General features: G+C 39.7%; 1 protein-coding gene across 1 annotated transcript; it reads right to left on the bottom strand.

Moving 5' to 3' along the window:
- Window positions 1–24,993: 24,993 nt before the first annotated feature.
- Window positions 24,994–59,491, bottom strand: ARMC1 (armadillo repeat containing 1). The gene is made up of 7 exons (XM_030859656.2): window positions 59,286–59,491; window positions 55,658–55,878; window positions 49,307–49,398; window positions 39,924–40,113; window positions 27,874–27,990; window positions 27,713–27,787; window positions 24,994–26,939 (listed from the first exon to the last, which is right to left on the bottom strand). Exons 2-7 carry the CDS (start codon window positions 55,838–55,840, stop codon window positions 26,748–26,750), a joined length of 849 nt encoding a protein of 282 aa, XP_030715516.1. The 5' UTR covers window positions 55,841–55,878; window positions 59,286–59,491; the 3' UTR covers window positions 24,994–26,747.
- Window positions 59,492–60,948: the final 1,457 nt, after the last annotated feature.

The following is a 60,948-nucleotide window of genomic DNA, read 5'->3' on the forward strand; positions in this document are numbered from 1 at the left end:
AAATACCTAGGAAGATATTAACAAACTACCTCAGAGGATTATGGGAGACTGCATTTTCTATGTCATACATCCCTGTATGATTTAAAAGCTTGCTGCAAGCATCTATTATTTCTATAAACAAAAACACACATTCAGAGGTAGGTGTGTGTGTGTGTGTGTGTGTGTGTGTGAAAGTTCACTAAGCTTTGGGCGTGATGAAATTAAAAGAAATGGTACAGAGTAATTATCATTAATTTGCTATTCTATTTGTAGACTAGGCCTATGCCTTTTATAATTTCATAAGAAACACATGACCCTAGAACTAGAAAGCTGAGGCCGTTCACAAGAAAACAACTTCTTTTCTTTTGACTCAAAAACACCTGCAGCCATCCACTTACTCCAATTACCCACTGGAACAAACATGTGAAAATGAAGCCAAAAATATAAGATAATATAAACTTAGTTGAAAACTGAAGTCTCTATAGAAATATCCTTTTCCCCAGGCACCCCTCTTTTCCCACACATACTCCCCCCGATAAACTCAGGCCTTGACCTGAAAACCACTTTCTTTCTCTTTCTTGATTGTTCCTAAGTGATGGTGGGAATAGGCTGTAAATCCCCATAAAGAACACACTCAGTAAGATTCCAAAGTTTATTGTTCTCAGTATTCGTAAGATTACTTATTGGAGTGCTAACGGTGACAGAAACACATACACCAGCATATACACTGCTTGGCATTTAGACGTGACTCTCACTGCAAAATATGGTAAACAAGGAAAACGATTTTTGTTGGGTAAAGAAAATAAAACCCTCATTACATCTCTCATAAAAGACCTGAGAAATCACTTTAAAGCTCTCACTGGCTACTCTTTGTTTAGAAAGGACCAAATTACAAAGGTTCGTCTATATTATGTTAAAGCATGCTTATAACCGTCTTTCTGAATGATAAATTTACATGAACATTTCTTTGCTGCCATCTCGTGGATTATCTAGGTAATGCGGACAAAGCTCAGGAGCAGGCAAATTCCCCCAGATTGTGCCAGATACGAAAAGACTTATTGGTTATTTGAAGTCATACGCAATGTATATGGACTACTACTTCCAACATATTAAACTTCTTCTTAAGAACCAGGTTAATATTAAGATCTGTTAGCTTTTAAATGTCGTTACCTTGTTAGAGAAACAAAACACTTTTTGCCACTACTTATGCAATAATTACTATTTTAAAAAATTATAAATATCCTCTTTAAGGCAATGATCCCTTTAAAAATCTAGTTTTTTAATATGCACTGTTGGCATTACCTCTACCACCTAATATTAAAATTTAGGGAAAAAAGGTAAAATCCTCCACTGTCTAAAAAGATAATATCTATGGCATTTAAGGCTAACTCCAAACCCACATGCCATTGGGAAATGACCCCAAAACACAGAGCAAGAATTAACTTGTGGTCTTAGACAATGGGGGTCTATGGCCTGAGCTCTCTGTCTGAGCACCTTCCCCCAACACCTGTGAATACCAGCCATCTCCAAAGCAAAGGGACTGAACCGCAGGGGAGGACACGTGAACTCACCTGGTGGTGTGACAATGCAGTAGGAATAGGAACACCCACCGAAAGTATCTGCAGCCTGACTTCTACTCTGTGAATGAGTAGGATAACTGCAGAGCTGTTCCCCCTCCACAGAAACTGGGAGCAGGGAAATGTGGACGTAGGAAAAGAGGAAACAGTATTGTGATATTGTGATTTATAATAAGTATATATTTGGTCTTCATTTCCTTCCTGGCACAGAGCTCCTAAAACTCTTGGAATTTCCTGAATGATAAGAGTGATCAAGGCGACTTTCGTTATGTTAATGAGGCGACTTTGGCGTTGCACCTAAGGATAGGGGCTGGTCGCCCAAGGGAACCAACAATGTAATGGGCTGGAGGTTGAATCAGTTGCCAATGGCCAGTGATTTAATCAATCATGCTTATGTAATGAAGCCTCCATAAAAACCCAGGACAGGGTTCAGAGAGCTTCTGTGTTGGTGAACACGTGGAGATGCTAGGAGAGACATGTGATGTTCTGCATCCTCTCCCCATACCTTGCCCTGTAAATGACTGCTCCTGAGCTATATATCCTTTTATAATAAATGGGTTATCTAGTAAGTAAAATGCTTCCGAGTTCCGTGAGCCACTCTAGCAAATTAATCGAATTCATTCAAGGAAGGGGTCCTTTGAACCTCCGTGTAGCTGGTCTGTCAGAAGCACAGGTTACAACCTGAACTTGCATTGGCATCTAAAGTAGGGGGCAGTCTTTGTGAGACCCAGCCCTCAATCTGTGGGATCTGATGCCATCTCCAGGTAGTGTCAGAATTGGGTTGAATTGTAGGACACCTGGCTGGTGTCAGAGAATTGCTTGGTGGTGTGGAAAATACACGTATTGGAATTGGTGTCAGAATTGTCGGTATCTTCATCCCTTTGCAGATTCTGAACGCGGTCCCGATGGGCGAAGGCTAGTGTGATGAGCAGAGGTATGCTTAACATGTGGCTGCCAAACCCACTGTCAAGTGTTGTAACAGATTCATGCTGCATTTCCCATACAATTCCTGGACCTGCAGGCATTCCTTGCAGTGTCTAGGTTTTAGGGTCAGCAATAAACCCAGAAAGGGAAAGAGGGGAAAAACAGAAACTCTTGTTAGTCATAATGCATGTATTGGAGAACTGAAGACAACACTGGAAAAAAATTCTGCTCCCCACACACCTGCTGCCCCCAATTCTTTCCCCAGTAAACCTGAGAAATATAGAATTTTCCCACTTGAGAAGAACTTAAAAGGATGTATTAGGAGAAGCTTTATGAGACCCTTCAAATGTGTTCTTCAGAATCCCATGAACAAGATCTAGGACTTGTACTGATATCTCTACACTCACTGCCAGAATAGCACCTTTTAGCAGATTAGTGCTCTGGGCACAGTAAATACAGTAAAAGGTGGGAAAGCAGGGTAGTAATATGTGCTTTCAGTTGCATATGTATTTACCTCTGCTTGTAATTAAATGGTTGCATGGGAGGAGATGGGCCCTGACTGATAGATCCTATGTTGTGAGTCAGATCCTGGCCTCAGAAATACTATTTCTCCTTTAGGTTCTGTAGAATCTACCTCTGGGGACTTCGAGATAGAAAATGAGATTGACCGGGAGAAGAGCCTGGGGTTACTAGATTAAGCAGAAAAAAAAAAGGACACCCAGTTAAATTAAAATTTCAGATTAAAAACCAAACAGTTGGGACATGCTAATATTAAAAATGTATTGATTGTTTATCTGAAATTCAAATTTCTGGTGGGCTTCAGGAATTTCATCCAGCAACCTTAATCTTCCCCTTCCCCAATGGGAAAGAAATTGGACGGCCCAACTGGAGAAAAAGAAACAAACTGGTAATTCCTTTTTAACATAAAGCTAATATTTCTAAATTATTAAGATAAAATTGCCTAAAAATACACTGGGTAACAAGTTTTCCAAATGTCATGGGGTAAAAATGTATGGCAAATTACATTAAGGTTATAATTACAGGTAGAACTGAAGGTCAAGTAGAATTATTCCCTTCAGTACTTCAGATACTTAGTAAGCACCACTGCATGCAGGAAGCATGCTCAACACCAGGAAGGGGGAGAGCAGGCTCATCGTCTAGTGAGGGGAGAGACAGAGGTGGTGGTACACAGGTGATACGGGCAGGGAGCCGAAGGACACAGGGACCTCATGCCTCTCTTCTGCTGCCCAGAGAACCTGGTCTCGTGAGTAAGGAGGTGAAGAGATGTATTTTAAACAAATAGACCACAACTGTCTGTACTGACTCTTGGTTAACAGCAAAACCTGCATATTATCTGTCAGATGATAAAATATCAAGGCTGGAAATGACCTTAGAGACGTCCCCCAGCATGACCGTTTGATAGAACGGAAGCCTGAAGTCCCGCAGCCGCTGGCATCAGGGCGGCCGCCCCCTGCTGTACAGACTCCATCTAAGTCTTATCCTGGCTGCTGCTTCCTCTGGGGAGGTCTGGCCACGAGGATGGAAGGGTCCATATCTCAGGTTCCAAATGACGAATAAATTCACGTCTCCAGAGACCAAAACTACCAAAGCAGAGAGAATTTTTAAAAGAATTGCAGAAGAGACTGCTGCCACATCGTGACAGTTCAGTTAGAGCAAAGTGAACAATGGGCTAAATGTTGCTACAAGAAGACAGTTATTTAGCCAGAGTTGGTGTGTGCTTGTTCAGCAGGTAAAATCTACTCGTGCCATCCTTGGTCCTCACACAGTTGTGTCAAAAGGCTGATCTCTGGGCTTCCCTGGTGGCGCAGTGGTTGAGAGTCCGCCTGCCGATGCAGGGGACGCGGGTTCGTGCCCCGGTCCGGGAAGATCCCACATGCCGCGGAGCGGCTGGGCCCGTGAGCCATGGCCGCTGAGCCTGCGCGTCCGGAGCCTGTGCTCCGCGACGGGAGAGGCCACAGCAGTGAGAGGCCCGCGTACCGCAAAAAAAAAAAAAAAAAAAAAAAAAAATGGGCAAAGGATCTGAAAGACATTCTTCTAAAGCATATACACAAATGGCCAACAGGTACATGAAAATATGCTCAACATCATCAATCATCAGGGAAAAGTAAATCAAAACCAAAATGAGATATCACCTCACACTTGTTAGAATAGCTTTCATCAAAAAGACAAGTGTTGGTGAGAATGTGGAGAAAAGGGGACTCTTGCACACAGTTGGTAGGAATGTAAATTGGTGCAGTCACTAGGGAAAACAGTATGGGAGGTTCCTTAAAAAACTAACAATAGAACTACCACATGATCCAGCAACTCCATTTCTGGGAATATATCTGAAGGAAATAAAGTCACTATCTCAAAGAGACATCTGCACCCCCATACTCATCATTCACTGCAGCATTATTTACAGTAACCAAGACATGGAAATTACCTAAATGTCCATTGACAGATGAGTAGATTTTTTTAAATGTGAGATACATACAGATATAGATACAGATACATACAATATATTTTTAAATTAAATACAATGTGATGTTATTCAGCCATAAAAAAAGAAGGAAATCCTGCAATTTACAACAACATGGATAAAACTTGAGGGCATTATATTAAGTGAAATAAGTCAGACATAGAAAGACAAATACTGTATGATCTCCCTTATATGTGGAAACTAAAAAAAAAAAAAAAGGACCCAGAAACAGAGAGCAGTTGGGTGGTTGCCAGGGGCAGGGAGGAGTGGGGGAAATGGGTGAAGGTGGTCAAAGTGTACAAACTTCCATTTATAACATGAGGGCTGCAGTGGACAACATGATAAATACAATGAACACCACTGTGTGTTAAACATGAAAGTTGCAAAGAGAGTAAATCCGGAGTCCTCATCACAAGGAAAGAAAAATTTTTTTCTATTTCTTTAATTTTGGGTCTATATGAGATGATGAATGTTCAGAGAACTTTTTGTGGTAATCACTTCATGATGTCTGTGAGTCAAACCATTATGCTGTGCACCTTAAACGTATATAGTATATCAATCATATCTCAATAAAACTGGAAGAAAAAAAATCAGCCTCTTTGTTAACGATATCATTTTCTTTTGTGTTGTGAGCTAAATATTTCTTTATAGGGAAACAGCTGACGTTAGTGAACCTGGGCTCTTTTTTAGTTAATCAGATCTGTGTTCAAATCTTAGCTCTGTTTCATATTATCATCCGTTAAGCGCAACTGGCTTATTGATTCACTTTTCTCTCAAATGAGGATAATGCATCTCAAACAACTGTTATGAAGACAGTATAAGAGATAACACAGAAAAAATGCTTTAGCACAGTTTAGTAAGAACTTGATAATTCATGGCTATCACTATAGTCCAGTTAATGAAAAAAAAGAGATTTTTAATACCTATCTATTTATGATAACTTACCACATATTTGCCATTTAATATACAATAAAGTGACAGCAAGATTAGCTGAATTCCTCATCCTAGAATTTTCTCTCCATACCCATTTTCAACCTCCAGTTGGGAGTAAAGATTCTCTACCAATGAGGCAGAACGTGAAGCCACTACAGATCCTTAGCTAATTGGCAATAGGATGGTGGGTTGATAGACTGCAGGAGAATGGAAACACAGGGATATTCATGCCTTCACTCATTTTTTATTCCTCATATGTGTATTTACTAAACAAACATGTATGTCAGATACTGCTGGGTTCTGGAGTTAGAGCAATTTTTTTTTAAAAAAGAGAAAGAAAAGACAAACTTTTAGTGAAAGATTATATTCTTAAGTTTTTTGGTGCTAGGGGCTATTTATTGACCACTTTAGGACCCTATTAAGAAGCTCTCAGAAATAAAAACTAGTTTATTGCAGAAAGCCAATGAAAATATAACATCCAATAGATATTTTCTGGTCAAATATGTCTTTAACTAGAATTAACCCAGAGAATTAAATATCTTGAGAGTAGAGTAGACAGGATAAAGGAGAGAGGGCTTGCTGGGCCCTACCTTCCCCGGGGAGAATAGACTAGCTCTGCCCTGTAAGTGCAACAGGGAAGCAGATGCCTTGCAACAAGAGGGAAGCTTTCTCCATGATCAGAGCTGTCTGAGGACCGAAAGGGCAGCCTAGGAAGGGCTAAATCAATGGACACAGAAGCAGTTGGCTGACAAATGCAACTACCATTTTTTTTAAACTACCATTCCTTTCAACTCTGAGACTTTTTGGTACACGGGCCTCTCACTGTTGTGGCCTCTCCCGTTGCGGAGCACAGGCTCCGGACGCGCAGACTTAGCGGCCATGGCTCACGGGCCCAGCCGCTCCGCGGCATGTGGGATCTTCCCGGACTGGGGCACAAACCCGTGTCCCCTGCATCGGCAGGCGGACTCTCAACCACTGCGCCACCAGGGAAGCCCTCAACTCTGAGACTTTTATCAATGAGATGTTTCACATTGAGAGGATGTTGCCTCCAAAGTTTATGCTGAGAAAATAGACACTTGGGATATATTTTTGATACAATATTAGACCCAGTATGGACAGTGGAATTACCCAAGCTGCCACATAGTGTCAGACAAAACAGAAGAGAACTGAGTTAGCCTAGCAAGTCTGTTAGGGCCCTCGGATCAATCTGGCACTAAGGCCCAAATAGAGTTAACCATCTAGAGAATGGCTGCTTTAACTCCGGCTTCATTATGGATTGTAAGCCTGTCACATTTCACTTGTTTCATGACCATCATCTACAAGCCACACTAAAAGTTAATTAGCGAAACAGAATCGTCACTGCGATTATAGGATGCAGAGTCTAGAATCAGGAATGTAATGTTCGCCATAGAACTATCTGGCGAGGCCACAAAGACAGGAGGAGTGCCTGACCATGAGAGGATGATGAATGAAAGTTCCCTAAGCAACTCTTCTGTGGTGAGCTCACAGTAAAAGAGGAAGAGCTGCAAGGGCCAGTCGCAGTCAGCACAACTCCAAACAACGTGATCAAACTGTAGAAACAGGGCTGGAAGCCAAGCTGATACATCAATCAGAAATAGAGCAGCTAATGTTAAACACGTGACAGTTTTATAGGCAAAGAGCTTCAAGTACAGACATTGACAGGGCCTAAAAATCCCACGTGATTCCAAACGTAAGGACACTGTGGTAGACAGAGGCAGCTGCCAATGGTGACTCAGGGTCACGTCCATGCTCCTGCCCTTCACTGCTCTCTACTAAGAGATCTTACCTCTCTCTGAGATGAGAGATGGCACAGGGTTGGGTTCATCACAGGGTACCTCTCCCACCCTGGCCATGATGCTGGTCCAGGGTTGGACAACGGCCAAACCCTTAACTAGGAAGCAGACTCCTTATTGCCTCCGGAATTGCAGCACTGGAGGCGGAGGATTCTGGAGTGGCCTGAGCCTTGTTCTCCACCACTGGGGAAAAGCTCCTGAGATACCCTGTGGAGGCAAAAATGAAGTCGACCTGTGCCCAAGTTCCAGTGGCTTTCAAATCTCAGACTGATCCTATGCCTGCCCTTTCTGCAGTTTGTCCATACGAACCAACGCATTCTCTTTGGCTTTAATTAAAGTTGGGTACTGTCCACTTGAAAGCAGCCTAATGTCTATCATATGTGTAACGAGTTTATGGGAGAGACACAGCTCTCTGGGGGAGTAAATGTAAAACATTTTTTTTAAACTATTGCCTTGAGCTCTACTGCATTGAGTGTCCCTCTCTTACCTTTTAAAGATATGGGCAAATTAACTGCCTTTCAGTTTTTACAGGGGTCAGAACACTTTTTCTGTAAAGAGCCAGATATTAGCCAAATAGCCTAATATTTTAGGCTTTGTGAGTCATATATCTCTGTTGTATATTCTGGTTTATTTTGCAATCCTTTAAAAAAATGTCAGGACTTTCCTTGCGGCGCAGTGGTTAAGAATCCGCCTGCCAATGCAAGGGACACGGGTTCGAGCCCTGATCCAGGAAGATCCCACATGCCGCGGAGCAACTAAGCCCGTGCACCACAACTACTGAGCCTGCGCTCTAGAGCCCGTGAGCCACAACTACAGAGCCTGAGTGCCACAACTACTGGAGCCCACGTGCCTAGAGCCCATGCTCCACAACAAGAGAAGGCACTGCAGTGAAAAGCCCGTGCACCACAACAAAGATCAGGCCCCACTCTCCACAACTAGAGAAAGCCTGCGCGCAGCAACAAAGACCCAATGCAGCCAAAAATAAATAAATTTATTTTTTTAAATAATAATAAAAAATAAAGAAAAAATGTCAAAACTGTGGGCTGGGGCTGGATTTGGCCCGAGGGTTATTAAAACACTTGTGGGTTTTTTTTTAATTGAAGTATAGTTGATTTACAATGTGTTAGTTTCTGGTGTACAGCAAAGTGACTCATATTTTCATATTCTTTTCCATCATGGTTTATTACAAGATACTGAATATAGTTTCCTGTGCTATACTGTAGGACCTTGTTTTTTATCTATTTTACATTGATATATAGTAAAAGTTTGTGTCTCCTAATTTATCCCTCCCCCCAACAAAACACTTCAGTTTTGAGCTTCAATCTCACTGTTGGGAGAGGCACCCTGCCCCCTGAGTGTCCCTGCACGTTTCTGCTGAGTGTGCTAGACTGGCAGGCTCATGTGTCTTCTGACACTGAGCACAGACAACTAAGTCACATGGACAACTGAGTCCAGGTGACTACCAGGTATCCCAGCATGATGAGCAGAGCCAGGATTAGGGCGAGGCAAGCAAGGCACCCAGAGCACAAAATCTAAGGAGGCTCTCATGCTTAGGTGCCAATCCTGCATTTGCACAAGACTGAATCCTTCCCTAAATTGTGCCCCGTGGGTGCCATCCCTTGCCCCATCCTTCTCCCAGCCCAGATGAGCACCACCTAACGGCTCATTCTCAAGAAGAAGGAAACTGGCTTTCTTGCTCTTTCCTACAATGTTTACAGCTGGCTCAAAAAGCACTAGGTGTGGGCTTCCCTGGTGGCGCAGTGGTTGAGAGTCTGCCTGCTGATGCAAGGGACACGGGTTCGTGCCCCGGTCCAGGAGGATCCCACGTGCCGCAGAGCGGCTGGGCCCATGAGCCATGGCCGCTGAGCCTGCGTGTCCGGAGCCTGTGCTCCGCAACGGGAGAGGCCACAACAGTGAAAGTCCCGCGTACCGCAAAAATAAATAAATAAATAAAAGCACTAGGCGCTTGGCCTTGGGTCCTTCTCCTGGACCATAACCCACTGCATGTATCCGTATTACCTCAGCCCATGAATCACCCCCATGGGACTTGCGGGCAAGGGAAACCAACAGGGATATGCTGAGGCTCATGCTTTTATTGTGCGGTGAGTAATAAAAGCCATTTGTCTCTGCCACAGGAGTCTGATGTCTTCAGCCAGCAGACATGAAACCTATCAGGCTAACTTGTTAGCTTGCAAGGTAAAATCAGACCCTTCACAGCTACGGACACTCACATCTGATGCCAAACCCCCAGCCCATCCATACTCATGTGCATCTCAACCACGGGATGGGTGGCGGCTCTAGGACTTGTAACGGTATTGTCTCTCCTTGAAACCTTCTCTTTCCTTCTTTAAGGCTGGAGTTCAAGGCAAGGAGGATGGATTAGGGGGTTAGAAACATGTAACTGAACTGCCTGCCTGATGATGGTGTTAGGAATTCCTTGTTTCTCATTACTACTGATGAGACTTGGTTCTGTCTGATGCTGGTGGTCTCCAAAGAGGCTATGTGTGTTTCTTGGGCTACTGTCAGCCTCACTCAGCTCCTTCCATTTCTGAGAAGCCCCTCAGGGAGGAGGAACCTAGACCCTCTCACCCATAGATGTGGTAAATGTCTCTTGATGGGAGTTGTCTTCTCACTCAACCTAGGTAATTATACAGTTCCTGCCCTTCTTTAACTTCCAAATTCCTTCCCAAGGATCCCAAAGAACCTCTAGATAACTCCTCCATAGCCTCTGAGAGCTGTGGAATCCTAGAATGGGGTGGCAGTTACCACCCTCCTCTACCTGGGCACCCACATCCTTCAAACTCTGCCAACACAGGCTGCTCTTGTAGATTCCTTGTCTTCAGAAACCTCCAGACAAAAGCAGATATTCATTTCTATGTACACATACTTCCTCACATTCTACGGATATATTTCATGCTCTCTCTAGGCTCTGACCTTGCTCCACTAAAGGGACAATGCAAGACGCACTTTGGGTTCAGACTGATTCTCTTAAAGCCCCAGCCCCTCCCTGGGCTTGAAAGAAACCACCCCCTCTCCTGCCCCCAGGAGGAGAGGAGGTGGCCACTGGCTCCAAACACCGTTTCCCCTATGGTCCCTCCTCAAGCTTCTCCTGACGTAACTGTGGGTGAAGAAAGGGATTGCTAAAATAAATTAAAATTTGGCAGTGTCGGACAGTAGACTATGGGAGAATTAGCACCCTTTATTCTCAGCTTTGGGCCTTGCTGCAACTCCAGAATAATAAGTTCCTATTGAATATCCTGACACAGGTATTTGTAAGACATGGGTCTTTTAAAACCACGCCAGAAAAAATCGTAGGCGTTAACTTTGCGTCATTGTTAGGGTCCACTCTAAACTGGATCCACAACAGGAAACTTGGTACTATTTTCATGGGTTTTTAGTATATATGATGATAGCACAAAGGAAAGCTGGTCTCTAAGGGAAAATTTTCAGGAGAAATTTAGAGCCCATTCAAACATATTAAACAGAAAAGACAACTTCATCAACCGGAAAAACAAATGTTTCCTTACCAGAAGGATAAAACTATTTTCTGACTCGATAAGAGTGTTTACAGTTAACTTCAACGTTCAAATTGCTTTATTGTCTTGTGCACCAATGGTAACACAACCAAAAACATCTTCTTGTGTAGTTTTAGGGTTGGCCTTAAGGGGTCTAGATCTTTAGAGCAGTGATTCTCAAACTTCAGCATGCGTGTGTCAGACCCCTTTGGAGAGCTGGTTAAAACCCTAATTGCTGGACCCCAGCCCCGGTTTCTGACTCAGTAGCTACTGTTGGGGGCAGGGGAGGGAGCCTGAGAATTTGCACTGGTAACAGGTTTCCAGTGATCAGTGCTGCCGATCTGGGAATCACATATGAGAAACACTGCCTAGGTTATCATTTTCTAGCTCAGAGAGCATCCACTGTGTCCAAGCCAACCTGTCGTTTCTTTATGAAAATAGTTTTACGGTAATGCAATCACATTCACTTATTTACTTCTTGTCTGTGGCTGCTTTCTTGGTGCAACTGCAGAGTTGAGTTGTTGCAATAAACTTTAAGGCCTTCAAAGCCTTTTTTGGCCCTTACAGAATATTTCCTATTTGGTGCTTTATAGAAAAAAATGCTGATCTCTGGTCTACTACATCATCATCTAGCCCTAGTAAACCCTGCCACATCATGTCCTGGCCTGAGGATAATTACAGAGGATAATCCTATAAGGGTGTTGCCATGACTGGGGCCTATTTCACTAAATGTGCAATTTCATAAAATTTTATAATAACTTCGACTTTGCATGCGTCATTTTACAACTATATATAAACTAAAGATATTTGCTCAAAACCCTGCTTTATATTCAGGTCATTATTTTAATTCCTTGAATGAAAAGGTTTTTTTTAAAAGGTCTCCATACACCTTGGAAGATAAAGAACTATTGAAAATATCTATGTTACCCAGTCACAAAGGAAAATTGGAAGGATACAGCATTTATTATGGTGGAGTTGCATCTCGTGCAGAGTTATATACACAAGAAAAAAAATCTCATGGAGTCAAAATTATGCTTGGAAATCAAAGTCACCTTTAAAAAATACAGTATACAACATTTACAGACCATGTTGGAAGCAGATTCTCAACGTGTCCAACACAGCCAGTTTTTCCTTCAGTGTTCAAACAGATGGCTCAATCTTTGGGTGAGCACCAGATGAAATAGTTGGCTTGCATTTGAGGCCATCTTGTATAAAAAAATACTTATCTTTAAACACTAGAATCACACTCTGCACAGTGAGAAGCTCACGCTACAAGGCACGAAGAATCTATGACCAACTGAGGGAGCTCACTTAGTCTGGGGAGTATTCAAGAGAAATGGTAGTCAGAAGTGACTGCATGACTTAAACCCTCAACCTCTCTCTTTCCCTCTGGCCCAGCACATACACTTGGACTAATAAAACTTGAATGTGCCTCTGATGGGACTCCCCTATGTTCATGAAGACACTCGTAATAAAATAAAGGTCTTTGAGGGCTTCCCTGGTGGTGCAGTGGTTAAGAATCCGCCTGCCAATGCAGGGGACATGGGTTCGAGCCCTGGTCCGGGAAGATCCCACATGCCACGGAGCAACTAAGCCCGTGTGCCACAACTACTGAGCCTGCGCTCTTGAGCCCGTAAGCCACAACTACTGAAGCCTGCGTGCCTAGAGCCTGTGCTTCACAACAAGAGAAGCCACTGCAATGAAAAGCCCTCACACCGCAACGAAGAGTAGCCCCCGCTCGCTGGAACCAGAGAAAGCCGGCGCACAGTAATGGAAGATCCAACGCAGCCAATAAATAAATAAATAAAATAAAATAAAATAAAATAAAAAATAAAGGTCTTTGAATGGTGGTTCATATCCCACTCCTGGTACCAGATTCTGTTATTGCTCTGCTCAGGTTGTAAATAAAAAACATGCCCAGCAGAAATAGAGACACAGATGTAGAGAACAAAAGTATGGACACCAAGGGGGGAAAGTAGCGGGCATGGGGGATAGGGGAGGGGGAGGGGGGAGGGGGATGAATTGGGAGATTGGGATTGACATGTGTACACTAACATGTATAAAATGATAACTAATAAGAACCTGCTGCATAAAAAAATAAAATTCAAAGAAAACAAAATTACTTAGAGATAATGGAGATAAATCTAAAATACAGTCAACTAAAAGAGTTGAAACTGATGCCTCTGTGAAAGTCGAAATGGGGGAAAAGGTAGTGGACTGCCTTCTGTTTTCATAGAAAACCTTATAATACTTGTTATTTCTTTAAACCATGCATATGTATAACTTTTGTTTTTAAAAGCATATAATAAGTTTCCTGATGGCACGGACCATGAGAGTATTGTTCTATTAAAATCCCCAGTGCTCTACCTGAAAAAAAAAAGAAACATGCCCAGGTAAACTTAAAGGAAAATGATTTATTTTTAAGATATATCAGCATCACTAACGGCACTAGTACTTTGACAGTATCATCTCTGTTTATGTCAGGGCTTTTTAGCTCCAAATAATCCTAGCTAAAAAGCTTATTGGATCATTTTGTCACCATCCACCATCTCTGACCCATGACCATGGCAAAATGCAAACACTCCTACGCCATTTAGACAAAGCTGCCATGGGCTACTTTCCTCTGACAAAGGCAACTTAGCAGGCTGTCACTTTAAGGCCCCAACCTCATTTAGTACAAATACCAAATACCAAGCCCTTCCAAATGATCACGAAGATTGTTTAAAAGCCACGTTTATTCTTCACAGTAAGTTCACATGAAATTGTTTTTAAAAAGATAATACCTGGTTTAAAAAATTTTAAGTTTTTTTTTTTTATTTATTTGATCTTAGTTCCCCTACCAGGGATCAAACCCAGGCCCCCTGCAGTGGAAGCACAGAGTCCTAACCACTGGGGCGCCAGGGAATTTCCTGTTTTAAGATTTTTAAGTCCAAGTTTACTTTCATTTCAAATATTAAAATATTGTCTAAATTGAGCCTCGCATAAATCTTGTGAAGATAGGTATTAACCTTACTTTGCATATAAGAAATTGAAGAGCATAATTAAGTCATATAACATGTAGGTTAGAGCTGGACTCTAAACCCAGGTCTCTTCTGATTCCAGGAAGCTGACTTGGTAGGTTTCTTGATAAGTAAATCAATGGCTAACTTTGGCATAATCATTACAGGAACATGAAAAGTATTTAAAATAGTACACAATTATTTTAATTGTTGAATGTGTAAGTCCAGAATAGGATAAGTAGCAGCCCGGGAAATAAAAATTTTACAGTTTTAGCAACGTGTGTAACAGGGCTAGTGAAAACTAGGAATGCCATCTATACCTATCTTGCTGAAATAGGATAACAAAAGTTTAAAAGGCTCCTGGTAAAATCGCCTTTCCCTTAGCATATTATTCATCTAACTAAAGCAAAAAGATCGAGTAAACAATCTGCATAAAGAATCACAAATATAGTTGTAGCTTAAGAAGTTTAGATTCATTAGATAAATGGATAGTTTAATGTGTGAATATAAAATTAATGTAAGGAATTAAGTATAGTTACTCATACATCATTATTTGACTCAGTTTAGTAAAATGTAATTGTTTCCTACATTTAGTGTTTATGAGTGGAGATTTTTTAAATTGACCAAGCCACATTGAATTATAGCATCTGTCAATGATTAAAGAAACATCTCCCCATTAGTGATTTAGGACTTCACGATCTCCTAAAGGCTACCATAATTTTCCTTTGAGATCTAATGAACATACATAACACAAAAAAATCTTCTGTCCCAATTTGTGTCAAAATCTGAAACTGCTCATTTATACCTAGATAAAATGTAAAATATCTGATCTAAATTTACATAATATTTTATTAATCAGTAAAGTTATGGTATTATTACCTACACACACTCGATATATTTATTACCTGCATCTCTACTTGCATTGAAGATCCTCAACACTTGGGACTTTCCTGAGCACTGGAGGACATTTAGCATCCCGGCCCCAGCACACTAAGTCCCAATAGTTCGTTCCATTACTATGACCATAACAAAGGGTGGGCATGAACCGTAAACGTGCCCCCAGACATTGTGAAAACCCTATACCACTCTCCTCATCCCCTTCAAGAACCACTGTGATATGGGCTTCCTTGGTGGCGCAGTGGTTGAGAATCTGCCTGCTAATGCAGGGGACACGGGTTCGAGCCCTGGTCTGGGAGGATCCCACATGCCGCGGAGCAACTAGGCCCGTGAGCCATGGCCGCTGAGCCTGCGCGTCCGGAGCCTGTGCTCCGCAAAAGGACAGGCCACGATAGTGAGAGGCCCCCGCTTGCCACAACTAGAGAAAGCCCTCGCACATAAACGAAGACCCAACACAACAAAAATAAATTAATTAATAAACTCCTACCCCCAACATCTTCTTAAAAAAAAAAAAAAAGAACCACTGTGATAGATATTATAGCAGACCTGGACAAAGTTGACAAAGATAGCTAGTTCTTTGGAAGAGGTTTCTAGGAGACTAGATATATTCAATGTAAGACGTAGCTGGGAAATTTTTCTATACTAACGTATAATTTAACTTGCTGACTTCTTTACTATTGAGCTGGGTTTAATTTTGGAGTAATACATCCGTACGATATTGATTAGGAATAACGAATATCGTTTATTCTAGTAGATAATTGTGTTCATTTAAGTTACAGAAGGGTTCTGAGTCAGAACTCAAAACTCGGGAATACTTTTCTCTCTTCCAACCCACCCCCAATCATCACACAGGACCTGGACCTCTTTTTAACTTGAAAGAATAAAATATAATGGAAAATCAGGCTACCTCTATAATTTTCACATATCATTTCAAAATTTTTCTTTAAAAAAAATTCAGATTTAATAAATTACTAAGTCAAATATTACTGATTTTATAGAGGACATTTATATGTTACTTTTAGACATACTTTTGGAAAATTGTTATGCCTTACATATCACAAATATATTACACTGCAGAGCCCTTGCACAATTATTTATAAGAACTACAAACCAGAAAGCCTTAACTGTAAGACTGCGTGGAGGCAACTATTAAAACACATGTGAATCTGAAATCTAAAAAGTAGGTAGAGAATCAATCTGCTTTCATCCTTTTTCTTCAATAGTTCATCTGCAAAAGAGGGGGTGGAGGTAAAATTTCATAAGAAAACTTTCAAATCTTCAGCTGAAATTGCAACCACTCCTGAGAGAGCACATAGGCACAGAATCTTCGTATTGAAAATAAACCAAAATATCCATTACATTTGTGTACTTGATAGTTATACATCATAATGTACATTATAGATCCCTGTATCTACATATGCACATAAACTGGCTATATTTACTTTAATAATGAGATTGCTGCTGTAGAGCAAATGATACAATAAACGTTCAACTATTTTGAATGGTTGCTATTTCTGTTTTAGAGTCTTCATATGTCTTCATTGTTTTGAAAATGTAGACAACTGAAATTAAAGTCATTACCATTCCTCTATGGTAAGTACTGATGACATGAACACAAACACTTATAAAAACACACTATGCATTCCTTTGAAACAGGTGAAGAAAACTAACAGCCATAACTTGCTAAAAAGTCATGTAAGATAGCTGCCTTTCTACTGATGACAGTTTTGCTTCTACAGTTGTGAATTAATATTTTTTAATTTGGAGAATTTATAAATATACAGGAAATGTGTGACACCCATTAGCCAAGCCTCACCAACCAACATAATTCCATGTTTATGTAATAGTAGAAGCTGTAATTTATAACATATACCAAATAACAATTCAAGCTTATTACAACTATCAAAGGCTTCTTCATCCTAAAACATTTATGCTTTTGAATAGTTGCTAGCTCTAAAATGTTAATGTCCGTTTTAAGTATTCAATTGATTAAATTTAAACTTTCTCCCCGGCGGTGCCTTGAAAAATTTTTGAATTATATTCTTGCCCTTTTAATATATTTTTACTTGGAGCATGACCTAGATTCTGGGTATCTGGAGAATCCGAACATTTGTGGGTATATGTGTTGTCGAAATATTTTAAAACAGGTAATACTACTGGGGGCTGAAATAAAAAAGAATTTCAAGGTTAAGAAACTTCAAATCTATAAAGAATATCTGCTGTCAAATAGGTGGCACCAGGCTGGATGCTGTTTAGGGCACCCTGACATTTATAACGGGAAACACTTCAGAAATGAGCCCAAGGGCAAAATGAATACACTGAAAATCATACAAAAGCTGAGTAACTAATAAAACAGCAAAGATATTCAACTAAACATCAAAGGTTTTGTATATAAGCTTTTGCTCTGAATTTCAATTTGAGCAGTTTCTGAAACCAGTTGGTTGGAGGAAAGGGGCTTTCCTGAACTGAGCAAAAAGTAACATCTCTCACAAGACCTTTAGATCTTAGAAGTACAAGGACTAATTCATGGTTTTCAACCTTGGCTGTATATTAGCATCACCCCAAAGCTGTTAAAAAATACCCATGCCCTTGCCCCGTCCCCAGAGACTGGTTCAAGTATCTGGAGTGGGGACAATGTTATTTATTAAAAGCAGGCAAATAATCCTAATGTGCAGATAGGGTTGAGACCCACTGAACTAGATGCAAGGATCAGAGAAAGCAGATCATAATCCAGGAGTCTGATGGTCTTTCACGGAAATAAACTCATCCACGCTAATATAAAAAATACGAGTGACGGGAGTATTGAGACTGAGCACATTCTCATTCTGGTTAATTCAAATAGGCTTAAGATAAAACGAATTCAACTTGTCTCTTTAGTCCACTAGGAATTTAATAAGAGTAATATAAGAAAATTCCTAACTGGCCAATCCAGCAAGTCTCTGTTCAGCCTTAGAGAAGGATCCAGAGTTCAACTATCAAAGACCAGTCCTTCCAGCCCTCCTCTGGACTACACTCGCTTCTGAACCTCATTCTACGTTAAATGTCTCTTTTCTATATCTTCTCTCTCTAGGATCCATCCCACTAACATCTAAACATCTCAGTCTCTCCTGTCTTAAAACACGCGTCCCTAGATCCCTCATCAACACCCTCGCCCACAATCCTATTCTTCTAGTGTCCCCTAGCTCAGTGTCCAACAAGCCCATCAGTGCAGCTGCTAAGGATCCTGGGGGTCTCCCCTCACAACGAATCACCATGTCCTTCTCTGAGAATGCATTAAAAAAACTCTCAAACGTGACACCTCTCTCCATGCCCACTGCTTCTTACCAAGTCCAAGCCACCATTGTCCCTGCATTGCAAGTATGGTAATAGCCTTATAATGTGGTACCCTCCAATCCATTCTTCTCTCAGGCCCATTCTCCACATGTTAGCCTAAGTAATCTCTTGGGCAAATTACCAATTACCAAACCCATGTTTCAGTCTTTCCTTCCTTCCTTCCTTCCTTCCTTCCTTCCTTCCTTCCTTCCTTCCTTCCTTCCTTCCTTCCTTCCTTCCTTCCTCCCTCCCTCCCTCCCTTCCTTCCTCCCTCCCTCCCTCCCTTCCTTCCGCACAAGGGATCTTCGTTGCCGCGTTCGGGATCTTAGTTGTGGCATGCAAACTCTTAGTTACGGCATATGAGCTCTAGTTCCCTGACCAGGGGTTGAACCGGGGCCCCCTGCATTGGGAGAGTGGAGTCTTAGCCACTGGACCACCAGGGAAATCCCAAATCCACTTTTTTTTAATTAACAGACCTCATAGAAGTATTGAGACCAAATGAATACTAAACAAGAGCAATTAGCAACTGTGAAGCATAATAAATGGTAGTTATTATTAGTTTATTAATGTACAAATACTTAATAGCAATTGAACTATTTGCATTAGTAGAGGAAACAAAATATTCAGGGACTAAAAGGGCCTACAAAGTCTTGTTTTATCTGGCCTCCACCAACATTTCCGTCTCATCTTGGACTCAACACATCAGCCTTACTCTTACTTAGCCTTTACAAAGCTGTTCCTTTTGCCTGGAATGCTCTCCTTGCCCCACCTGGCCAATGAATGCCTGCTCATCACTCAAGTTCTGGCTTAAACTTTAATTTCTCCATGAAGCCTATCTTGACTCCTCCATCCCCCTTCCCAGACAACATCAGGTCTCCCGAACCTCCTGTACTACTTCCAGGTACATCATATTTGTAATGAGCTGTTCCATGATCTTCCTTCCTTCCCACTAGACCATGAACCCCACAGAGAACCATGTCTATAACTCCATCCATCAGCACCATGACTGGGACAATATAGGTTTTCAAATGTTTAATAACTAACTTTAATGACCTAACTGAAACATACCCTTAAGCGTCAGCATGAGTTGGTAATCGTTGGCATTTCTCCATCACTTTGTCTCCATTGAGCTTCACCAACCAGAGTAAGGAAAGTATCTTCTTTTTCCTAGTATTAAACTTACATTTCTAACATAAGTTATGGAGGTGACAAACCATCTGCTTGGCCTATATTGCTATGACAACACTAAGAAATGGTATAATGAAGGAAGAAAGTGTATCTGCTCTCCCATCCTGTATCATAACTAATAGCTCAGTGATCAGGATCTTAATTTAGAATACATTTTTCTTTAACTCATTACCTCCTACCAGCCTACACTTGCTACTTACTATCCAATCAGAGTGAGAAAAAATCCCTGTAGATTGTCATCCCCAAGAGTTTTACTACATACATTTCCACAAGAAGTTAAATAAAATACTAGTAGTCCTTAATACCAAGCCCCATAAGTATCTTCATCCAGAAGTCTTTATACATTGTTTATCATCCTTCAGTAAAAAACACTCGTTTTTTACTGAATTTAACTCTCAGTGGGACCGGAAACACTTGGATTTCTTCTCACTAGGTACATCTTGCTTTAATTCCATGTGTGTCATGTGAATCTAATTTTTTTTAAAAAGACCTTATATTGCCCGGAAGAATTTGATACATTAAAAAAATCAATAAAATCAAAACTAAAAGTATAAATGCCCATGTAAAGAAAGTTTTACAAAGCTTTATTTTTACATATGAATTTCCTTAAAGCAGTACACTTTTTCTCTGAGTTTCTACATGGAGAGGTAATGATTCTTTTTCCCTTAAAATGTTATCTCCTAAAACGGAGCCCTGCCTTTTAGCTCAACTCTTTCAGTCTGCCTTAGGCTTTTCACTCTATTTTTTCATTCATTGGTAAGGTCAGGGTGACTGATTTTCCATGTATTGCCTTTTTCCATTTCTTACCTACCAATCTTCTAGTGCATTTATCTTAAGCTAAAATTTTCCCTTTTTTCCCACCAATCACAAGATTACTTTTTCTTCTGAAAACGTAACTGGATATCTGAAATATCTGTGTCCTAATAAACTATCCTTCCACTTGGAATATTTAAACGTGAGAAAATGGATACTTACGCAACTCATATTTTCACATTAAAGTCCTTATCGGAAGAGAATAGATTAGAAAAGAACCTCGGGAAACAGGCTAGTCCCGAAGCCATCAGTAATGAGGAGGCTTGGAGCTAGGCTTCAAGGTGGGCTTGATAAGAAGGGGGCAGGGCAAGAGGAAGCACAGCTTTGAAAGTGACCTATGCTGTTGTAACGTACGAAATAAACACGCTTAGGAATGAAGAGACAAAAGACACAACTAAGTGGTCAAGGGTACAGCAGACCAGGTAAGCGCTGAAAGAGTTTAAATGGTTAGGAAAGATTGGTAACAGCCCAAGTGGGCAGAGAAGCCTCCGTGGAATAGCCTTGAAGAATAGATAGAATTTGGTCATTTGAGAAAAGAATGCATTTACTGATGAGTAAAGATGTCAATTCAACTAAAAATAAGAATGTCAGATCAATCAGAAGAGCAGGATAGGTTACAGAGAATATTGAGAACATAATAATAATTTAGATTTGACACAATAAAAGTCACTAAAGGCTTAAAGCTAGGAGAGTAGAAAATAAAAATATATAATTATTTTGGCAACTAATTGGTCACTAAGAGGACCTCTGAAATTTAAATCTCAAACCTGGGGACTTCCCTGGCAGTCCAATGGTTAAGACTCCATGCTTCCACTGCAGGGGGCATGGGTTCAATCCCTGGTCAGGGAACTAAGATCCTGCATGACACGCAGTGTAGCCAAAAAAAAAAAAAAAAAAACAAAACAAAAAAATCCCAAACCTGACACTTATTTGTTATATTTAACTCCAGTTATTTTATTTTCAACCTTCAGTTTCCTCTGTAAAATGAGTACTAAAATCCCAGCTCACTGGACCGTTGGGATGATTAAAGGAGATTACACAAGTAAAAGCCCCAGTACATGGCCTGGAATGTAGTTAACGCTCAAGTAATGTTAAATGTTACTAAGAAGCAGGTGGCAGTAAACCAGAAGTACAGTAATTAATCCAAACAAGAGAAGACTCAAAATACCAAATACCCATCCCCTCGACATGGAAATACTACCATCATTGTTAATTTACCATCATAACTCATTCGTAAACACTCCCCAGATGTTCGGCACACACAGTATTACACTCCATAGTGTGGCAAACACTAAGAAATACTCCCTCCCCTTACAGATCTTGATCTCAATAAGAAGTAATATACTTATGGAAAGTAACGGACCATAAATGACAGGTCCCAAACCTAAGTAAGTACCATAGCAGTTAAGAGAAAGAAAGAATCATGGGGTGAAAAATGACCACAGGGGTGTAATGGATTTGAATAAAAAGCAGTGGGAAATACTCTGTACAGTGTGCAAGCTGCAAATATTTTTATTAAAGAAATGGGCATATCTCTTTAACGTGTTAAAGAACTTCTGTAAGTCCAGTAAGAAAAACCAAATCCTTCTCCCCCTATCAAAAAATGAAAAAGGACAGAGACAACTCACAGAAAAAAATAAACAGCTCTTAAATACATAGAAAGCTCCCTCTCAATCATAAGAGATCCATTTTTTTAGACCACAAAGGGCTAAATATGAGATAACACAGTTGGAGAGAATGAAGGAAAGCAGGAAACCTCATAACCTGCTGGTGAGACAGGAAACTGGAATAATTTCTGAGGAAGCAGGAACTATCTAAATTAAAAGCCCTCACAGCCTTTGATGTAGCAATTCTACATCTAGGAATCCATTCTACAGATATACTTAAGTAGCAACATTTATAGAAGCAAAGGATTATAATCAAAACACTGGTTAAATAAACAGTGGAACATTAGAGTGTTAACAATGTGAAGCTGTGAAAGAAGGAAGCTACTTTATACAGGGATCTAGAGTAATTTCTAAGAGACACTTTAAGTGAAAAAAGTAGGGTGCAGGGCGTTATCTTACTTGTGTGGGACAAAAACCATGAAAAAGTTGGTAAATTTATAGACCATCCTTGATGGGCACACAAACTTAGTAGCAATGGCTGTCCCTGGTGAGGGGAACCAGGTGACTAAGGTGCAAAGGAAGAGTCACTCATCACTGGATGCCTATCTTGAACATGTTAAAAAATTCAAAGTGTATACTTCCTACCAATCGAAACAAGAGAAATAAATCAAAACATTCACTGTTATCAATATTGTCCATTTGTAGGATGGACAGATGACTTGCATCTTCTTTATGCATTTCTATAATTTTCATAGGAAAATGTTTTAAAGGAGATGAGAGTGTAAAGGAGGAAATTCTAGATAAGAAAGTATGAGCAAATCTAGAGGGCAGGCTGAATACAGAATATTTAGGTTATAATACACAGGCAAGCCTAAATAAAGCAGACTTTTAAATTAAGAGTTTTACAAACTTTATTGCACTGATTAAAATTCTAGGTCTCCATTTCATATTTCTAAAAAAGACTGTTTTTGAAACGAGATATACAACTGTGCCTCACATATAGAAAGGCTGTAGTAATGCTGCAGAACGTATGAAAGATTAGGTTGGGGGCTAAGCTCTCACGGCATTTTTAGTGCTGGACAGAGCAGTGCAAACTAATCCATAGGCCTTTGTTGACATTAAAGCAGAAAAACGACCAAGGTACTGTTAAGATTAATCTGACACATCAGAATGTGGCTACTCTACAAGTAAAAGTAGCCAATTTCTGGCCACAGGCATGTTTCTTGTGGCTCAGGTAGCGTTTTAAGGGTCTGGAAAAGCAACCAAGTCCAGAAGCTCTGATTGTTAAAAGCCCACAGTACACGTGAGGAAGACGTGGTTTCCCTCTTTAGACAGGCTGGGCACTCTCCATGTTTTCCTAGGTTGTGGCCTAAGCAGACTCACTTCTTTCACGTACCTACCTCTTCTGGCCTCCAGACAGAGTTCTGGATTGCTAACAGACACCCGGGTGAAGTCACTGGACTGGAACGCTGGTGGTGGGAGACCGGAGGGCTCAGCAGGGGACCCAGGACGACGCAGGCTGCCCGTGAGAGGCGGAGGCCGGGAACTAGGCCAGGCCATGCAGTCTAGTCCTGGCTTCACCACTTATTAGTTCTGCGACCTGGGACTAATGAATTACTTAACTTCTGTCTCATTTTCTCCCATCTATAAAATGGAGACGTAACAGTACCTACCTCACAGTTGTTAAGGATTAAATGAACAAATATTTGGAAAGCACTTAGCACAATGCCTGGCACAGAATTAGTTTTTGTGAAATTTATTGCACGACCTCAGTTCTAAGAGAAATAAAAATTCACAGACTTTACACTTGACAGGTACAGCAAAGGAGAGGGGAACTCTCAAAGATGACAGTAAATGGAGATTTAGAAGGTATCTACACAGAGGTAAATGAAGACAAGAGATGAGTTCTTCAAGGGTCAACATTTAGACAAAAATCAAATAGCTGAGGACTTAGCCTCAAAGAAAAAATCCCTCTGACTGGGTACAGAAAGATAAGTCACATAAAGTGTGACTAGAAAGGCACAGTGTCTTGCTTGAGAATCAAAGACAAGAAGAAAATCATTTCAAACTTCCAGTAACAATAATTCCATCTTATACTTGTACCAGTAATATATATATATGTAATATTCTCCTAAAATAATTCTGTAAGAATCAGGATATTATAAGTTAATTTTAACTTCATTCAATGGAGCATTATACCCCTTTCTCCTGCTTTTTGAAAAAATAAAAACCAAATGACAAAATAAATAGGGGAATTTGCCTAGCATTAATCAGCCAGAAATAAACATGCCAGAAAAGAAAAAAAATACAGCCTGAAATTTTTCCTATTTGCCCAACGAGTTAAATAGTACCCTCCATTTATTTTTTACTGATTAAAAAAAAAAAATTTCTTTGTTCATTCTCTTAAAAAAATATTTGAGCATTAAATACGAGCCAGGTACTACTACAGACTTTCTCGGTTCTCAAAGAGCTAAGTAGGGCACAGACACTGGTAAATATAATTTTAATCTAATTACAATGCATATATGTACAGGGGCACTGATCCAAACCCAGGAAGAAGCAGGTGTGGTGCTGGGAAGGAGATGAATGGAAGATGCCCGGGAATTAGTCGGATAACACACTTGCAGGTAGTGAGGAGAAGGTGCCAGGCAGTGTGGATACAAACAGGCTTTAGCGAAATCAGTAATGCTTATACCACAAAAATGCAATATCCATTCAATTTTAATTATGTTACCTTTTATTATTTTACAATATATTTCAAAAAATGCTGTTACAGTTGCCTTAACTGCTCTATATATAAGACCTGGAATCAAAGAACACTGAGAATTAGAACACACAAACATCAAGCTGTAATACCTACTTGTGCTGAACAATTACTATCAAAAGGATGTCGTTTTTTAAATAAGCAGATGTGTGGCAATGCAAAATAAAATACAAACCTGTTAGAACAGTAAACTTTGTTTCAATGGCTATAGAAAGGAGGTGGGTTTGTTTTGTTTTGTTTTCAACACATCTGGTCTGGCAGCAAGTTGTACTATGCATTTAAAGCAATACATGCCCTGAAAGCTTATATTTTCAGTTGTGCGCATCACCTGAGTCAGAGGCCAGGTGAAAAAATATTACTCTCCATACCCTCAACACCCCTCCCTCTATAAGGTCACAATGTTCTTGAACTCAAGATTCTGGCTGGCGAACTATTTTACAATAATTCTTCTCCAGTGGCACTGGATGCTTTTAGTTTTCTCTAAAAGAGAAGCAATGAAAATGCAAGGAAACCCTCCAGGGTCCAATTTTCACTTCACATTCTCCAAGGAGTTAAATAGCAGCTCTACATGTTGACGAAAAAAGTTTTCGATTTCCTCCTATTAGTTTTTAATCATATTAGCATTAAACTTTATCTGGAGTTAGTTGGATTTCCAAAAGAAAATTTTTTGTTGCCAAATATTTCAGAAATTTAATAAAGCATTACATATATGTAATTAGCTCTTAAATCTATACCAAAAATATATATGTATATATATTTATATTTATTTATCTTACCTTTGCTGAAGTCCTGTTTTTTTCTGGCAGAAAGTTTAAGTGGACGGACAAATGCTGGCTTTCTTTCTTTATAAGCAATAATTTGAGTCTTTTTTCCTTTTCATTCAATATGACTGCATGTTCGTAATAAATTTACAAAAAGCAATACAAGGAAACACCTACTGAATAGGCATCTGCCAAGTAATTCACGTTTTAAGGTCAGACTCTACCAAATAGCACTATGGCATTATAGGCGTTCCATTTTTGTTTTCTTTTTTCAAGTTTGTCAGTTCTTTACTACTTTTTTTCTTCTTCTTCTTAGCAGGGGATAGTGTGTAATCACAAAGTAAGGCCTAGAGACCATTTACAGTCACTCCCAATATTAGGGTGGACATAATTCTCAAGAGCTGATATAAACCAAACTGAACAGCAGTCAACTAGAACCACATTTGGTCACATTCAAATGGTCTCCAATAACACTTTGCTGATATACATGTTTCCTTCTCGACTGATTTTGTGTTAATCTTTTAAAAATTATAACAACTAAGACTGCCAAGTTTTTGTAGAGTTGTATTTTTAGGGGTCTGTTACGTTGCAGTGAATATGTTTTAATTCACAAAATGTCACTAGTGACGTCCTTTCTATAAACATGGTTGGCAAAATAAAAAAGGCACAAAAGGGGAATTATGAGAAATGCTTTCAAAGCAAGTATCTTTTCATGAGAAAGAAAGAGTACCAAAGCAAGTATCTCTCATGAGAAAAGGCAAAGTGTTCAGTAATTCATGCACAACTTGAGCTAAAAAACAAAAAAACAAAAAAATCTTCTCTTCAGATAGGTCCTGAGGCTTGAGAAAACAAGTTTTCCTAATCACGTGCTTTGTGTAAAATAAAATGTAAAGCTGCACAAATACATGTTTGGTTTAACGGTGGACCCATGTTTTTTAAAAAGTGAGGCAATTTAAACAAAGGAAAACAAAACCAAAACACCTTCATAAACAAAGCAATTCCACCTGTAGCCTGTCCTTTTTACCACTTAGTGGGGTAAAATGTCCAGTAAAATGCAGCATTCTTAATCATGTAATCTAGAAACTTTTCATGATAACTTATTGTAAATTGCACTTGACAGTTCACCACAACAATGGAAAACTGGCCCCTTGTTCGTTTACACAGTCCTTGAGCCCCAAACTGAAGTCACCAGTAAAACGATCTGGATAAAAAGTTTGCAGCTGTGCTCAGCCAGCTAGCTCCACCCTCTGGGTGTGAGCCCACCCGGGACACTGCTTTGTCCTGCTCCTTTGTGGGACTCTCGTCCTCAGGCAGGTAGTCGGGCAGCTCTGTGTTCTGTTCTACTTCCACAGGCGTGTCTTGGAACGGGACCAGCATCTGATGCAGAGAGCACGTTAAGAGTTGTTACAAAGTCAACCTAATTGATATAGGTACATGTCAAACGTTAAAAGTCAACTTTACTTCTCATTCTCATCACCATATTTATTCTCAGAGGTTATATTCCTTTAAAAAGTATCCTCTTCTATGAAGGTAGGCCCAATTGTTGAGCACTGTGTAAGCACAGAAGGAAGAAGTAGACGTGAAAATTCTGATGCTTTTCTCCTGAGGCTCCAGGAATAAATGTTCAACCTCTATTTAAAGACGACAAAAACAAGCAACCGGCTGCTATGGGGCCCTGAAGGGCCAATGAACCTCCTTTCTGTGGAAACTCAAATGAGCTAAAGCCATACAGATTCCTCTTCCCTATCACAAAGCCAGTGGAAAGAGTAGCAAGATGCAGAGATTATCACTATATGTACCTGCCCAACGATGGGACCGGATCTTTATTTTTGGACCGGCAAGACCAATTAAGGGTTAGAAAGTATTTAAAAACCAATGCAAGGAAACCACATATCCTTTATTTGCAAATAAAATCAGCAAGACATCTCCACTGACATCAAGAACAGAGTCTGAGAGATTCTGAAATCCACCAAAGATCTCTCTGTATTTCTAAAAGTGTTAACTGTTAACCAAGAAACATTAGGATAATCTGTCTCAGCCACATCGCTATATACTCAGCAGCTGTTAGTCTAGAAATACTAGCAATCTGCTGGCCACAAGGGATAATCAAGAGGGAGTCAAGCATAAAGCAAGCTAAATCGAGCTTTTACCTCTTCTCCACTTTCGCTTTTCACGACTTGCTGAGCCTTCATCACCTTGGTTGATGCTATCGCTGATGCCAAAGCCTAGGCCAGGACAGAAAGACAACAATTTTGAACACCGATGTGTTTACCCGTAACCTCAAGCATATTTAGCCATTTAAAATACCAACCTCTGCTTTCAGATCCGAACGGATTCGCACCACACATCTTTGAACAGCCATTTGAAAAGTAAAGCTAATAACGCCTTTAATTTTTAACAAAGCTTCTTCACACAGGTTTCTCCGAGTCTGAAAAAGTAAAAGCAAATTGTTATTAAAACTAGCAAAATAATAAGGGAATAAATCAAATCAAACAACACTGAACTAGTCTTTATATTTGGGGGAAAGGAGGGAACACAGGGCAAGGGAAAGCTAATGTCCCTTTTTCAATTCTACAATCACATATTTGAGGGCACAGAAAGGGTGGTGCTTAGTCAAGTTTATGAAAATTTATAAGATCCAACAAAATAGTAATTCCTGCTAGATTTTTTTCAAGCTTCATTACTAATATTTAATTTTAATCATTTTAATCAGAAATAAATTTGCCAATGTTAATTTAAATCTTAAACCAAACAGAATGGAAGAATAATACAGAAAACATGCTGAAAAGCAGAGTTTCCTCAAGCTCAAGGGTAGGCAAACTACGGTCCAACAGCTGTTTTTGTAAATAAAGTTTTATTGGAAACACCCACACCTATCTGCTTACATATTGTCCAAGTCTAGTTTCACCCTCTAGCAGAGTTAGTAGTCATAACAGAAACCATATGCCTGCAAAACCTGAAGTGTTTACTATCCAGCCCTTTAAAGAAAGGGTTTACTGACCCCTGCTCTAGCTTAAAAACCTCCAGGGATAAATTCTAACAGACTGAAGTTAGAATTAGTGAGCATTCAGTGTATGAGTCACTATTTTTTAAATCACTTGGTATTTATATCACCGCATCCCTCATTCATGGCATTCTCAGTGGTTACCACTGCATTCTCAAGGGTTATCAATATCCACTTTTTGGTTCTCATTTTCCTCTTGACAACACAATATAACATACGCCCTTCAATGCTTCTTTGACTTAATAATACACTACCCTGGTGTTCTGCTTACACCACTGAGTATTTCATCTCTCATTTTATCTCCAAGGTCCAGTGCTAAAACTAAGTGATTTTCTTTCTACTTCATCCCTCAGTAAACTATTCAGATCACTTCAACCATCACTACCATGTAGAAGCACAGATGTCTACCTCCAATATGACTTTATTTTCATCTGTCTACAAACACATCCACGTGGATAACAAGTGGTCATCTTAAACACAAGATCCAAAGAGAAAATGAATTAAAAAGTAACTGCAGTTCTCCCCATCCCTCCCTCCCTCCTCCAACCCATACATCAAATCAACATCTCTAAATTATCCTGTTTCTGTATTGAGACCAGACTCCGATTCAGTACTTCTGAGGGGACAGGAATCAGCAAAGGACACCAAGTCTCTGGGTCATAGCCTAGGAAGCACTGCCTTCAATTACCTGATTCATTCTTTTCTATTGAATAAAATCAGTCTTCAAACTTATTCCCACAACCTTCAAAACAACTCACATCATTGTTTATCTCCTACTTAAACTATTTTTCCACTTCTGCGTTTCAACACTATTCAGGCAAGGGTCTCGCATACAGTGGTGCATGGCAGCGCACGGGGCTCATGTACTGCACTGTCCCTTCTGCAAAGCGCCTTTGGTGGATTAGTGCCCAAAAGGTCCATGTTTCTCTCTTCCACATATTCAACACCAGGTAAACTTAACAGTGAACGAAAGTTTACATAGCATATACAACATGAAAGTTAGGATACTACCAGTCTAATCTGTTTCCTTATTTTAAATGTGAGGAAACCAAAAAATATAAACGTTAAGCAACTTTCCTGGTTTATCACAAGAGTCTGACATTAAATTCCAACTATGTGTGACAGTGAAAAACCAGACCCATGATGCCAATTCATCTTTATTTTAACACAAATTAACACATTTGCAACAGGTAAACGGGGGTGTCCAATTCCAAGATGTAAACATGAGATCTTCAACAGAGCAAACAGATCAAGAATTAGCTACAAAGGATGAGTAACTTCTTGATAGGGATAGAAGGTCAAGATTAGGTTTTAAGAATCATAAGCAGATAAAATTAGGAATTGGGCAAGGAGGTTGATGGGTCAAAGTTAACTGCCTGGCAATTGCTAGGAGAAGGGTCGGGGCGGGGGGAGAGAAGAGAGGGAGAAGGGGAGGGGAGGGGGAGGAAGGAAGAGGAAGAGGGAGGGGGAGGGAGGGAGGGGGAGAGGGAGAGAGAGTGTATGTGTATCAATTCGAAAGATGTAGATAGTAGCCTCTCTCCAATTTCTGAAGACTCCATAGTAGCATGATTTGCAGCTGAGAAAATAAAGCAAAGGGAAAAATGCTTGTGACAATCCAAAATCAGGAATATCTTTCTAAAAGCCTTGATACATACACTAAAATAATGTACACTGCTTTCATTACTAGTGAGAGTAGACACGTTTCCCTGCGTAGCTGTCCAAAGCAGCAGTTAAGAGCGGGGTTCTGCAGCTAGACCCACGCTGCCTAGATTCAAATCCCATGTCCTTCACCTACCGCTTCTACTACACCAGGAAGCTATTTAAATTTGGTGTGCTTCTGTCTCCTCATCTGTAAACTGGGACTATAAGTAGACCTTATAGTTTTAAGAAAAATAAATGAGTTAACACACCAGAAAGTTACCTGCAAGTACTGCAATAAATGTTAGCTGATACTATTTACTGGAAATTACATCTCTTCCAGGAATTTCCCATTTTCCTGTTGGATTTTCTTTTGTTGATTTTTTTAATATATATTTTTAATTTTTATTCTTTTTAACTGGAGTATAGCTGCTTTACAATGTTGTGTTAGTTTCTGCTGTACAACGAAGTGAAGCAGCTCTATGTATACATATATCCCCTCCCTCTTGGACCTCCCTCCCACCCTCTCCCCCCATCCCACCCATCTAGGTGGATCACAGAGCACCGAGCTGAGCTTCCTGTGCTATGCAGCAGGTTCCCACTAGCTACCTATTTTACACACGGTAATAAGGCCACTAACCTGATGTCAATTATTCATTACAAATATTTTCCTACTTGTTTTTACGTTTTAAGAATACATTTGACAAAGCAAAAACTTTACTGTTAAACTAGAGCTCTTTCCTAAAGCAATTTCTTCCACATCCTTTTATTACTCTTAGGTATCTTCTTAGTTGTCTATGTGTGAAGGCTTGACATTCATGGCTCCCTTTCTTGGGAACACACACTCTTCCACAGATATCCACTGGCTCACTCCTAAGTTTTGGCTAAATGTCAGTTTCTCCAAGAGGATTTTTAAACCATCCTATTTAAAACTATAATCCACTATCCCACCCCTTAGCGATCCCTAGCTACCTTCCCTTTATTTCTGTCCATGGAACTTACCATGTCTACTATACTATAAAACTTGACTTGTTGACGGTCTCCTCCAACTATGAGATTAGCTTAATGAAGTCAAACATAGGATTTATGAGAACTTTTGCTTATTTTGGTCACCGCTGTATCCCTGGTGCCTAAAATAGTGCCTGGCACATACTAGGTGCCAGGTTATGCCGCCAAAACATTACAGTACAGTTTCAGAGTTAACCTGCCTTTTTTTTTTTTTTTGGATTTTAGCAATTACATTTTTAAGATATAGTGGCCTATATATATTTTTTTTAATATATTTATTTATTTATTTACTTTTGGCTGCACTGGGTCTTCGTTGCTGCACACGGGCTTTCTCTAGTTGCGGGGGCTACTCTTCATTGCAGTGCACGGGCTTCTCATTGCGGTGGCTTCTCTTGTTGCAGAGCATGGGCTCTAGGCGTGTGGGCTTCAGTAGTTGTGGTGCGTGGGCTCAGTAGTTGTGGCTCGCAGGCTCTAGAGTGCAGGCTCAGTAGTTGTGGCACACGGGCTTAGCTGCTCCGCGGCATGTGGGATCTTCCCAGACCAGGGCTCGAACCTGTGTCCCCTGCACTGGCAGGCGGATTCTTAACCACTGCGCAACGAGGGAAGCCCCCTATGTGGCCTATATTTTTGTGTGTGTGAGCTTTGTTGGGTTTTATTATTTGGTTTCTGCTAGCTTTAAAAAGGAACTGTACTGTTTTCATTAACATTAAACAAATGGTACTGGTGACAATTTATACATCTTAATATCTTTCATTCAATTAATTTACATTTACCAGAACCTGCTTTCTAGAAACTTTTTGGGATCTTGTGGCCCCAGTTTTGATAAGATAGTTGTTAACTTACTTGGCAATGTCATGGATGATATGCATATGAAAAGTTTTCCCCAACCCCTGTTTACTGAATCCTAAATCCTGAGGGCTAGGTGCCCCAATACCACAACTAGAAAAAGCTGTGGATAATCCAATGTAACCTACCTGGCACAGCTAAAGAGATAAGTGGTAATCCACCAGTTGCCACCCCTCAATATGTGAAGGTATATAACTTATCACTGCTCAAGATAACTTCAGGGAGACCTGCAATTCCAGTCAAGATGGAGTAACAGGGACCAGATTTACCCTCAAGGCTTAAACAACTAAAAATACAGACAAAATAAAATGAATAAAACAGTGATTTCCAGGTGTTGGAAAGCAGACGCCCCCGAAAGAAGGAGAGCAAATGAAGTGAGGCTCACCAGCACAGCAGCGGATTGCCTGGAAAATTTTTAGGCTGCAACTCACAAAGCAGGAAGCCAAGCAGAACCAGCAGTCTCCCCAAGTTGAGGACACAAAGTTGAAAATTCAGGGAGGTCAAGGCAACTATAATTCATAGCACAGAGCAGGAGAGGACACAGTTGCACAAAGGGGGCCCCGCAGAGAGAAGACACACACCAGAGTTCGGCAATGGGTTCCCCTCTGGTTTTCAGCTGAGTGATGAAGGGTGCACGAATGTGAGGGAACAACCAGGCTGGAAGGGAATAGAAGGAACCATCCTGTGTACTCACACAGGGCTGGGAACACTTCCTGTCCCCATCAGCCAGAGCAGAGAAAACTGATATACACAGGGCATAGACAGAGAACCCAGAAGAGTATGGCCTCAGTAGTGTAGTAAAATTATCCCTAGGTTAAACGGTGCTGTAGTCTGCCTACCAGAGCTTAAAGGCAAGACTCAAAAACATCTAATGTTTGCAAGTAACCTAACTGATCCAGAACAGAATTCAAGAATATTTAAAGGCTTTGCATACAAATACATGCGGTATCCCAATATGTAAAATTTGTAATATCTGGCATCCAATCAAAAATTATGAGGCGTGCAAAGAAGAAAATACAACCTATAACTAGAAAAATCAACCTACAGAAACACACTCAAAAATAACACAGATGACTGAATTAGTTGACGAAGACATTAAACAGTTATCCTAACCATATGCTGTATGTTCAAGTAGACAAAGTATAAACTGTTAAGGAGATATAAGAAAGGCTCAAATCAAACTTCTATAGATAAATAAAATAATGTCTATGGTGAAAAAAAACACTGGTTGAGATTAACAGCAAAGTAAATACCGGTAGAAGAAAAATTTAGCAAATATAGCAACAGAAACCATCCAATATGAAAAAGAAAAAAAGAATGAAAATGAAATTAACAGAGTATCAGTGAGCAATGGGACAACTTCACATGGTTGAATATGTCACAGGGATCCCTGAAAGACAGAAAAAGTACTTGAAAAAATAATGGAAAAAATTGCCCAAATTTGCTGCAAACTATAAACCCAGAGATCCAAGAAGCTGAATAAACATGAAGAAAATAATACCAAGGCACATCATAAATAAACTGATCAAAAGCAATAATAAAAGAGAAACTATTAAAACAGGCAGAGGGAAAAAGTAAGATACATTACACATAGAAGAACAAAAAAAAGAATGACAGAATTCTGAATAGAAACAATATAAGGGAGAAAACAGTGGGACAATATTCATAAAGTATGGTAAGAAAATGAACTGTCATCTAGAGTTCTATACACATAAAAATATCTTTCAAAAGAAAAATACAATAAGGACTTTTCCAGATACACAAAACTCAAAGAGTTAGAGACTTCAATATCCATCTGACTTTTTTTTTTTAATTAATTAATTAATTTATTTTTTTGGCTGCATAGGGTCTTCATTGCTGTGTGCGGGCTTTCTCTAGTTGCAGCGAGCGGGGTCTGCTCTTAGTTGCGGTGCACGGGCTTCTCACTGCGGTGGCTTCTCTTGTTGCAGAGCACGGGCTCTAGGCGCACGGGCTTTAGTAGTTGTGGTATGCAAGCTCAGTAGTTGTGGTTCGCGGGCTCTAGAGCACAGGCTCAGTAGTTGTGGCACAGGGGCTTAGTTGCTCTGCAGCATGTGGGATCTTCCCGGAGCAGGGCTTGAACCCGTGTCCCCTGCATTGGCAGGAGGATTCTTAACCACTGAGCCACCATGGAAGCCCATCTGATTTTCAAAAATGGATAGAACAGCTGAACAGAAGATCAACAAGGAAGAAGACGACTTAACACTGTAAACCAACTAAACCTAACAGACACTTGTAGAACACAAAGGTATATACATTCTCAAGTGCACATGGAACATTCGCCAGGATAGATCTTTAGGCCACAAGACAAGCCCCAACAAGTGTAAAAGGATGGAAATCATGCATATGAAATGAGATCAGAAATCGGTTAACAGAAGGAAATTTGGGAAATTTATGAATATACGGAAATTAAACAACAAACTCCTAAACAACCAATGGGTCAAACAAGAAATCACCAAAAAAATTAGAAAATACTTTCAGATGAATGAAATGAAAAACTACATACCAAATCTGATGGTATGCAGAGAGACAGTAGTGCTTAGAGGGGAATTTATAGCTATAATAACTACATTAAAGTAGAAGAAAATCTCAAACCAATTACCTAATATTCTATTTAAGAAACAAGAAAAAAGGGCTTCCCTGATGGCACAGTGGTTAAGAATCTGCCTGCCAATGCAGGGAATACGGGTTCGAGCCCTGGTCCGGGAAGAACCCACATGCCACGGAGCAACTAAGCCCGTGCGCCACAACTACTGAGCCTGCGCTCTAGAGCCTGCGATCCACAACTACTCAGCCCATGAGCCCATGTGCCTAGAGCCCGTGCTCTGCAACAAGAGAAGCCACCGCAATGAGAAGCCTGCTTGCTGCAACTAGAGAAAGCCCATGCACAGTTACAAAGACCCAACACAGCCAAAAAAAAATTAAAAAGAAACAAGAAAAAGAAGAGCAAACTAAACCCAAAGCAAATGGAAGGAAGGAAATAATAAAGATTAGAGCAGGGGAAAAAAAGAAATAGAGAATGGGGGAGGGATGGATAGAAAAATCGATGAAAATACAATTTGGTTCTTTGGAAAGAGCAACAAAATTGATAAAGCTTTAGCTAGACTGACCAAGAAAAGAGAGGAAGAAGACTCAAATTACTAAGAGCAGGAATAAAAGAGGATATATTATGACCAATCTTACCAAAAGAAAAGGATTATAAGCGAATACTATGAACAACTGTATGCCAACACATCAGATAACCTCTATGAAATGATATATTCCTCAAAAGACAAAACCATAGGGCTTCCCTGGTGGTGTAGTGGCTGAGAGTCCGCCTGCCGATGCAGGGGACACGGGTTCATGCCCCGGTCCGGAAGGATCCCACATGCCGTGGAGCGGCCGGGCCCGTGAGCCATGGCCACTGAGCCTGCACGTCCGGAGCCTGTGCTCCGCAACGGGAGAGGCCACAACAGTGAGAGGCCCGCATACTAAAAAAACAAAAAAAACAAACAAAAAAAGACAAAACCATAAACTGACTCAAGAAAATATGAATAAACCTATACAACAAGTAAAGCAACTGAATTAATAATCAGAACATTTCCCACAAAGAAAAGCCCAGGACCAAATGGCTTCACTGGTGAATTCTACTAAATGTTTAAAGAAGAGTAACACCTATCCTTCAGAAACTCATCCAGACACTTCCCAAATCCTCTTATGAAGCCAGGATTACCCTGACACCAAAACCAGAAAAAGACAGCACGAGGGAAAAAAAGACTACAAACCAATATCCTGTATGAATACAGATGCAAAATGCCTCAATAATATACCAGTAAACTGAATGCAGAAGCACATTAAAAAGGTTATGCACCATGACCAATTGGGATTTATCCTAGGAATGAAGGGCTGGTTCAACATACGAAAATCAACTGATGCAACACATGATATTAACAGAACTAACTCATCTCAAGAATAAAGACAAATAATAAGCAATTTTTTAAAAAAAAATGGACAAAGAATGAATAGACATTTCTCCAAAAGAGAAAATCTGTGATAAATTAAAGACATACACAATAAACCCTAAGTCAACCACTAAAAATGGCCAATAAGCATGTGAAAAGATACCATCATTGTAATTAGGTAAATGCAAATCAAAATCACAATAAGATACCACTTCACACCCACTAGAATAGCTATTTTTTTAAGAAATGGAAAATAAGAAATGTTGGCAGGGATGTGGAGAAACTTGACCCCTCACACCTTGCTGATGGGAATGTAAAAGGCAGTGGCCACTGTGGAAAACAGTCTGGCAGTTGCTCGAAAAGCTAAACGTATCATCCAGCAATTCTACCCTTAAGAATATACCCAAGAGAACTGAGGACATATATCCACACAAAAACCTGTACATAAATGTTCATAGCAGAATTATTCATAATAGCCAAAAGGTGGAAATAAGCCAAATGTCCATCCTCAGCAGACCTGTACTACTTACTATAAGAAATGTTAATGGAGCCCTTCAGGCAGAAGGAAAATGATATTAGACGAAAATCTGTATTTACACAAAGGAATAAAGAGCCCCAGAAATGGTAAATACGTGGGTAGACAGAAAATACTCTTATTTTTTAATGTCTTTAAATACTTGTAAATGGTTAAGATGGATGGTAATTCTATGCTAAGTGTAATTTACCACAAAAAATTTTTAATAAAAAAAAGAGAATATTTAATGTAGTAACAAAGTAGTTTGGGGTTTATAACATATGCAAAAGTAAAACATATAACAAGAACACAAAGGCAGAGATAAGGCAGATGAAAGTATAGTGTTATAAGTGTCTCATGGTGATTAGTGTTAACTGAAGCTAGACTGATAAGTTAAAGATAAGCCATGACAAAACGAGAGAGTGGCATGGACATATACACACTACCAAACATAGACAGCTAGTGGGAAGCAGCCGCATAGCACAGGGAGATCAGCTCGGTGGTTTGTGACCACCTAGAGGGGTGGGATAGGGAGGGTGGGAGGGAGACACAAGAGGGAGGGGATATGGGGACATATGTATATGTATAGTTGATTTACTTTGTTATACAGCAGAAACTAACACACCATTGTGGAGCAATTATACTCCAATAAAGATGTTAAAATAAATAAATAAATAAATACGATTAAAGACATGTTAAAAAAAAAGTTAAAGATACAGAAAATAAACCCTAAATAAAATTCAAAAATAAAAAAAAGATACACAAAATAAACCCTAAATCAACAAACATAAAAGAAAGGAAGGAAAGAGAATTAACGCAAATAAGCTAACAAAGGAGATAAAATGCAATCATAAAAAACTTTCAATTACTCCAAAAGGCAGAAAAAGAGGAAAAGAGAACACATGGGACAAATAGAAAGCAATTAGCAAGATGGTTGTTTTAAATCCAGTCAAATCAATAATCATATTAAAGGCAAATGATCCCAGCATTCCTGTTAAAAGGTAGAAATTTTTCGATTGGATTAAAAAAGCAAGGCCCAACTATATGGTGCCTATAAGAAGTCCATGTGAAATACAGACACAAATAGAAGATACACACTATAATCAAAAGAACGCTTGAGCAGCTAATATTAAAAGCAGACAAGGGACTTCCCTGGCAGTCCACTGGTTAAGACCTTGCCTTCCAATACAGGGAGTGTGGGTTCGATCCCTGGTCAGGGAGCTAAGATCTCACGTGCCTTGTGGCCAAAAAACCAAAACAGAAGCAATATTGTAACAAATTCAATAAAGACTTAAAAAATGGTCCACATTAAAAAAAATATTTAAAAAAAAGGGGAAAAGGTAGAATGAGTTGAGAAAAAACTACACTGTACAACTACTACTGTATAATACTTTAAAAGACAGTACAATTGGTGTTACATTTTCCTTAAACGTTTGGTAGAATTCACCAATGAAGATATCAAGGCCAGAAATTGTCTTTATGGAAAGGTTTTTAACTACGAATCCAATTTCTTTGATAGACACAGAGCTATTCTTTCAGGTTATCCATTTCTTTTTGAGTGAGCTTTGGCAATCCATCTTTCAAGAAATTTTCCTGTTTCATCTACATTATCAAATTTATTGGCATAAAGTTATTCAAAATATTCACTTATTTTCCTTTCAGTGTCCACATTAAAAGATCTATAGCAATGCTGTCTCATTTCTGATACTGATATTTTGTGACTTCTTTTATTCTTGATCAATTTGGCTAGAGGTTTATCAATTTAATTGATCATGTCAAAGATCAGCTTTTGATTTCATTTTTCTCTGTTTTCCATTCCACTGATTTTTTTGTTTCTTCTCTTCTGCTTACTTTGGATTTAATTTGCTCTTCTTTTTCTAGTTTCTTAAGGTAGAAGCTTAAGTCACTGAGACCTTTCCCTTTTTGTATATATTCAGTCATTTGGTGCTAATGAATTCCCCTCTAAACTCTGCTTTAGCTGCTTCCCACAAATTCTGATACTACATCTTTTTAAAAATATTTATTTATTTTTGGCTGCATTGGGTCTTCGTTGCTGCGCGCAGACTTTCTCTAGTTGCAGAGAGTGGGGGCTACTCTTTGTTGAGGTGCATGCTTCCCATTGTGGTGGCTTCTCTTTGTTGCAGAGCAAGGGCTCTAGGCACGCGGGCTTCAGTAGTTGTGGCACACGGGCTCAGCAGTTGTGGCTCACAGGCTCTAGAGCACAGGCTCAGTAGTTGTGGCGCACAGGCTTAGTTGCTCCGCGACATGTGGGATCTTCCTGGACGAGGGCTCAAACCCACATCCCCTGCCCTGGCAGGTGGATTCTTAACCACTGCGCCACCAGGGAAGCCCCACATTTTCATTTTTATTCAGTTCAAAATACTTCCTAATTTCTCCTTTGATTTCTTCATTGACCCATGGATTATTTTAGAAATGGGTTAGTTTCCAAAATTCTTAGGGGGTTTTCCAGGTATCTTTCTGTGATTGATTTCTAACTTGCTTTTCATTGTGCTCAGAGAACACACTTTGCTCGGTTCTAATTCTTTTAAATCAGGACTTGTTTTATGGGACACAATATGGTCTATCTTGGTAAATGTTTCATGTGCACATGGAAAGAATGAATATTACCTTGCTGCTGAGTGGGGCTTTCTATAAGTATCAGTTAGGTTAAGTTGATTATTAGTGTTGCGTCTTCTATATCCCTGTTGATTTTCTGTATACTTGTTCTATTAATTGAGACAATGGTATTCAAATCTCCAGCTCTAGTTGTGAATTTATTTCTCCTTGCATTTCCGTCAGTTTTTGCTTCATATACTTTGAAGTTCTATTACTAGGGCATAAATATTTGCAATGGTTATGTCCTTTGAATAACTGACCCGTTAAGCACAAAATGCCCCTCTTTATCAGAATAAAATGCTAATATTAGGACTTAGTCTTTTCTTTTTAATTTATTTATTTTTATTTATTTTTGGCTGTGTTCGGTCTTCGTTGCTGCATGTGGGCTTTCTCTAGTTGTGGCGAGCGGGGGCTACTCTTCATTGCAGTCTGTGGGCTTCTCATTGTTGTGGCTTCTTTTGGTGAGGAGCACAGGCTCTAGGCATGTGGGCTTCAGTAGTTGTGGCACGCAGGCGTAGTAGTTGTGGCTCGCGGGCTCTAGAGCGCAGGCTCAGTAGTTGTGGTGCACGGGCTTAGTTGCTCCACGGCATGTGGGATCTTCCTGGACCAGGGCTTGAACCCGTGTCCCCTGCACTGGCAGGCAGATTCTTAACCACTGTGCCACCAGGGAAGCCAGGGACTTATTCTTAAAGACTGTTAGCAGGTGACACTGAGATAACCAGTTTACATGATTTCTCTCTCGCATGTTATGAACCATGTGTTTATAAAAGTCTTACCGTATCATCAAGACCATCTATATGCAAAACCACTGTTTTGGCACGTTTGTTTGTGGTTCCCAGAAAAAACTGAGCTTTCCTTCGACGTGAATTCATTTCATTGAAACTATCACCATCTGCCATATTGGAAGACTGAAGAATTTCATAGATTTCAGAGGCCAGCAGTTTTGTTTCTCCTGGAGTTGTAGTCCTTGAAAAGAAACATATAAATTAACAAAGTAGTCTTGCCACTTCTACTGATTCTGTAATTTTATTCCTCAACTTGGCAAAACCTTGTTTTCTTCATTCTGATCTATACTTTATTTCTAGAGTCACATAGGCTACATCTACTTAGATAAAACAGTTACAGACCACAGACTGGCAAAAATGGTTATAGGAAATAAATACTCCCACCATCACTATTTTTAACTTCCTTTATTTCATAGTTCAAAGTGTCATCATTTTCATACAGTAATAAATTCCTTTCTGGAAGATTTTCAATTTCTATCTACTTAAAACCAAAAATTTTTTAAAGAATAACATAGTCAAATCAACATGATGGTCCCACTGTTGTTCTAAGTATGTTTTTCTGGTAGACCTCATAGGACTAATTTTATTGCTGCCCTTCCTACGAAACAGTTAAGGGAATACCTCTATAGACACAGATTTCCCTTAAAGCTAAGTAAATTTTGTCTTAGGCAGAATGAAATTTGCAAAAGCATATAAGCAAAAATGAAGTAAAAACGATTACAAAAAAATGGTTCTGGGGCTTCCCTGGTGGCGCAGTGGTTGGGAGTCTGCCTGCCGATGCAGGGGACACACGTTCGTGCCCCAGTCCAGGAGGATCCCGCGTGCCGCAGAGTGGCTGGGCCCATGGGCCATGACCGCTGAGCCTGCGCGTCCAGAGCCTGTGCTCCGCAACGGGAGAGACCACAGCAGTGAGAGGCCCATGTACCACACACACACACACACACACAAAAAAAAAATATATATATATATATATATATATGGTTCTGAAGAACCTAGGGGCAGGACAGGAATAAAGATGCAGACCTAGAGAATGGACTTGAGGACGTGGGGAGGGGGAAAGGTAAGCTGAGACGAAGTGAGAGAGTGGCACTGACATATATACACTACCAAACGTAAAATAGCTAGCTAGTGGGAAGCAGCCGCATAGCAGCTCGGTGCTTTGTGACTACCTAGAGGTATGGGATAGGGAGGGTGGGAGGGAGACGCAAGAGGGAGGGGATATGGGGATATATGTATACGTATAGCTGATTCACTTTGTTATAAAGCAGAAACTAACACAACACTGTAAAGCAATTATACTCCAATAAAGATGTTAAAAAAAAAAACGAAGTTACTTCTTGATCTGGGCACTATATGAGGTATCACAAATATCTATGCATGTTGCTGTTCAACAAATTAATGATAAATAATTATTGCCTTATTTTTTAAAAATGCTTTTAAAACCAAAAAGAAAAAGCCAAGAGCATCTACAGATTTGGAAGCAGGTATCTTAGTCTTAAAAAAAAAAAAAAACAAAAATTACTATTCAAATAATGTGATTCAAAACATTCAAGTACAAAAAGTCTAGAGTTATATGGTACAGTTGGCCATAAGCCTAAGAAAGACTGTATAATTAAACAAGTATTAGTTGCCCTAAGCTTCTTAAGCAAGTGAAAATTGAAAGAGCTGATCATGCCCTGGATTTAGTTCAGTCTTTAAAATATGACACCCGAGAAAAGACTATCTTGAAAAGCTCTTTCATCTAAATAATTGGAATTCTGCTCTCAGTAATTTACTATTCCATAATGAAGTATATTGATTCCTCACCACTTTTTCTAAATAGTTATCTATATTGAAAATGTTCAAAATGTTATTCATAAAACACAACTGAAAGGTGAACTCTGATCTTCATTATATATCAAGAATAATTTTCATTTTGAATGTATTTCCTCACTGGTCATAAACACCAATTCCCTCTAATCCTATATAGATGCTACTAATATCATTTTATACCGCCTATAAAAGCCAGTTAAGACTTCCATATACTTCATGAAAGCAGTGAATATACTATTTTAATGTTAAAGACTTGCTATCATCTTTTGAAGATCTTCACAACTTTTCCTTTAGGAGTTGGTTTTGCTTTTTTTTCCTGTGGTGTTCACTAAAAAAAGTGTTCTTATAACATTTATGCAACTCAGAAAATCATCCTTCATCTTTCAATGCAAAACCAATCCTAACTTTAAAAGGGTTCTAAGAAGGCAGTCAGCAACTCTGCTTAGGTAACAATGAAGTCCAAAGGCAGGAAAACTATGATCCTTGAGCAAAAGTCCGTCATTTACATATCATCTCTGGCTGCTTTAACCCACAAGGGCAGAGCTGAGCGCCGCAACAGACTGTGAGCCCAACAAAGCCTAAAATAGTTACTATCTGGCTTTTTATTTTACAGAAAAAAAGTTGCCACCCTCTGTTCTAAAAACTTTACAAAAAACAACATAAAAATCAAGGCAAAATGGAGCAGCATTTTCAAGAATCACAAGAAAACAAAAGGTGAACCATGGATGCAGTCCAGTTTTCCTTCAAGTATCAAGGTTACAGAAAAGGAATTTTAAACATGAAAGAACTCAAGGAATATTAGAGTCTTACTTGAGCAATCTACTAGAGAATTAAGCTTCAACCAACAGACATGACTAGGAAAACTAGCAAAAGGACTGATGATGAGCATTTTACACATTTAACTGTAGATCTAAATTTAAAACTAAAGTGGAAAAGAGAATAGAATATATAAATGTTCTGATAAAGTAGAAATAATGCAACTTAAAAAAAGAAAGGAAAAGGGAGAAGAAAAGGGAAAAGTAGAAAAAGTCTGACTATGGGAGTGAAAAGATTACCATTAAAACTAACAAGCAAGATGGTGAAAGTTTAAATAAGAAAACAGAAAACTGAGAACATTTCTTTAAATACAAAGGTAGCCACTATAACAATAAGACAAATCAGAAGAAATTTTCAAGATAAAAGAAGAAAACAGCAGGCACAGAAACACAACTATTATAATATACATGGTAATTACAACAAAAATGGGTTAAGATGAAATATATCAGTAACAGCAATAAATATAAATGGACCTAGCTCACTAATTTAAAAGATTTTTTATTTTATTTTTATTGGAGTATAGTTGATTTACAATGTTGTGTTAGTTTCAGGTGTACAGCACAGTGATTCAGTTATACGTATACATATATTCATTCTTTTTCAGATTCTTTTCCCATATAGGTTATTGAGTAGATAGAGTTCCCTGTGCTATACAGTAGGTCCTTGTTGGTTATCTATTTTATATATAGTAGTGTGTGTATGTTAATCCCAAGCTCCTACTTTATTGCCCCCACTAAAAGATTTTCATTTTGACTCACAAAACAAGACACAACTAAAAGTGATTCAGAAATAAAGGAATGGGCAAGTGTAGATAAGGCAAATAGAAACAATGAGAACAGGAATTGTGTACTGATATCACACAAAGTAGAATTCCAGCCCCAAATCCAAGCATTAAACATGACAAAGGACACATTTTTTTCTCCTAAAATACATACTTCACAATGACTATATATAAGTTATGAAGACATATATACCAAACAACAACATGTATGGAGAAAGAATAAAGCAAATGTTAAAATAGTAAAACAAGGGACTTCCCGGGTGGTCCAGCGGTTAAGACTCTGTGCTCCCAGTGCAGGGGGCCTGGGTTTGATCCCTGGTCAGGGAACTAGATCCCACATGCTGCAACTAAAAGCCCGCATGCCTCAACTAAAAGACCCCCGCATGCCACGACAAAGATCTCATGCCGCAACTAAGACCCAGGGCAGCCAAAATAAATAAATATTTAAAAAAACAAAAACACAGTAAAACAAATGGTAAAATGTTAAAATTCGGGGACTACTGGTGTACTTATCTAGGCATCAGTGTACTGTTTGTACAACTTTTCTGAAAGTCTGATGTCATTTCAAACTAAAGTTTAAAAAACTATGTATGTATAAACATATTTAAATGAAAACATAAATGGCATTATGGATTTTCTTTTTTATATTTTTGAATTTTTATAAATAAACCACATACCGCATACTTGTAATAAGATTTTAAAATAGAATTTTAAAGAAAATAAAAGAACACAGAAGAAAGGCATAAAGAAATGAAGCACATACTTTTCATCCAAGATTTTAGCAAGAAGAATAGACCACCATTACTATGGCACTGTTTCAAAATCTAGAATTTTAGGAAGTTCTCTAGATGAAATGAGGTATTTTAAAGTTGAGATGCCACATTTTATTAAAGTGACTTTTATTTATAGCACACTTCATGTTAGATATTCACAAGTGCCTTTATAAAATACATTTTGTATCAAAAGTATTACTCCTGAAATACAAATTAACAAATGTCTTAAACTGCATTTAGATATCTTCCTAGACTGACATTTTGAAAATTCTCTTCACAAAGGGATCCAGGGTTAAAAATAAAATGTAAAGAGGTTCTAACCTCTAAGGACAAGTTTTCATTTATGGAAGATTAAAATTAGAACACAATGCCAGATTCATTTTGAGTGACAGAGAACTTAAAATTCTCTTCACAATTGAAGAACTGAAAGTAACAGTGACTTTGAAATCAATCCAACTGTCGATCTGTAAGCACCAATTTGACCTAAACATTAAGTCAAACCTGCTGTTGAATAACTTGCTAAAATCTCAGCAAAATTTTGTAGCAAAAAATAATTTGGTGATAAAAGGGCAAAAATTTCAATACACAGAATTTTCCCTATTTTATAAAACATTGCTCTCTGCTTCTCATGTTAAGAATAACCTCCACTTTCCCCACCTACTTCTGCTTTCTGGTTTCCCCTCTGATCACTCCAGATGAAGGTTTCTCTTCAGTCAATAAAGCAGCATCCCTCCACAATGGATTTTCTTTGTTCTGTGGGTCTCACTGGGGTATGGGAAGATCCTTTTGCTGCTTCCCTAGTTGTATAGTTCCACAGAATCATAGCTAAATCTCCCCCTAACTCAGTACTCCTAAACAGAGAGAAAAACTGATCCGAATCCCACCCTGACTGCCTAGCTGTCATGGGGCAGCCACATCAATGAAAACAATTGGGGTATATAATTTAGATCTCTTGTGCTATGGCTTACCAAGATGACCTATATAAGAATGGAATAGTGGTAAATCAGTCATCTGTATCTGCCAACAAAGACGTCAAAATGCAAAATAATGTCTGAAGAACAGATATCTACAGTGTCAAAACAATTATGCATATATAAAACTCACCCTGCTCTATATGATAAAAACTTTTCCTTTTGATTTTTTAAGAATTTTTAATACAGGTACCCAAAAGAAAAAAGTAAATGAGGAGAAAATAATAATGCCAGAGCAATCTAATTTCTTAAAAAAGGAAAATGAGGGACTTCCCTGGTGGTCCAGTGGTAAAGAATCCACCTTCCAATGCAGGGGACTCGGGTTTGATCCCTGGTCAGAGAACTAAGATCGCACATGCCGCGGGGCAACTAAGCCCGCATGCCACAACTACTGAGCCCGTGTGCCACAAACTACAGAGCCCACGTGCCCTGGAGCGCCATTGTTCTGGAGCCTCCTCGCCACAACTACAGAGACCATGTGCCCTGGAGCCCTGCACCACAACTAGAGAAGAGAAAACCGGTATGCCACAGCTAGAGAGAAGTCCACGTGCCACAACAAAAGATCCTGTATGTCTCAACAAAGATCCCGCACGCCGCAACTAAGACCCGACGCAGCTGAAATAAATAATAAATAAATTAAATGAATAAATATATAAAAAAAATTATGTCCAAGCCATGAGATAATTCACAACACAAAGCTAAACATGCTGAACCAAAACCTGATTCTAATACTTCAGTCTTAATGTTTACAAGCTAAAACACATAGTTTTATTGACCTTCTGATAACAGTAACTGATAAATTCTAAGATGATTATTTTAGTAAACAGAGGTGACTTTTAAGAAAGCTTGAAAGGTAACCTTCAAATCTGAGATCTCCCACAGCCAAACGAGCTGGAAAATATATATAAAAATTATTACATCATATCTGCACTTTTGAGAGGGGTACAGGACCAAATTATAATGGCGTATGCAATGAATGCATACCTGTTTTACTGCTGGAGGAGCCAGCAACGATCACCACAGTGTCCTAAAAAATATACATCATTTGTATTAAAGAGAAGCTGCTTGTGGCAACCGTGGAGACACACTGCTTGGATCTCCCTTTAAGAAGGAAACCTGCCCTTTGGCTACAGGGAGTAGAATAGTAGAGCCACCAGCAGTAGTGGCTTTGAGATCTCTCACACCATTCAATCTTTCATTCCAAGGCCTGACCATTCCCAGGGAGACCCCACTCAATGCCTGTGCAGCAGGGGCACAATAAGGCCTGGCCATTTCTGCCCAATACAAGACTCATCTACAGGGTAATCCTCGCTTTGGAGCTCCCCCTTGAGCTGTCTGTCAGATTTGCATTGCAATCTGAGACTCTCCTTGCCCCATTCGTTTCCTCTTCACTTTCCTTTTACAGATGTCAGATCTGCATTGCAGTCTAACGACTATAGTCCAATCCTTCTTCATTCCCTTCTACCTCTACAGACGATATCTCACAATAAACCTCTTCCATTTCTAACTCCAACTCAAGATCTCCTTCCCAGATGATACTGCAAGATAATGACCTGAACTGACATAATACTTCTCTTATAAAGATACAAGTTGTTGGTCTTCCCTGGTGGTGCAGTGGTTGAGAATCCGCCTGCCAATGCAGGGGACACGGGTTCGAGCCCTGGTCCAGGAAGATCTCACATGCCGCGGAGCAACTAAGCCCGTGCGCCACAACTGAGCCTGCGCTCTAGAGCCCGCGAGCCACAACTACTGAGCCCACGTGCCACACTACTGAAGCCCACACGCCTAGAGTACGTGCTCCACAATGAGAGAAGCCACCACAATGAGAAGCCGGCGTACCACAACGAAGAGTAGCCCCCGTTCGCAGCAACTAAAGAAAGCCCATGCACGTGGCAACAAAGACCCAACACAGCCAAGAATAATAAATAAATCATAAACTAAATAAATTTATTAAAAATATATATATAAGTTGTCTCCCAAACGTTAAGATGTTACGGAAAACCCCGAACTTTTTGGCCAACCCAATATTTTAGATGTATCTCTCATTTACAGATACACACATACATATGCACATACCACAACCTTAGACAACCAAGCTAAGAAATTGTTTTACAGGTTAAATCTACAGTATCTCTAAAACCTGCTCTAAATGTTTAAAGCTCAAATTTGAAGCATATTTTAATATCAACATTAACTTTTCATATAATTTCTTACATTTTAAAATTTTTACCACGTATTTTCAGCTTCAATAACCAAACCTGTTAAAGAAATACACAGTCTTAAGTTCATCATATGAATAAAATAATCCTACAGAAGGCTCCATATTATGCTTAATCCTGTCACGATTTCCAAAAGAACATGCCAGTTAAAAATAATTACATGGGGGCTTCTCTGGTGGCGCGGTGGTTGAGAGTCCGCCTGCCGATGCAGGGGACACGGGTTCGTGCCCCGGTCCGGGAAGATCCCACATGCCGCGGAGCGGCTGGGCCCGTGAGCCATGGCCGCTGAGCCTGAGCGTCCGGAGCCTGTGCTCCGCAACGGGAGAGGCCACAGCAGTGAGAGGCCCACGTACCACAAAAACAAAAAAAAAAACAGCTAAGAGGGCTTCCCTGGTGGCGCAGTGGTTGAGAGTCCACCTGCTGATGCAGGGGACACAGGTTCGTGCCCCGGGTTGGGAAGATCCCACATGCCGCGGAGCGGCTGGGCCCGTGAACCATGGCCGCTGAGCCTGCGCATCCGGAGCCTGTGCTCCGCAACGGGAGAGGCCACAACAGTGAGAGGTCCACGTACCGCAAAAAAATCAATAATTACATGGCATTAAAACATACTAGGCACAAGAACAATGCAACCTCATATTTTATACAACACTTTAGAATTTACAGAGCATTTCTACACGTATCATCCCACTGAATCGAGCACTTTGACGTTGTTACTGCAGGTGTATGGATAAGGAAACGGAGGGTCAAAGAGACCATTTGTCTCAAGTCAGAACTGCAATCCGAATTTTACTAATGCAACTGACCTCAAACCATAGGTAATGATTAATACAACTGATGCCAGCCAATATTTTCTAATATTTATTCCTAACTGATCACCTGAATAAAAACAAAAAAAACCCTTCAGTCTCTAACTTGTCATTATTAAAGATCAAGACACCTATCAGGGGTAGCATGATTTAAAAAAAAAAGATTATTAAAATGAAATTTATCTAGAAGCCAAGAACACTAAAAAAAAAAATACACTGCCTTGGAAGTCAGTTTGGATGGCGGTCCACTGATATAATTTAACTTACAGTGCTTGGGAATTATAGAACTTTTGTGAGCACTCAAGCCAAAGAAACTGCAAGTTTTAAAAATCAGTAAATTAAATGGTTATTTATTATAGTCTTAAAGGCAGTCATGTCTTGAATAAGATCAAGATACAAAGTAAACTAAGATAAAACCTCAGAAAGCATAGTTTTTTGCTTTCAGACACAGTGCAAATAACAAAACACTTAATCTTCAATTTCTAGCCTTCTACAAGGAAATCAGCAAGGCCTAGGAAAGGAGCAAAACCAGATGTTCCCAAAGGCAACACAGCTGAAGGACTACAGATAAGAAACTCGGCCTCTCTGTAATTTTCTCACCCATAAAACTATTATCTGTCTAACCTACCTCAAAAAGCTGTAAATAGCAAAATGAGATGATAGATATAAAAACCTTCCTAAGATGAAAGGTACAATTAAAAACCACCCATTTGCTAGAATTCAAATTAAATGGCCCTAAATCTCTAAGAGACATCGCAATGATTCTCAGGAAGATCTCACCAAAAGCCCTTTTTGTCATGATACAGACCAAGGTTCTTTGGAGTAAGACTGCGAGGAAGTAAGAAAAGAATTATGTACTATACTATAATGCTGCCCATTTCCAAATGCCACCTGTGTTGCACCACTAGCAAATCCATTTACATCTACTTCACAAAACTTCATACAAGGTAGGACTGTCTCTTTTTAGAAATATTATTCATAAGTACAATGTGTATCAACATTTTAAATAAAATTTGAGCATTTTCATAAGGACTACTGTTAATATCAACGTTTAGAAATAATCAGAACACTGACCATCAGAACATTTTTGAACATATAACCCACGAAAGTATGCCGTCACATTAGAGTACAAATTTCAGTAAAGTAACATGACCCACTTTTCTACTCCATTAGGAGACACTATCTATTGTACTTACTTCTGTATAACACTTTGCAAGCTTAGCATCATACCCAGCTCTCCTTTCATCTTTTCTCTGTTAGCACGGCACTCTGCCAAGTATCGAAGAGCCTACAGCGAGAGCAGGAACAGGTCAGTCCACATGCCAGACTACTCAAAATTAAACCCACTACTAAGCTACTGCGAGAGGGAAGAGTGAAAAACAGGGCTTTGCTTTTTAGAACCAATTGGTTTTGAATGTTTAGAAACTCTTCTTTAAATGTGATAAGCAGAGCAGTCCTCTAGGGGACAAAAATATTCCTTTGAGCTGCAGTAGCTGAATCTGCTCTTTGAAATGAAGGTTCCCAACTTATCTGCAAGGTCAAAATTAGGCTGTTCTGGTTTCATTTTCACCACTTCATCTTGACAAGGATACAAGGAACTATAGTCCATTTATTAATTTCAGGGAGCAGTCCCAATAGCCATCATTTCCCTAGGTGCTTTTGACATATTAATTAAAATAAACTGCTGAGAGGGACAAAACATACAACCCCCTTTATGGAATGAACTGTTTCTAGTTTTATAAAACACCTTTAAAATGACTTTTTTTTTTTAAACTGAAAACCAAAAGATGAACTCACTCTCACAAATTCCTATTCTGTGAATTTAACTTTTCTAGGATGCTTTTCTCTTAAGATTTAAAGTACATTTTTGCAAGTATTTCCTTCACATGCTGATTCTTGAGGGATTTTATTAGCTGTTCTACAAACTTCCTAATCTCTGATCATTCACTGCAGACTTTACTACCTGATTCGCAGGGGAATACCTCTGTGAACTACACCATCCAAAGCTGCCCCCTCAGTTCACTGACCTTCACATTTCCTACTAGTCCTCTACACTACCTTTCCAAAGTGCCTGGTCCTTACCAAAAATGGTACTATCCATGAAATCACAAATCCAACAACCTGTCTCTGACTGCTATCTCCTATCCTTTATGTAACTAGTCTTATCTTGATTTTCACTTTGGTCTATATAGGATTAACTGCCAAGGGAACTGCCCTCCCTTCATAAAAAAACTAACAAACAGGGCAACTGGATGAGAAGCAGCATAGGACTGGAATCCCTAAGAGAAATGATGAGGCAGATCCTACAACTGCCCCATCTTACTGCTTTGGAAGCAGTTCCAGACTGCAGCACAGGGAGAGGGAAGCCCAGTGAAGTCCAGGGGTCTTGCCAAGCTAGGGAGACAGAGATGAGGGCTGGGGAGGTTAGGGTGGAGTAGTATAATAAAAAATACATGTCTGGTCTTCGTCTAGTCCCTGGCATAGAGTTCCTAAAACCCTTGGAATTTTTTGATAGGAGTTTGTTATTCATAAGGAGGCCCTTTAGATCACACTTGGGTGAGTTCATGTTAAAGAAGTGAGTTAGGCTGTGTCCCCTAGATGGCCTCAGGATGCAGCTCTTCACTAGAAAGACCAAGTGACTAGAGGGTGGGAACTTTCAGCCCCACCCACTGACCTGGGAGTTAGGGAAGGGCTGGAAATTGAGCTCTATAAAAACTCTTGAACAGGGAGATTCAGAGTTTCTGGCTTGGTAAATACATCCACCTGCCAGGGTGGTGTGCCCCAACTCCACAGAGACAGAAGTTCCTGCACGCAGGACCCTTCCAGATCCTGCCCTATGTGCCTGTTCATTTGTATCCTTTATAAAAATCTGGTAAATGCAAGTAAAGTGGCTTCCTGAGTTCTGGAGCCATTCTAGTAAATTACTGAACTGGGGAGGAGGTCACTGGAACACCCAATTTATAGCTGCTCTGTTAGAAACATGGATGACCTGATACTTGCAACTGGCCTTTGAAGTGAAGGCAGTCTTGGGGAACTGAGTCTTAAACCTGGGGAATTTGATACCTAACTCTGAGTGGTTACTGTCAAAATTGCATTGTTGGTCACCCAGCTGGTGTCCACAGAGGACATTGGCTGGTGTCAGAAAATACCCCAGGCAGCTAGAATTTGCAGAGCAGAGTAACAGAGAGGAGGGATCAGCACAGCAAGACAGCTCCAGAGATCTACGGAGGGGTCCCCAAGAATCTATGGCTGAATGCTGACTTGCACATGCCTGGAGTAAAAGACCAAAGGGCCTGGGACTAAAACCACCAGAAAGTAGGGAAAACCATTCCTGGACCTCACACTGGGCTGAGAATAGTTTGTGACACCACCAGCCAGAAGTGAAAAGACCTCACAATGCAGGAGGAATCAGGGTGAATCCTCAGAAGAGCATCCCATTAGGAGTCTTCAAAGGATCAAACTGATCCCAAGTAACTTAAGGGCAACCAAGAACAAAGCTGAAGAATATTTATAGGGACACCAAAAACTCCAAAGCCCATACGATAAAATCTGCGATGTCTGGCATCTGATTAAAAACTACCAGACGTGAAAAGCAGAAAAATATGACCTATAATCAAGGCGGAAAAAAAAATCAATAGAAACAGACCAAAATATGACAGAGGCAAAATGAGAAATAAAAGCATTAAAATAGCTATCATAATTATGTTCCATATGCTCAAGGATGGGTAGAAACACCTAAGTATGGTGAGAAAAAAAAATGGAAGATATTAAAAAGACCCAAATGTAACTTCCAGAGGACAAAACATAATGTCTAAAATGAAAACCACAGTGGATAGGATTAACAGCAGATTAGGCACTATAGAAAAAAACATCAGTGAGCTTTAAAATGCAGCAATAGAAACGATCCAAAATGAAGGACTGCGAGAGAAAAGAAAAAGACTTAAAGAAAAAAAAAGGAACAGTGACCTGTGGGACCACATGAGGTATCTAAAACACATACAACTGGAATCCCACGAGAGGAGTGACAGGGAAGAGACAGAAAAAACTTGAAAGATCCAAGACCAACAAATCCCAAGCAAAACAAGAACAAAACCAAAACGCAAAGAAAACCATCCATATTAAGCACATCATAATCATTTGCTGAAAACCATTGATAAAGTCACAAAAGAAGCCAGAAAAAGGCTTATATATTATATGGAGAGGAACAAAGGTAAGAATCACAGCAGTCTGCTCATTAGAAATACTTTGAGCCAGAAGATAAAACAACATCCACGGGACTTCCCTGGCAGTCCAGTGGTTAAGACTCTGCGCTTCCAACGCACAGGGCACAGGTTCGATCCCTGGTCAAGGAACCAAGATCCCACATGCCACTCGGTGTGGCCAAAAAAAAAAAAAGAAAAAAAAAATGAAACATCTTGTAAAGCCCCAGGGGAAAAAAGCCAAGAGCAAAACTGCATTACAGGGCTTCCCTGGTGGCGCAGTGGTTGAGAGTCCGCCTGCAGATGCAGGGGACATGGGTTCGTGCCCTGGTCTGGGAAGATCCCACATGCCGCGGAGCGGCTGGGCCCGTGAGCCATGGCCGCTGAGCCTGTGCGTCCGGAGCCTGTGCTCCGCAACGGGAGAGGCCGCAACAGTGAGAGGCCCGCGTACCGCAAAAAAACAAAACAAAACTGCATTACAAAAAACGTTAAACTTCTTCAGGCGGAAAATAAAAGACACCAGTAGAAATACAAATCTGTATTAAGAAATGAAGAAGGGCTTCCCTGGTGGCGCAGAGAGTCTGCCTGCCGATGCAGGGGACTCAGATTCGTGCCCCGGTGCGGGAAGATCCCACATGCCGCGGAGCGGCTGGGCCCGTGAGCCATGGCCGCAGAGCCTGCGCGTCCAGAGCCTGTGCTCCGCAACACGAGAGGCCACAACAGTGAGAGGCCCGCGTACCGCAAAAAAAAAAAAAAAAAGAAAAAGAAATGAAGAACACCAGAAATGGTAAATATGATGGTAAATATAAAATACACTTGATTTTTAAATCTTTAATCTCTTTAAAATAGCTTAGAGTAAGAGAAAAAAAATACTGTAGATTTTTTAAACATACACAGAAGTAAAATGTGTGACAAAAAATAGCACAAAGGATGGGAGAAGGAAATGGAAATATACGGCTGTATGATTCTCACATTATACATGAAGCAGACTGTAACAAGTTAAAGATGTATAATGTAAACCTAGAACAACCACTAAAAAAATTAAAAACAAAAAGGTATAGCTAATAAGTCAACAGTGAAGATAAAATGAAATTATGAGAACACCAACATATTCTTCAACTTCTCTGGGAACTCTGAGCCCCTGGCTCCCTCTACTCTCCTTACTAGGTCCCTCCATGACTTGAGTTCTCTTCCTATTTAGCCCAGCACCTACAGTCTACTGTTTCAACTACTCTCTTGCCAAAATCCTAAACTTCCTTAATTACCAACTTGCCTGGCCAAGAATCAACCTCAAACAAATCCAACTATCTGGCTCTCAGGGCCTATGGCAGGCCTGAAGCAGGGTGAAAAAGGAGTTTCATAAGCTGTAAGCCTCATATCAATTCAGCGTTAGCAAACTAAGCAGTCCCTCAACGCTTGTGAACAATCTCACCATCGTCCTCAGTTAGCAACCTTTCCCATTTTCTGTACCAACTGTGAGAGCCTTCTCCTCAAACCTTTCCCACTTCAGCAGCCCCTTGCCTTCTGCATTTAAATAAGTTCAAGACTAGTCTATTTAAAATAAACAGCCCCCTTCAACCCCAAGTCTCTGTCAAGAGACCAACACACTCTCTCCTCTCACCCTTATTCCAATTCTCATTGAAATAGGACCCAAACTAGGGGCCACGCTAATTTCCCCATTTGTTACTACTGTTCACTCATACCAATGTCTGTTTTGCCTAAATAAACGTCATTCTATGAAGGTAAAATAGGAAATCTGTATTATGTACTTTGATTTCTGAAAAGAAACAGCCTATATTATTTTTCTGTATGAACTTGTGAAATTACACTAAATGGGAATTGATCATGGGTCCTTAAGTAAAGGACAATGAGTTTAAAATTTTCTATGACAGTAATTTTCTTTTAAACTTTTTGCTGTGAAAATTTCAGAAGACACAAAAGTAGAGAAAATGTGTGGTGACCCCCATGTATCCATCATTCAGCTTCAACAATTATCATCCACTAGGCAATCCTGTTTCATCCATCTCCCCCGCCGCTAACCATACTGGAGCATTTTATAGCAAATCTCACAGAACATAGAATTTCATTTGTAAATACTTCAGTATATCCCTAAGAAGTTAATGTTTTTTAAAAAATTAAGTTAATGATAATACTATTATAACACCCTGCAAAAGCAATAAGTGGTTCTTTAATATTATCTACTGTCTTGTCCACATTCATTTCAAGTTATCTAAAAAATATGTTTATGGTTGATTTGTTCAAAGTGGAATCCAATCAGGTCCACATATTATACCTGGCTGATATGTCCCTTAAGTCTCTCTAAATCTGTAACAGTTACTGCTATGCCTTTCACACACCCCAACTGCCTTTTTAATGCAATTTATTGTTCACTGAACTGGATTATTTGTCTTCCAGAAATTTTCACATTCTGTATTTGCCTGATTGCTTTGTATTGTTCTTTATCATGTTTTTCTAGCCCCCACATTCCTCATAATATGGTAGTTCCTTGTGCATTATTAGCTATGATCCTGTATATTTTCTCTTTTCTTCTCCTTTATCTTTCCTTCCCATCTTGTATTAAAACAAGTGCCACATCCATCTACTAATGAACAGATAAACAATCTGGCACACCTATATAATGGAATGAAGGAACCATAAAAAGGAATGAAGTACTGATACATGCTACAATGTGGATGAACCTTGAAAACATTAGCTCAGTGAAAGAAACAAGTCACAAAGACCATATATTATATGCTTCCATTTATATAAATGTATACAGGCACTTTTGCCAGAGATATACGCAAATACAAAGAAACAGGAAGTCATGGCTGCTTAGGGGAAGAGAGTGGGGCTGAGAAACAATAAGAGCAGAGTTTCTTTCTGAGGTGATGAAAATGTTCTAGAATTGATGGTGGTGATGGCTGCACAACTCTGTGAATACACTAAAACCCATCGAATTGTACACTTTAGGTAAATTGCACGGTATGTGATTACATCTTAACAAAACTGTTACAAAAGAAAAACAAAACCATAAGTGCCTCTTTGAGTGTCTTTCTGTACTGATATAATATAATCCTTAAGATTTCTTCTTAAGTGAAAAAAGGAAGTTGCAGAACATTCCATGCATGTAGTATGCTACCATTTGTGTCAAAGAATAAAAACAATATAGTATGCTACCATTTGTGTAAGAGGACTACACGTACATGTTTGCACATACAGAAATACATACAAACTTACTATTATTTGCTCTACACTTTTAACTTTTTACCATGTCATCTAATACTTTCTCAAATTCTCCTTAATTGCAAAATTGTAACACTGAGACTGAAATTACTAAAGGCAACTTACAAGCAGAGCCGAGTGGACGACAGGGGGGTTGGGATGGTCCATAAATAAAATAAGGCCGGGCAGACATCCCTGATCCTGGACAATGGCTCTACGGTTTAATGGATCTGCTGCTAGATCCCGGAGCTGGTTAACTACCGAGAGAGCATCAGGTTCTTCATTCATGGTGGAGGAGGACGAATTCATCTTCTATGCCATACACGTGAACAAAATCTTCTTAAATTCTGTAGAAATGGTTGGCAAAATTAGTTCTAGACTGGTGAGGTATATTATGGCATTTGTTAAATAATCAGAATCACAGCACTTTCAGAAAGAAACAGATGAATCTAAATCACAAAAACTTAAGCATTTGGCAATTCCAGTCTGAGAACATAGAAAGCTAACTAACAACAACAAAAAAAATCAAGTTATTTATGTGTGCACAATGTTTAAAGAACACATGTCATCCTCATTATTCCAATAAACTTTTTAGCAATACATATTTTAACACCAAAGTCACAATAAACAAGGTCTTTACAGTTCAAACTTACAACCTTTGCTACACTTCTCAAACTGTAACACTGCCAGTGTTTTTTTCCTCTAGAACACTTCTGGAGCCTAAGACAAGTGTCTCCGAGAAAAGTGGCTGGCTGACAGCTTGTTTTCTAAATCATCTGTGAACAAAACCCAGTTTACTGGGTTTACAAAAGATAACATCCCTTAAGAAGAAGGAGGGAGTCAAAGAAGGTCATGAACAAAGAAGCCAAGAAGGGGATCTTGCCCTGTGCCTCAGGCCAGTGGAGTCTGCGAGATCAGGGTGGATCTGAACCGAATCTAACCACACCTGTCCGTCCCTGAGTGGGCCAAACTCAGAAGAATGAAACAGATTTTGAGGTGAGGTAATTCATTTGGCAGATAAGGAAACAGTCACAGAGAAGTTAAATAATTTGCCCCAGGTGACAAAAGCCAGTTAGTATAGAACTGGGCTGAAAGCTTATTTATTATCTCCTAAACTGGTCAGCAGTCGTTCCACTTCCCATACCTTCCTTTTAAACTCAGCATACCTTTTTCCCACAAAAGTAAACAAGATATTTTAGAAAATGTAACATAATAAACATACAAACGGAAATACAAAATAACAAGGAATAATTTTCACAGATGCAGAAAGTTAAAAATAGTAACTTCCATTAACCAAGTTACACAATATATTTCTTATTAGGAAGAATATAAAGGTGTTGGGGGAGGAATTCCCTAGCGGTCCAGTGGTTTAGACTCCGTGCTTCCACTGCAGGAGGCACAGGTTCGATTCCTAGTGGGGGAACTGAGATCCCCATGCCATGCAGCAGGGCCAAAAAAAAAAGAATATAAAGGTGTAAATACTTTACACAAAGTAAAGAGTTAGTTTAATGCTAATTTCAAAAACCATGCCAACTGGGGGAGGTGGGCTGGGAAATTATTCTGTAACTCCAGACAGCCTACTAAAGTTATTTGGGAGGAAAAAGGTAATAAAGCTGAAATGGTCTTACCATATATTGAAATATACAAAGATATAAAGAGTAGAGCAGTAGTACGGGGTGGGAGGTAGTTGAGAGACACTTCTCCCAGGAAAGCTGTTTATACTGTCCATCTAAGAAAGCAGGCTCTACGTGAATCAGACCCTGGCTCCACCACTTGGTAAATGTGATTTTAGGCAGATCACCTAAACTCTTTGTCTCAGTTTCTACATCTGTAAAATGGGATTAGTCATAGCAGCTATCAAATGGTATACTGTCCAGATGAAATAACAATACATGTAAAAGGCTTAGGTAACACATTCTAAGTGCTCAATAAATAATGGTTGCAAGTTACATGGAGTCAAAAATCAATGAAAAATAGTAAGATTATTCAATAAAGGGTATTGGAATAACTTCTAAGCAATTTAAAAACACTGCTAAGATCTTTAACTCGTAACACATGAGGGGAAAAAATCGTATCCCAGATAAAATACTTTAAAAGTTAAATTTTTGTAGTTTTCAAGCAAGCATAAAATAAAGGACTCAGAGAAAACAAGGCTTCAACAGGACAGTATTTGGCAGATAATTTTCTCAAAATGAAAATATAGTTACTTCAGCAATTTTAAAAAGGATTTAACAAAAAAGCAATAGACTGAATACTGTACACAGAAATAAGACGGAAGGGTTTGCCTCTTAGGTGCTTCTATTATCAACATCCTGAATATTGCTGTTTACAAGCCAGCTTACGCATCATGAACTTTATGTCACCAGCACAAATCCTGTCAAAAATGAAAACTGCAGAACCAATCACTGGCCCAAAGGTCCAAGAACCAAGTCACATTTAAGAACCAAATACCCAGAGTAATGGCCTTTTGCTTACAACACTGGCCTTGAAACTGGAGCGCTCCATTCTCATCTAAGGAGTACTTAGAGAACCACTCAGTGGGAACGATTCTGAAAGTTATAGCCTTTCCTGCTCCTTTGAGATGAACAAAAGCCAAGAGTTAAAACTTCTAACCTTATCAGCCCATTCAGAAGGAGAGGGCTCAAATTAGGATCTGCCCAGGAAAATGTAGGGAATAACACAAGGTATACCTTTTACTTTCTCTTTTGTTTAGTTCAATTCGGGCAAACAAATCCTTATGACAATGAACGCACCCCAAACTTTAACAGGCACTCTGATCACCTAAGGGATCTTATTTTAAAAAGCCAATTCTAATTCAGTAGGTGGGGTGAGGTCTGAGAGTCTCCATTTCCAACAAGCTCCCAGGTGAGATCTATGCTGCCAGAATGACGCTTTAAAAAGCTAGGAGTTAAGTGATAGATGGGAGGCACCTGTAATTAGGCAGCTGCCTGATTTTCTTTCAGCCAAGATGTACCATTCAACTCAAAGAATTATTTAGCTCTCATATACAGAGTTTAATATAAATACACAGAGCTATACAACCACAACTTAAATCCATATTCAGTTAAGCGACTTTTTTAGAAAATAACGTAAGCAGTGACATCAAATCTGGCTTGCCCTTTACTAGCAACTAACTCTTTGAGAAGTTGGGTTACCTCCTTTGAGTCTCAGCTTCCTCTCATAATAATCCTGAGTGGTTGTCAGGATCAAGTAAGAACTTCAGATGGTGCTAACAGTACCAGCAATTAGCAAACAAGAACGATACTTGATCCTGTGGGAACCTCTATTTGGCCATGTGTTGGGGTACACACATAAGTACACTACCACGAAAGGAGGTGCTGTAGGCACAAACGCCCCCAAGAACTGTTTTTAAAATACAGAGATGTGAACGCTGGTCTCGCTTGAATGAAGCCGAACCCAACCATGTCCTTCTGCTCTTAGTAGACACGCAGGAGCATAAAGCTAATAGAAAGTTACTAAACAACAACCTGGAGGGATGAAGAAGTGAGATGACACCCATTAATAATGTTAGGGTTTGTGAAAATCGGACGTGCAGGAGACGGGGAGGAAGTGAACAAAGCTAACATTTTCCCAGGACACGTGGGAGCAGAGCTTTAAAGCGCCTGGAGGGACGCACTGCCTCAAGGCAGGCAGCGCGCCCCGCCCAGGCCGACTGGCCGCCTGCGTGCAGGGGCCGCTTTCTGCGGCCTTCCCGGCTCCACCGCTTTGTCTGCCGTCGCTGGACCCTACTTACCGCTCCAGCGTTCTAGGAATCCGGAGACTGCCGCAGCATCAGGGCCACACCGACGGATAACGTAGAGGAACCCAGCAGGCGCGGAGCGAGTCCCTCTTTTCGCAGACGCGGCCTCGGCGATGACAAACGACCCTGCTGACTTTAGGAGCCATAAAAGCTAGGACGCTGGCAGGGAAAGGCTTTACGGACTCTCCCCCATGACTCAGCCACCTCGGCCGGTTCTGCCCTCCCATTGGCTAATACCATTCCACAGACTGTAAAACATCCAATCCGCGAAGGCCTTCTTAAACTAAAGCGTTCATTGGTGAACAAGGGACATGCCCGAAGCGTTGAACAGGAGGGTCTAGGGAGAACCCGGGAAGAGTGAATTGGACCAAACGACTCTCCGTCCATTAAGCGCTAAGCAAAGAAACGTGGTTCCCCCTGAGAAACCGCCGCGCTTTCCCGACTACAATTCCCAGCGTTCCTGCGGTAGAGGAACCTGTCCCCTTCGGCCTTCAGAAATTCAAATTGAACGTAACTTCTTCAGCAATTCTTTCAGTTCCAATAGGGCAACTTTGTAATATTTCACTGGCTTCTGTGAGTCATAATTCAGAATCTTTTCAATTTTTTTTCTTTTTACTGAGGACAGTAGCACTGTCTTCGTAGAAACGCGAAGGTAGCAAAGTACAGTTTTTTGTTTCTTTTAAATAGAAACTTCTTTTTGGAACTTTTTTTTTTTGTAAGGAAAAAGAGCATTATGATCAGGGAATTTTCTCAAATTCGTGAAGAAGTATTTTTAAAACATTGTCTTCTATTTAGTTTATCAAAGTAAGGGTTTAAATTCTTGTTCTATTCATGGCAGTCACTGAAGGTTTTGTTCTGTTCAGGTATAGGTTTTATATTCTTTAATATATCTCTAAATGTAAGTATAATTTAAATCCCACAGGCCAGTCTGATTATAATGCTTCCGTTGCACTCAATAACCTCACTGAAAAAATTCTGAATTCTCTTTCACAGTTTGATTCTGCCACGTACCTCCCATATTAAAATCCGAAGGAATTTGAGAGGCCTCTAATGGAGAAAGAGTGTGAGTGAGTATAAATATCCCCGGCTGTACAGTAGTCTCTCCTAATGTTTCTCCAATACTTTGATTCGTCTGTAAGTGAATTTAAAAACCAAACGGTTACTTCAGCCCAAATTCCTTTGCCTTCACTTGTTCTTCGTTATCCTTCTCTTCCTCCTGATAAGCTCAAGCAAAAAGGGGCAAAGTTGAGTAGAAAAGATCTCTTTCACACCGTTTGACCTATAGCAAAAACACATCTGGCTGGTTTCTACTTTCCAAAGTCACAAGAGAGAGTGGTAGTAAGTGAATACTGAATCTAAAATAAAAAGGAGAAGAGAGATGGTGCATGATGTCCAGTGACAGAAGCACCAGCCTCATTTGTAAAAATCAGCCAGACCAATTAACTGCTGAAACTGAAAAAAAAAAAAAAAAGAAAGAAAGAAAGAAAGAAATAGGAAAAAAGGAATCGTAAATGTAGAAAACTGTAAAAAATATAAGAAGTACAAAGGGCAGAGTCAGGTTAAACATAGCCCATTTGACTGAGTAAATTAAACTTTGTTCAGTATTGTTATCAAAAACAATAACCCAGGGAAATAAACTTGCTATTTTTGCTGAGGT

The sequence above is a fragment of the Globicephala melas genome, chromosome 17, assembly GCF_963455315.2.
Source record: "Globicephala melas chromosome 17, mGloMel1.2, whole genome shotgun sequence".
Lineage (NCBI taxonomy): Eukaryota > Metazoa > Chordata > Mammalia > Artiodactyla > Delphinidae > Globicephala > Globicephala melas.

Bases quoted from the DNA above. Each gene is read 5' to 3' on its own strand.
- ARMC1 (XM_030859656.2), bottom strand. From the start codon at position 55,840: ATGAATTCGTCCTCCTCCACCATGAATGAAGAACCTGATGCTCTCTCG. The intron at 49,399-55,657 runs GTAAGTTGCCTT...CTCTCGCTGTAG, and splicing joins TCGTCCACTCGGCTCTGCTT to GCTCTTCGATACTTGGCAGA. The intron at 40,114-49,306 runs GTAAGTACAATA...TTTCTTTTCAAG, and splicing joins TTGCAAAGTGTTATACAGAA to GACTACAACTCCAGGAGAAA.